This window comes from Lolium rigidum, chromosome 2, assembly GCF_022539505.1.
Source record: "Lolium rigidum isolate FL_2022 chromosome 2, APGP_CSIRO_Lrig_0.1, whole genome shotgun sequence".
NCBI lineage: Eukaryota > Viridiplantae > Streptophyta > Magnoliopsida > Poales > Poaceae > Lolium > Lolium rigidum.
The window spans coordinates 110,757,028-110,827,082 of record NC_061509.1 but is presented as its reverse complement, the minus strand read 5'-3'; the positions used below and the strand labels follow the sequence as shown (position 1 = coordinate 110,827,082).

The window sequence follows — 70,055 nt, the reverse complement described above, 5'->3', positions numbered from 1 at the left end:
GAACCGATGTCTCGTGTCGGCTTGCGGGATTCCGTCAACCCTAAGCCCCTATCGGAGGGCATTGGCGAGGAGTACCCTCGACAATTGGCGCCGTCACGTGGGAAGCCCTGTCGGCACAAGGCAGGTCATCGGCGAGCACCGATTACGTCCGCGGCGTTCTTACTCGAGTCACCGACGCCAGCAAAGTCAAGAGACCCGATCCGCTGCGGATCCTTCGAATTTGTGCCGCACCGCGAAGAGCTTCACCCGAACTTTATGGCAACGTCTCGCAACACGGAAGCTGTTTTCGGTGGCGTCCACTTCGTCGTCGACTCCGGAGGTTTTCTCCGCCTCCCCGGGCCGGCGCGTCCCACTCAAAGGCTGAGCCTCGGGAAGGTGTCCCTTCGGCGGCAACCCTAAAGGCTTCGCCCGGAAGCATACGAGAGAGCAGCCGGGAAAATCTCGACGCCGCGGCTGGACAAAGAAAGAGACGAAGGAGTTCGCACCGTGAAGAGGAAGGCCAAACAGCAGCCCACTCTCGATGCTATGACATGTCATCAATCGAGAGGACGCACCCGTTCTCCACACCTCTCAGCTACGAGAGCAGCTTGAAGCACCGTGTTATCTCCAATCTTATTTCGATCCTAAGGATGGTCGGGAGAAGTCCAGCCATTCGTTAAGGAGCTGCCGACACTTCCTTGAGATTCGGCGGTTACTGCGACGATCTTAGAGCTGAAGCCACATCAAGAGTTCGCATAATGGAAGAGAAGGCGAGGTCCTATGGTCATCGACCGAGCCATATGTACCGAGAACCATACGAGCCAATGGAAAAAAACGAATATGAACCGGTCGAGGCATTCCCGGCCTTGCGTGGACGAGATCAACATGATCCACAAAACCAGCTTTTCGAAAAGAGAAATCAAAAAGTTCTCCCGAGAAGTAAAATACGCGGAAGTTGCCATGGTTGATACGCCGGATTTTATCGATTGGTCAGATCAGAGCATCACCTTCAGCAGGGCGGATCACCCGAAGGCCGTCCCAAGGCCCGGTCACGCGGCCCTCGTTCTGGAAGCACAGATTGGAGGATACAATATGGGCAAAGTATTTATGGACGGTGGAAGCGGCTTGAACCTGTTATTCGCCGGCACAATGAGGGCAATGGGTTTAACAGTCGACATGCTAAAAGAATCCGACACAGGGTTCCACGGCATTATACCGACTCGACCCGCCTACTCGCTGGGTAAAACATCATTGGACGTAGTCTTCGGCACGCCCGATAATTTCGGGAAAGAAAGGATTGAGTTCGAGGTAGTCGGTCGGGAATCTCGGTACCACGCCATCCTCGGCGGACCTGCGTTTGCCAAATTCATGGCCGTGCCTCATTATGCATACCTGAAGCTAAAGATGCCAGGCAACAACGGGACCCCAATAACCGTTCACGGCAGCTTCGCTCGGTCAGACAACTGCGACAGGGAATTTCAGAAGATCGCCTCGAAATTTGGAGCCAAGGAAGAACTCAACGCGATCGACGCCATTACAGATCACACACAGCCACCAGCCGACAATCGAAACGCAAGATCCGATGAGTTCGATACTGCAAAGGAAACCAAGAACTGCAGGTGCACCCTACGATCCGAAGAAAACGGTCAACACCTCGGCTGACCTAGATGTCGCATAGGAAAGCGCGCTCATCGAGTTCCTCCGTGAGCGCCGGGAGATATTTGCATGGGAGCCATCCGACATGCCGGGTATCCCCGGGGAACTCGGCTGAGCACGCCCTAAATGTTGACCCGACAGACCAAGCCGATACAGCGATCGATGCGACGATTCTACGAACCCAAAAGAAGAGCAATCGGTGAAGAAGTTAATCGGCTCCGCAAGGCGGGATTCATCCGAGAGCTTAAGGAATGCGAATGGGTGGCTAATCCGGTCATGGTGCCAAAAAAGGACACAACCGCCCTTCGCATGTGCATCGATTACACTAGCCTTAACAAACACTGCCCGAAAGATCATTTCCCATTGCCTCGAATAGATCAGATAGTCGATTCTACAGCCGGGTGCGATCGTCTCTCTTTCCTCGATGCGTACTCCGGGTACAACCAGATCAAACTGAAGAAGGAGGACCAGGAGCTAACCGCGTTCATCACTCCACACGGCGTTTTCTGCTACAACGTCATGACCTTCGGGTTAAAAAATGCGGGAGCTACTTATCAACGCTGCATGCAAGCACTGCCTCGCGGAGCGAGATTGGAAGAAACATTGAAGTCTACATCGACGATATCGTGGTGAAAACAAAGCACGCAGCCACACTCATCGATGACTTGCGAGAGACCTTTGACAATACGGACGAGATACAAAATTAAGCTAAATCCCAAGAAGTGTTTCTTTGGAGTGCCAGGAGGGCAAGTACTCGGGTACTTCATATCAGCCAGAGGAATCGAGGCCAATCCCTTGAAGATCAAAGCTATTCTCGACATGGAGCCGCCAAAGAACCTGCACCAAGTGCAGCAGCTGGCAGGCCGATTAGCAGCGCTTAGCAGGTTCATCGCGAAGCTAGGAGAGAAAGCTTTGCCCTTCTACAACTTGATGAAAAAGTCAGAAAAGTTCGAGTGGACAAAGGAAGCACAAGACTCCTTTGACAACTTGAAGAAAATCCTATCGACCTCCCGGTGCTCGTGACTCCGCGCGAAAAGGAGACACTGGCTGATGTACATAGCCGCTACAGCTCAAGTCTTCGGTAGCGTTTTGGTTGTCGAGCGAGAAGAAGCGGGGAGAGTTCATGGTGTGCGAGAGGCACTGTTTACTACCTCGGTGAAGTACTTACCCCCGCAAGACAGAGGTATCCTCATCACCGGAAGTTGGCATATGCGGTATGGAGGTCGGCTCGCAAGGCTGAGGCACTACTTCACGGAGCACCCGATCAAAGTTGTGAGCGAAGCACCCACGAAGAGCATAATGACCAATCCGGAAGCCACAGGTCGAGTGTCTCAATGGGCCATCGAGTTAGCGCCACACGACATAACTTACGTCAACCGAACGGCGGTAAAATCCCAAATCCTCCCAGATTTTGTGGCAGATTGGATCCAATCACAGACACCAGCAACACTCGACATGTCGGGGTCATGGGTAATGTACTTTGATGGGTCAAAACGAAGTACAGGAGCGAGGGCAGGAGTGGTGCTGATATCACCACAGGGAGATAAAATGAAGTATATACTACGTATGAATTTCTCCCTACCGACAAACAACAAAGCGGAATACGAAGCGCTGCTGCACGGAATGAAAATGGCGAAGGCGTGTGGCGCTACGCGCCTAGAAATCTACGGAGATTCGAACTTGGTGGTCCAGCGAGTCAATGAACTTGTGCGATGCGGTCGGCGACAACATGGTTGCTTATCGGCAGTCGTATCGAACATGGAGGCTAAATTCGAAGGATGCGAGCTTAAGCACATCGGCAGAGCCAGTAACGAGGAAGCCGACACTTTGGCGAACATCGGGTCCACATGCTCCCCCATTCCAGATGGAGTTTTTTACGAAGTGATCGCTCAAAGATCAATTAAAGAAAAACCGTCTGCAAAACCATCGGGTGAAGAATTGGAAAAAAGCTCATTGCAAAAACCTTCGGTTAAGAATCTCCGGTCCTTTCTTCCGAGCAAGTCCTCCTCCTCGAGCCTCTATGGACCAAACCATTTTTAGCGTACTGTCGAAACAAGAGCTGCCGGAAGACTCTGTGGAAGCTAAGCGAGTCGTTAGACGATCAAAGGCCTTCACGGTGATAAATGGTGAGCTTTACAAGCGCAGCATCTCAGGGATCTTCCAAAGGTGCATCGCCATTGACGATGGAAAAGCATTGTTGCGCGAAATACATGAAGGAACCTGCGGGCATCATGCAGGAAGCAGAGCCCTTGTGGCGAAAGCCTTTAGGGCAGGATTTTACTGGCCAACGGCAGCATCGGATGCCAGGGATCTAGTCATGAAGTGCGATGCGTGCCAACGTTTCTCGTCGAAACCACACGCTCCTGCAACGGATTTAATGACGATACCTTTGGCATGGCCGTTCGCTCAGTGGGGACTCGATCAAGTTGGACCACTGCCAAGATCATCACCCGGAGGACACACGTACTTACTGGTTGCAGTTGACAAATTCACTAAGTGGATCGAGGCAGTACCAGTGCGAAATCAAAAGGCTGAAACGGCGGTTCAATTCTTCAAAGGAATAACATGTCGATTTGGTATGCCCCATAGCATCGTCACAGACAACGGTTCCAATTTTGATTCCGAGGAATTCAGGAAATTTTGTGACGATGGGGGAATCAAATTGAAATTCGCATCAGTCTCTCACCCACGAGACCAATGGCCAGGTGGAAAGGATCAATGGTTTAATAGGGGATGGTTTAAAGAAACGCCTTAAAGGTGCAGCCGGAGCCTGGGTTGAAGAATTACCATCTCGTGCTATGGAGTTTGCGTACCACCCCCAACAGGTCGACTCAATACACTCCGTTCTTCTTGGTGTACGGAGCCGAAGCATTCCTGTCAGCCGACGTCCGATTTGAAGCGCCTCGAGTAACAGCGTACACAGAGTCCTCCTCCAATTTCGTGTTACAAGATGTTGTCGACCTCCTTGACGAAGCACGAGATATCGCCTTGGCAAGAACAACGGTCTACCGGCAAGCACGCGAGAAATTATCACAACCGACGAATACGCGATCGAAGTTTCAGTGTTGGAGATATGGTACTTCGGTTGAAGCAAAAAAGACCCTTGAAGCTAGAGTCCCCATGGGAAGGACCATACATCGTCACCGAAGTGATACCAGGAGGAGCCTATCGGCTCAAGAATCCAGAATCAGGAAAAGACGTCGAGAATCCGTGGAACATCGCGCAATTGCGACGGTTTTATACATAGGATACGATTGTTCTTTTTTTCAACGGCCTACAAGGTTGCTTTGCATTATGAATAAAGATCTAATCAGATTTATGTTACCCTTTTTTCTTGCTTCAGGCTTTGGCACCCGAACGAAACGTTCGGAACCGCTTCCATCGGCTCTAACTCCCATCGGGAGCGTTGGCCTAACTCCCATCGGGAGCGTTGGCCCGTGAAAAAGCGTGTTTACACGATGACATTAATTAAATACTCTCATGCGAGAGCTAAGATTAATGACATACAAAAACAACCAATCCAAGCCTCGAAAAATACGCGAGTGCTTGCGGTCGATGGTTACATTAAAATAAGGCTCAAACAGGTGCACCGTGTGACGAAGCCGAACTTTCGCATAAATTACATATCGACTTCGCAATAACATTGCATAAAATATAACGAAGTCGTCGAGTAAGCAGGTTGAACTGATCACTCGGCCGCACTCGACAATAAAGTATCAATCAAATAAACATAAGCGTGCAGCGTACGCGACAAAAACGATCTTATGCGAAATACAAGGCTATTACGTTCATAATCGGGATCCCCGGTCCCGGTGGGCCTTCGAGTTCCTTTTCGAGACATGACTCCATCCGAGAAACAATGGTGTGAGCAGGACCTCTAGCTGCATCATAGTACTGGCCTAAATCCCTTTCAGTGTTTGCCACGGCTCTTAAATCTAAAGATGGATGGCATGCCAATATTGAAGCAAAAGCAAGCTCAGCACCGGCTAGAAGCTCTTTCCGCACCGGCAGCCGAATCCTTTACGGAGATTTGAATCGGGTGAACAAGCCAGACAAAGTTTCGGGTGCCTGATCCAGAGGAAACAAGGTGTGCCAAACCATCGTAAGAAGGGCATAGTATTTGTCAAAATAATAGTGTGCCTTCATCACCCGGTACTTGAACTTCGCCATGATGACGGCCTTCGGACGATGCAGCCATAAACCATGTGTTGGGTGCGCAACGTCGGTCATCGCCTCAACCTCTTCATGAATCTTTCTGTCCTCTTCAGCTGCATCCGAAGCCACGACTCGGAAAAGGAACGAATGTTAGAACATTCAAGCTATACCTAGAATCGGAAGGCGAGGCTAACACTCACGAGTTCAAACTTTCGGTAGCAACATGAAGACCATCAAGAGCGTATTGTTCAATGGCGGTCGCTATTTCTCCCTTCTTCTTCACCAAGGCAGCCATCGCACGAAGGGAAGTAATGTCTTTATTTAGACTAGACACCTGGTCACGTAACTGACGAACAAGGCCTGATTCATCATTACCCGAAGGATTCGGAAAGAGCTCGGCACGGGAAGAAGATGAGGGAATCTGCAGCACGTCCTCACTTCAGACCAAGCATTAATATAAAAAAGAAACTCCCATCGGGAGCATCGAGTGCACATCATACGAGGCAAAAGGATGTTTGGCAACAGAGCCGAATTTAAAAAGTGTTACGAAAATATTATGTACAACAACGAGTTCAAGGATTAGCCGACGTTGAACCGAGGGCTGACTCGGGAGCGAGGCTCGGCTTGTGCTTCAGCCACCAACTTCGGAAGCCGGTTAGCGCAAGTTATTGCCGATCTCTTGAAAGGCTCAAGGTCGACTAGATGATTTTCATCATCAACGGAGCAGCGCCTTAGAGAACTCTTCCAATTCCGACCCCATCCCGTGGCCCATAAGCAACTGGAAAGTAAGAACCGCACCAATCGAGCGGCTGCGACGTTTCAGTACCTCTACAGGTTCGGAGGGATCGACAAGGAAGGCTTCAGCCATCTCGTCGAGAGTCTTGTCCAGCTTCGCCTTAGGGAAGATCATCGAGTATAACTTCGACAGTGCTCCCTTGGACTTCTGCAGCAATCTGAGGATCCGGACATTTGACTCAGCGGCAAGTGACAAGGCGTCGGCCGTAGAATCCTCCCGAAGCCGATGACGTCGGCCGGCGGTTAAATTGGCGGCCTCCGGAAAAGAGATGTATCAATAATCAATGGAGAAAGCATCAAGAAAGGAGCGGAACACCATAAGGATTTTTACCCAGTAAATCCTTGACGGATTCGCGGAGGACACCTTCCTTCTTATCAATTGCGGCCGCCGCGCACGCCCGGCATCTTGATCATCTTTCATCTGACGCTTCAGCCTCGTTACCTCCTCCTTCAACAAGGCGTTCTCACTCTTGGCATCGGCAGCGATCCTCGCTGGCTTCGATCGCTTGATCAGCCGAAGACTTGACGGCCTTCGAAGTTGGGCATTTTCGGCCTCTAGGCGAGTAAATTGTTCAGCAAAATCCGCCACAGCATCGACTGTAGCGTAAATCGGCTGCAGCCAGGAAAAAACAAGAGGAGTCAGGTGATGGAGATTCAGCAAAGCCAGACAGATTAAGTACTTACGTGATCACGGCCAGCCGGCGGGGTGGGAGCATCATCAGAAGGAATAACTCTTGATATTGGGACCTTCTCTACACCCGTTCGGGATGGAGGTGTCGACTTGGCAGGAGAAGGGTTCGATTCCTTAGCCGATGCTACTCTTTCAGAGGCTAGTTTAGCCCTCTTTGCGAGAGGAACATCGTCATCATCATCGGCAGAGCTGTTCAAGTACGGCGAGCAGTTAGCATACAAGGTGACAAGAAATAAAAGTAACAAAGAGTATAAATGCTCACAGGTCCAGATCATCTTCGTCCACGAAGAAACTTGTTGAACCCTTCTTAGCAGGAGGAGGCGAAGCGGCTTCGTCGGCATCATTATCTCCTCCTGAAGAACTTGATTCAGCCGAAGCGATAAGATCATCATGTACCTGCTTGCGACGTCTGCTCTTGAAGAAGGCGTCATCTTCAGCAGTTTCCTCCTCTTGGACATCGCTGTCCTCAAGGGCATGCTGAGCATCCTCGGTTCCCTCAGAATCGTCATCGTCGTCTTCTAATACCACACCACTCTCGGGTGAGGGAGGATAACATTGGGCGACAGCGGGAACCTGCGGAAGGATAGAAAACATGTAAGGCACAAAACAGAAAAAAAAGGTAATGACAGTAAATGAAGAACGATAAGGTTACCTCGGACGGAAGATGCTTGAAATCATAAGGAGGGCGCGCCGATGTCAAGACAATGGTGTCCTTGGTGCTGAGGCATGTCAGGCGACGAACTTCGTTCTGGAGTTCATTTGCCGACAGGTCGGCAGAGTTGACCCTCGACTTGTCGTTTTTGCCAGTGAAAAGCCACAGTCGGTGAGGGCGAGACATCAGCGGCTGCACTCGACGTTGTAGGAAAACTGAAACTACTTCAGTACCGCACATCGTCATGCCTCCTGAATTCTTCAAAGTGACAATTTGCTTGAAAAGCTCGTCGGCTATCGCCTTTTCTTCGGGAGAAAGGGCGTTGTTCCAAGACTTCTTCTTGTGAGCCACCAAGACATCGTCAAAAGGAGGGAGATTTGAACGCCGCCCAGGAACGATAGGGTCCCGAAGGTATAACCAATTGTTGCGCCAGCCCTGGACGGATTCCTTCATCGGATAGTCGAAGTAGTCGACCTCCTTCCTGACTACGAAGCCAACGCCGCCGACGACAGGGGGGCCGTTGCTATCATTATGACGCTTCACATAGAAGATCTTCCTCCAAAGACCCCAGTGGGGCTCAATGCCGAGGAAGGCTTCACAGACAGTGATAAAAATGGAAAGGTGGAGGATGGAATTTGGGGTCAGCTGCCAGAGCTGAATCCCATAGAAGAAAAGGAGGGAAGGAAGAAACTCATGTGCCGGAAGAGATAGGCCACGAAACAGAAAAGCGACAAACATGACGGTGAAGCCCTTTGGGGGGCTTGGGCGAGAAACCTGACCTGGGAGACGAATGTCATCCTCAGATGCGGAGATGAAGCCGAGGGCGCGGAGTTTGTTGATGTCGCGGTTGGTAATGGCAGAAGCGCTCCAGTTGCGGCTAACTTTGGCCGCCTCCGATGTGCTGCCACTCTTCTTTTTGCCCATGGTGAACGAAGCTTCTGATGAGAAGGCAGAGGAGTAGGAGGCTTGAAGGAGAAGATGAGCAGTGAACGGGGTAAAAGGTAAAAAGAAAGGAGGCTCCTTATTTATCTCGAAAGAATTTGAGCACAGACGTGGCCATAACTCCATAAAGCATCGTGGGGAGAGGAGCAGATCTGACTGTACACGTGGCGCTGGAAGAAGGAGTGGAACCGGCGGCCCATTATTCCCACGTCGCGCGAAAAATGAGGTGACGCCTCGATCGCCGCGCGTGCACTGATCAAGACCTAAAAACTGCTTGCGCGAAGCTAGGGTGGGCCCGTCAGATCAAGTCCTATCAATTGGCCCACAGCAGTTACACGTCAAGTCAAATCCCGTCAATCGGCCCAAAACTATGACGTCATATATAAAAAAAACTAGAGGCACCCGAAGGAAATATAAAATCATCGGATGAAGGACTTGAGTCCACGCACGGATTGCAAGCATCCGAACCTGGACTCGGGGGCTACTCCCATCGGGAGCGCTGACGCACACCGATAAAAGAAGATTCGACAGAATAAGCAGTCGAAGGAATAAAAGTTTGAATGTTTTTTGCACACTTCGTTAATTACTCCCATCGGGAGGACGTGGTGCACACCCGTTGAAAGTTTTTTGTACTCCAGGATCATGCCCGGGGACTTGATTCTGTGTAGAGTAACGTTGTTTTGCCACCGGCAGTTAGCCAACAAAAGTTGGGCACGTTACTCATTATCCTTTGCGAAAAGAAAATGTATCGGATGACCTATGAAGACTTGTGAAAAACTTGGCAGAGGAAAGTATTCGAGTAGTACAACTTGAGTCTACGCACGGACTGCAAGCGTCCATACCTAGACTCGGGGGCTACTCCCATCGGGAGCGCTGACGCGCACCCGATAAAAAGAAGATGAAGCATAATCAAGATAAGCAAGAGCAATGAAGGAGAAGAATGTCAGGAAAAAAAACATGCATTAGTCTCTACCCGAATTATCTTCGGCTAGACACTCGGGGGCTACTGACGTGGGCATTACCCTTCGGGTAACCAGTATTGCCCTATCTGGTATTGACAAATTGGAGGCCCATGAAGATACCTGAAGGCGAGATGGGCCACTAGGTCGGCGCACTAGAAGATTCCTTGACGGGCAAGACAAGTAAGCGAACAAACAAGGAAAGATTGGATCTAAACTACTGTAAACCTAGTCGTACTCGGTTAGGACCCTTGAGACCTGGCCTCCTATATAAAGGCCAGGAGAGGGGCTGCCGAGGAACACGAACAATCTTAGCAATCTCAGCCAGAAAAAGCTTAGAGCTAGGTCATCTTAGCAATAGCCATCTCGACGAGATCTCAGCCGAACTATTCGGCACCCCATTGTAACCCATTATCATCATAATCAAGAACAGACATGCAGGACGTAAGGGTTTTACCTCATCGAGGGCCCCGAACCTGGGTAAATCGCTCTCCCCGCTTGTCTGTGAACCGATGTCTCGTGTCAGCTTGCAGGATTCCGTCAACCCTAAGCCCCTATCGGAGGGCATTGGCGAGGAGTACCCTCGACACTTGGCGCACGAACATATATTGTGGAGATCTAGAGGTAGAATTTTTTGTCAAAATTTTTGAACACTTCAAAATATATCTCTTGGTAGAGGGAGCATACGCACCCGGGAGCCAAATTGAATTTCCGATAGGAATAGTCCTATAGGAATTTTGTAGTGCAAATCCTATAGGAAATAAATATGCGGTCATACCTCATAAAAAATTCCTTTCGCACAATTAAAGAGAGCTCATCTTCCTATAGGATTCAACAAGGCATGACATAGCAATCTTATGTTTTCCCTATCCCTATGATTTTCCTATCCTATGAATCAAAGGAGCCCTAAGATTCTAATATTTGGAGATATCACTCTTATATTCATGTTCTTTCATGTCACTAGTCCAAGTTTGTTGTGGACATAAATGTGTCACCTGTAAAAATGGCTTGTAAAAAGCTTCTTCAGACAGGCCTTCGGCAATGTAGGTACCTCGTAAAAAAGGATTACTTTTACAACATGGATCGTCCCATCCCGGAAAAAAGCCCCGTTGCATCGATGAGTAACGATGAATGGAAAGCGCTTGTGGACCACTGGAATAATCCCAAACGATGGGCAGTTCCTTTTCAACAACCAATTCTTTGCCTTGTACATGATTATGTCTACAGTTACTAGTTCTACCATTCGTGCAGAAGATATGTGCTAAAAACAAACAAAAAACCGTGCAATGGTCCAGTTTCATCAAGCAACTTGGTCTCGCAGCTATGCAGTGCATGTACAAAATTTGGTAAGCCAAAACCTGTCTGTAATTCAACGGAATACTGTGATGGATGTTTCAAATTTGTTGTCTATTTACTTTGATTTTCGTTTAATGCATTGCTGGATAATTCTAGGTTGATGACATTCATTGCGTTACAATGTAATTTACAATTATGTGCTGGCGTATGGTATTAAACTTTTTGTACCATTTCCATTACATGGTATTTTTGCTAGCTTCATGTGATTTCTGTTTAATTATTTCATGGACAGCTGCATGCCGATTGAACTAAAATCATGTATGAGCTTTTGTGCATATTGTACCCTTGTACCGGGTCCACGTAGAACCTACAAGCTTGCTTCATGTATGTCTATTATTTCAGGGAGACCCGTACAATAATAAAGAGCCCACTCCTTTGGAAATATTCAAGGAGTGCCACTTCAGCCGAAAAATGGCTTCTCCACCATAGTACAAGATGCAATTGTAAGTAAGCTTTTGCCTCCAGGTAAGTTGAATGCTACATTGTGCTGCTTCTGATAACCTTTGATTTTCTTAATTGCAAACCAAGGCTGAAATGGAAAAGTGGCTCTCTGAACCTACGGAAGATGGAGGACAAAGGAGTGAGGCCCAGGTTGTATCCGAGGCCCTCTCACAGAATACAGCCAAAACTAGTTTTCTTCGAAATGCAGGGCTCGTGTGTTCCTCTGCATCAAAGATTAGCAACCTGGTTGCAGATCTGGAGATAGAGAAGAGGGGAAGCGCAGAGCTGCTGGATATTGTGAGCAGTCAGCGTGATTAAATGGATGAGCTTAGTAGCAAGGTAGAAGAAGGAGAAAAGAATCATGCTATCATGGAGGCAAGGATTGAGCAGTTAAGCCAGATAATGCTCACGCAAAGTTAGAAATTCTAACCCAGGTAACGTGGTGACCTGGTGGTGCAGTGTTCGACGGTTGAACTGTTCGGTGATGCGGTGGTGCTAACTGAAATGTCGTTCCGATGCTGATCATTGGACAAAGATTGTACTATATTGTAGATACAATATGAATTTACCTGTAATAATATGTAGGCACCTGTATTTTTATCCTGTAGCGCTCTGTTCTACATGTTTGTGCGAGCCACTATTGGGCCCGAATGTTTATCGGCCGATTTGTTCCACGCAGGTGGGACGCTGGAGACACTGTTGATACGTCTCAAATGTATCTATAATTTCTTATGTTCCATGCTACTTTTATGATGATACTCACATGTTTTATACACATTATATGTCATATTTATGCATTTTCCGGCACTAACCTATTGACGAGATGCCGAAGAGCCGATTCTGTTTTCTGCTGTTTTTGGTTTCAGAAATCCTAGTAAGGAAATATTCTCGGAATTGGACGAAATCAACGCCCAGGGTCCTATGTTTGCACGAAGCTTCCGGAAGACCGGAGAGGAAACGAAGTGGGGCCACGAGGAGGCGACACGCCAGGGCGGCGCGGCCTGGACCCTTGCCGCGCAGCCCAGTTGTGTGGGCCCCTCGTGACGCCCCTTGACCCGCCCTTCTGCCTACTTAAAGTCTTCGTCGCGAAACCCCCAGTACCGAGAGCCACGATACGGAAAACCTTCCAGAGACGCCGCCGCCGCCAATCCCATCTCGGGGGATTCAAGAGATCGCCTCCGGCACCCTGCCGGAGAGGGAATCATCTCCCGGAGGTCTCTTCATCGCCATGATCGCCTCCGGATCGATGTGTGAGTAGTCCACCACTCGGACTACGGGTCCATAGCGAGTAGCTAGATGGTTGTCTTCTCCTCATTGTGCTATCATGTTAGATCTTGTGAGCTGCCTATCATGATCAAGATCATCTATTTGTAATGCTACATGTTGTGTTTGTTGGGATCCGATGAATATTGAATACTATGTCAAGTTGATTATCAATCTATCATATATGTTATTTATGTTCTTGCATGCTCTCCGTTGCTAGTAGAGGCTCTGGCCAAGTTGATACTTGTGACTCCAAGAGGGAGTATTTATGCTCGATAGTGGGTTCATGCCTCCATTAAATGCGGGACGAGTGACGAGAAAGTTCTAAGGTTGTGGATGTGCTCGTTGCCACTAGGGATAAAACATCAATGCTTTGTCTAAGGATATTTGTGTTGATTACATTACGCACCATACTTAATGCAATTGTCTCATTGTTTACAACTTAATACCGGAGGGGTTCGGATGATAACTCTGAAAGTGGACTTTTTAGGCATAGATGCATGCTTGGATAGCGGTCTATGTACTTTGTCGTAATGCCCCGATTGAATCTCATAGTACTCATCATGATATATGTATGTGCATTGTTATGCCTTATTTATTTGTCAATTGCCCAACTGTAATTTGTTCACCCAACATCTCGCTTATCTTATGGGAGAGACACCACTAGTGATCCGTGGAACCCGGTCCTATTCTTTACATCCGAAATACAATCTACTGCAATTGTTCTTTACTCGTTCTTCGCAAGCAATCATCATCTTCCACACAATATGTTTAATCCTTTGTTTACGAGCAAGCCGGTGAGATTGACAACCTCACTGTTACGTTGGGGCAAAGTTCTGTGATTGTGTTGTGCAGGTTCCACGTTGGCGCCGGAATCCCTGGTGTTGCGTCGCACTACACTCCGTCACCAACAACCTTCAACGTGCTTCTTGACTCCTACTGGTTCGATAAACCTTGGTTTCTTACTGAGGGAAACTTGCTGCTGTACGCATCACACCTTCCACTTGGGGTTCCCAACGGGCGTGTGCTTTACGTGTCATCAAGCTAAATTTTTGGCGCCGTTGCCGGGGAGATCAAGACACGCTGCAAGGGGAGTCTCCCACTTCCAATCTCTTTACTTTGTTTTTGTCTTGCTTTACTTTATTTTATTTACTACTTTGTTTGCTGCACTTAATCAAAAACACAAAAAAATTAGTTGCTAGCTTTACTTTATTTAGTGTCTTGTTCTCTATATCAATAACACAAAAAAATTAGTTACTTGCATTTACTTTATTTAGTTTGCTTTATTTACTAGGGATTTCTATTTTCGTGCCCTCGGTTCCTTAGTTGTGCTCAGTTTTCCCCAGCTCCTTAGTTTTTCCTCAGTTTTCCCCAAGACCTTGTCTGAAACCATCACAGATGCTATAACGGCCGGTTGCCCGACGGTTGATCGTTATCTTCTGACTAGTGGGGCCACGTAGAGCCCGCAAAGACACGTCAGACCATCCATCTTTGTTTGACCGTAAGCATCGTTGTATCCCTGACCAAAACACGCACGAGTGGGGCTTCGGTATATCGAATGACAAGTGGGCCATGGCGCTGATACAAGGGGCAATACACGGGTAGGAATAGATTTTTAAACGGAGCTCTACAGCGATGGCACGGAGGAGGTGGCCTGCGGGGTGCCGAGATGAGATCGACGTCCACAAAGAACTGCATGAGGCGAGACCGGACGCATTAGATAGATATGAACTAGACGCGTTTAACCATGCAAAGAAGAGAAGAAATGGTCGACGACATCGACGACTACCTCAAAACTTTGACCGACCGTGTCCGACACGAACGCGAGCAATGTAGAGAAAACTAGTGTCTCTCCTTTACGGCGTGTATAAATGGGTGCTAGAAGAGTGTGGTGGCGAAGGGAAAGACCTCGCGGTGGTCTGTGGCGTCCAGCATAGCGGGGCGGCGTCGCCGTGCCCACGTCAGCGTGGATGCATGTTCGGCATTGGCATCAGCATGTACGTTCGACATTGACCTCGGCGGTATCTCCGGTGTGTCGGTGATCGAATGAGGGGACGGGATTGAGGGTGCATCCCGACGGTGACCTAGCGGTGGCGTCGAGCATAGCCGTTCGACCATGCCGATATCGGCATCGGCAAAGTTTGGAGGCTGTGGTGCTCGAATCAAAGAGGGATTTGTTTCTTGTACGCCAAAAGTGATTTGAAACAAGTTTCGTGTTGAAGGTTAGGTAACGAAAGTTTGTAACTAAGCCCAAAATTATACTAGTGGCATGGTGAGGTTCTTTTTGATAGAGCTATACGGTTGGGCAAACTTTTTTGACACTTTTTAGATAGGGTTCCTTGTTGTTACACGTATGGCATCATGTATGGCAAATTTGGGATCATTTGGAGATGTTTGAAAAAATCACTTTGCTTAAACGCATGCCGTTTCGTCTCACTGAAACCAGCTTTTCTAACAAGGGGATTTATTCTACCTCCTCTAAATGACCTCAAATTTAATACAGCTGATCTTCTATACATAGATAGATAGATTGTTTCGTTTTTATATTTTTCGAACTTTTTATTTCCCTTTATAATATCCAATTGATTTTCAGGTCAAAACCTCGAAAAACAGCATCATGTATGGCATCATTTTCGCCATCAATTTCAAATTTTGTGAAACTTTCCCTTTTAGATATTCCTTGTTGTTATAGATATGGCATAATGTATGCCAAATTTGGTTAGGTCTCACTCGAAACCAGCTTTTGTAACAAGTTAGGTTTTTTCGACCTTCTCAAAAGGGATTTTTTTCTACCTTCTCTAAATGACCTCAAAAATCATACAGACGATCTTCTATACAAAGATAGGTAGATTGTTTCGTTTTTACATTTTTTTGAACTTTTATTTCCCTTTATAATACCCATTTGTTTTCAGGTCAAAACCTCAAATATAGAGATAGATAGATTGGTTCGTTTATCATTTTTACCGTGAATAGTAATGGCTACAAGAAATCGGTAATGGTCTATCAATTTTTGCGTGAAAAGTAATGGATACAACAAATCGGTGATGGTTTATCATTTTTTGCGTGAAAATTAATGGCTACAACAAATCGGTGATGGTTTATCATTTGGGATTTTCGTGAAAATTAATGGCTACAACAAATCGGTGACGATTTATCATTTTTTGCGTGAAAATTTATGGCTACAACAAATCGGTGATGGTTTATCATTTTTTGCGTGAAAAGTAATGCCTAAAAGAGTTTATAATTTTTAGCGCGTGAAAATAAATACGAGAAAACCGCCCTTTAGCATACTTAGAGAGTGGAAGGTAACCACCGACGAGAGAGAGAGGGGTTATCCCGCCTGTTAGATCATACGATCAACGGTCGGCGGGCACGATCCGCGTGACATGGGCTAGACCAATCAGGGCAATGTTGCACGTGTGAGAGAATTTATGGAGGGAGAGGGCAAAACTGAGTAGTATCAAGAAACCAAGGGCACCTATGTAAAAAACAGACTAAGGGATTCAAATATGAGATTTAAAAAATGGAAAATGCGTGTTGTGTACAATAAAACCCATCTTGGCCTATCTCAAACTATTTGCAATACAAATATACATGAGTGTGAGAATTGTGGCCTCATTTAGACAAAGTATGTTTTGGGGAAAGCTGTTTTGGGAAGGGCTTATTGTGGAAAACCATGCACCTTCATAGCTACTAGGTGATTTGAGAAGGCCTTTGAGAAGTGGCAATTTGTGGTAAAACTTGATTTATCTATGATTTATCTATGTTTTGAGAACTGGCAATTTGTGGTAAAGACTCCATGAGTATGTGCCACTATTTTTCGGAATTTTTTGCACATTAAATGACTCATTTAACTAGTTAATCCCATTTGTTGACTGTCTGTTGACCAACTACTTGAGGGTAAAACTGAGCATATTGCACTAGCCGGTATTAGCACTCAAGGGGAAAACTGAGCACACAAAAAGTGCTAGTATAATGCTCGAGTTTATACCCGAGTATATCTAAATTTCCGGGGTTAGACTCGAGGACGCGTGTTGCGGTGCGAAATGAAAGACGTGCAATTGTTGACGCGTAGACGCCGGTCGCGGTGCGAAGTCGAAGACGTGCAATCGTGGACGCGTGGCGCATTGCGAAGTCCAAGACGTGCGGACGTGCGGCGGTGGACGCGTAGGACGCGGGTCGCATTAACCACCCCTTGCCTTTATAGACGCCTCCTCCCACTATCTCTCGTCACTCTCACTCGCCTACGCAACGCCGCCTCTCTCACGTCCCATCATCTTCTCCAAAGCAAAAAACCCTCTCCCTCTCCCTCTCCTCTGCCGGCGAGATGGACAAGGAGAATGCCAATCCCATCGTCCACGGCTCCGTCGGCTCCAAGCGCGACGCCTCCCTCTTCGACGCCGTCCCCTCAACGGACGTCGCCGCCGCCTCCGCCGGTGCATCGGAGGCTGCTGCCGCCGGTCGCGGCCGGATCCCGCCGGGATGGGACCCCTACGAGCCGGTGCCGTACGTCCCGCCCCGAACCGCTACGACACCTCCATAGAGGACCCATGGAACGAGGTAACTACGGTTTGCTTACTTTTTTGTTCCCCATTCCTTTTTGAACCCTATTTGTGCTTGGTGTAGATGGATCTGTGGATGGATGAGTATTGGGCTAATATTTGCGCCGATTTTATTCCATTTTGCTTTGATCCCTCCTTGATTTCGTTTAAGATTTGGGGTTCGGCCGTTCGGTTAATTTATGCAAGTAATAATGGGATCTCAATCGGTTAATTTATGCAAGTAATCATAGGATCTCAATCGGTTATTTTATGCACGAATCAAAAGATATCAACCGTTTAATTTGCAAATAATCTGGAATGTGTTCAAGTTCGGATCTGAAATCTGTTTCTTTGCCTATGATGAATCGGTGGGCACGGATTTTTACGGGGAGGGTTCAGCGAACCATTTCGTGTACAAATCTGTTGTGCATGAGCTTTGGTTCGCTTACACCGTCCCCGTAGACATATAATCGTGTCCACTCTAACCGAGGCTGCCTCTGTTTTCCTAACTTTGTTATCATGCACGTTTGCAACTCATTCACTAATAAATTCCCGTTTGATATGGATCAGCTGTCCGGCGGCGACGTCGGCAGCGACGACGAGCACCATGACGTCAAGACTCGCCGAGGTCGCTGCGGAGGCTGCAGGTCGGCCAGTACATCTCCTACCTCGACGTCGCCAAGGGTGTCTACGGGTGCCCCTTCGCACTAGGAGGCTCGGCGGCACCGACTTCAATTGCGTCCTCACGCATGCCGAGAACATCGGCCACACCAACCCCAAGGTCGGCGCGTCGGTGAACCCCAACTCCTTCCGCGCCAAGCACTTGGCGCTCGGCATGCACCTCCGCAGACATCCGGCGGGTGGAGATCTCCGGCGGGCGCATGCCTCCGCTCAAGCCCAAGGTTCCCAAGGGGAGCAACAAGTGGAGGCAGAGGCGGATGGGGTAGGCGGAGTCCTGGACGTGTGCTGCCGCTGCCTCCTCCATTTTGTTGTTGGGATCCCTTTGTTGTTAGCTAGGGATCCCTCGTTGTTATGTTGTTAGTATGATGGTACTGCATCGCTGTGAAGAACCTCGAACCCTACTATGTTTGGTCTGCTGAATGCAGCTTATTATCTATATTATCTATCCCTATTCTACTATATGACCTTGTGAATTTATCGTACATTCCCTGTAGATTTGCTTCTAGATTTAACTACATACATATGGACTAGATGGAGTACTAGATTGGGCTCCCTACTAGATTTGCTGCCATATTGGGCAAACAACGAGGGCCAAAAGGCACAAATAATAATTGAAGAAAGACAGAAATGCAAGCTTCTCTAGATTTGATACTAATTAGGTGAAAAAAGGCGAGAGAAGGAGGCGGAAAAGGTACTGTTAAAAGGGAAATGCCAATGGCCGAGAGAGACAAAACCCAGCTCCTGCTCACGTGCAACCAAACGCTATCTCGTCCCGTCCCACGCGGTCCCTTTCTACCAGCCCCACGCGACGCGGGCCCACACGACACGGCCCCACACGTCGGCACGGAGCGGTCAACTTAACGGGAATCCTGCCGTCTGAGCTGCCTTCTGCGGGTTTCAAACAAGCACTTGGGGAAAACTGAGGAAAAACTAAGGAGCTGAGGAAAACTGAGCACAACTAAGGAACTGAGGGCACGAAAATAGAAATCCCTATTTACTACTGCTAAAATGGGTACTCCTGAAAATACTAAGTTGTGTGACTTCACTAGCACAAATAATAATGATTTCCTATGCACACCTATTGCTCCACCTGCTACTACAGCAGAATTCTTTGAAATTAAACCTGCTTTACTGAATCTTGTTATGAGAGAGCAATTTTCTCGGTGTTAGTTCTGATGATGATGCTGCCCATCTTAATAATTTTGTTGAACTATGTGAAATGCAAAAGTATAAGGATGTAGATGGTGACATTATAAAATTAAAATTGTTTCCTTGCTCCTTAAGAGGAAGAGCTAAAGATTGGTTGCTATCTTTGCCTAGAAATAGTATTGATTCATGGACTAAATGTAAGGATGCTTTTATTGGTAGATATTGTCCTCCCGCTAAAATTATATCTTTGAGAAGTAGCATAATGAATTTCAAGCAATTAGATAATGAACATGTTGCTCAAGCATGGGAGAGAATGAAATCTTTGGTAAAGAATTGCCCAACCCATGGATCGACTACTTGGATGATCATCCAAACCTTTTATGCGGGATTGAATTTTTCTTCGCGGAACCTATTGGATTCAGCTGCTGGAGGTACCTTTATGTCCATCACTTTGGGGCGGCAACAAAGCTTCTTGATGATATGATGATAAATTACTCTGAATGGCACACGGAAAGAGCTCCACAAGGTAAGAAGGTAAATTCTGTTGAAGAAACATCTTCCTTGAGTGGTAAGATTGATGCTATTATGTCTATGCTTGTGAATGGTAGATCTAATCTTGATCCTAATAATATTCCTTTAGCTTCATTGGTTGCCCAAGAAGAACATGTTGATGTGAATTTCATTAAAAATAATAATTTCAACAACAATGCTTATAGGAATAATTCTGGTAACAACTATAGGCCATATCCTTCTGCTAATGGTAATAGTTATGGTAATTCTTATGGGAATTCTTACAACAATAATAGGAGTGTACCCCCTGGTCTTAAATCCATGCTTAAATAATTTATTAGTACACAAACTGCTTTTAACAAATCTGTTGAGGAAAAGCTTGATGAAATTGATATTCTTGCTTCTAAGGTTGATAGACTTGCCTCTGATGTTGATCTTTTAAAATTGAAAGTTATGCCTAATAAGGATATTGATAATAAGATTGTTACTACAGCAAATGCCATCCAAGTTCGAATTAATGAAAATATTAGATTGATGGCTGAATTGCATGCTAGGTGGGAAAGAGAAGAAAATGAAAAACTAGCTAAAGAGAATAATGTAGCTAAAGTTTGGACTATTATCAGTACTAGTAATGATAATGCTTCACATGTTGCTACACCTCCTACTATCAATGGTAAAATAATTGGTGTTGGCAATGTTCCTACTCCTAGTGCAAAGCGTGCAAAATTGCCTGGAACTGCTGAAACTGATAAAACTGCTGGAATTGTTCAAAATGTTGGGGACAATGATTCCATTGCTGTAGGTCATAATGATTTAGATTTTGATGATTGTCATATCTCTGAAGTTATAAAGTTCTTACAAAAGCTTGCTAAAAGTCCCAATGCTAGTGCTATAAATTTGGCCTTTACAAAACATATTACAAATGCTCTCATAAAAGTTAGAGAAGAGAAACTAAAACTTGAGACCTCTATTCCTAGGAAGTTGGAAGATGGTTGGGAGCCTATCATTAAGATGAGGGTCAATGATTTTGATTATAATGCTTTATGTGATCTTGGTGCAAGTATTTCTGTTATGCCTAAGAAAATTTATGATATGCTTGACTTGCCACCATTGAAAAAGTGCTATTTGGATGTTAATCTTGCTGATAATGCTATGAAGAAACCTTTGGGGAGGATTGATAATGTTTGTATTATGGTTAATAATAACCTTGTCCCCGTTGATTTTGTTGTCTTGGATATTGAATGCAATGCATCTTGCCCCATTATATTGGGAAGACCTTTTCTTCGAACTGTTGGTGCTACCATTGATATGAAGGAAGGTAATATTAAATATCAATTTCCTCCCAAGAATGGTATGGAACACTTCCCTAGAAATAGAATGAAGTTACCTTATGATTCTATTATTAGAACAAATTATAATGTTGATGCTTCATCTTTTGACAATACTTGATTCACACTTTCTGTGCCTAGCTGAAAGGCGTTAAAGAAAAGCGCTTATGGGAGACAACCCATTATTTTACTTCTGCACTTTTGTTTTATATTTGAGTCTTGGAAGTTGTTACTACTGTAGCAACCTCTCCTTATCTTTATTTTATTGCATTCTTGTGCCAAGTAAAGTCTTTGATAGTAAAGCCAATACTAGATTTGGATTGCTGCGCATGAACAGATTTCTTGCTGTCACTAATTTGAGCAGTAGTCTCTGTAGAAAAATTAAAAAAATCTGCCAATTTACGTGTGTGATCCTCAGATATGTACGCAACTTTCATTAGATTTGGGCATTTTCATCTGAGCAAGTCTGGTGCCACTTTAAAATTCGTCTTTACGAACTGTTCTGTTTTGACAGATTCTGCCTTTTATTTCGCATTGCCTGTTTTGCTATGTTTGATGGATTTCTTTGTTCCATTAACTTTCAGTAGCTTTATGCAATGTCCAGAAGTGTTAAGAATGATTATGTCACCTCTGAATATATGAATTATGCACTGACCCTCTAATGAGTTTGTTTCGAGTTTGGTGAGGAGGAAGTTTTCAAGGGTCAAGAGAGGAGGATGATACAATATGATCAAGAAGAGTGAAAAGTCAAAGCTTGGGGATGCCCCCGCGGTTCATCCCTCCATATTTTAAGAAGACTCAAGCGTCTAAGCTTGGGGATGCCCAAGGCATCCCTTCTTCATCGACAACTTATCAGGTTCCTCTAGTGAAACTATATTTTTATTCCGTCACATCTTATGTGCTTTACTTGGAGCGTCTGTTTGTTTTTGTTTTTGTTTGAATAAATCGGATCCTAGCATTCTTTGTTTGGGAGATAGACACGCTCCGCTATTTCGTATGAACACATGTGTTCTTAGCTTTATCTTAATGTTCATTGCGAAAGTTGGACTATTTCATTCATTGTTATATGGTTGGAAACGGAAAATACCGCATGTGGTAAATGGTTTAATGTCTTGAATAATGTGATACTTAGCAATTGTTGTGCTCATATAGATCATGTTTAAGCTCTTGCATCATGTACCTTGTACTCATTAATGAATAACTACATAGAGCTTGTTAAAATTTGGTTTGCATGATTGATCTCTAGAGTCTAGATATTTTCTGGTTGAGGTGTTTGAACAACAAGGAGACAATGTAAAGTCTTATAATAGTTACAATATGTTCATATGTGAGCTTTGCTGCACCTTTTATACTTGAGTTTGCTTCAAACAACCTTGCTAGCCTAGCCTTGTATTGAGAGGAATTCTTCTCGTGCATCCAAATCCTTGAGCCAATAACCATGCCATTTGTGTCCACCATACCTACCTACTACATGGTATTTCTCCGCCATTCCAAAGTAAATTACTTGAGTGATACCTTTAAAATTTCTATTCTTTGTCTTTGCAATATATAGCTCATGGGACAAATAGCCTTAAAAACTATCGTGGTGAAGAATATGTACTTATGTGTCTTATTTCTTAATAAGTTGCTTGTTGAGCGGTAACCATGTTTCTGGGGATGCCATCAACTTTCACCTTTGTTGATTATCATGTGAGTTGCTATGCATGTTCGTCTTGTCTGAAGTAAGGGCGATTTTCATGATCATATGGTTTGAGTATGCATACTGTTAGAGAAGAACATTGGGCCGCTAACTAAAGCCATGATCCATGGTGGAAGTTTCAGTTTGGACAACTAATCCTCAATCTCTTATGAGAATATTAACTCGTTGTTGAATGCTTATGCATTAAAGAGGAGTCCATTATCTGTTGTCTATGTTGTCCCGGTATGGATGTCTAAGTTGAGAATAATCAAAAGCGAGAAATCCAATGCGAGCTTTCTCCTTAGACCTTTGTACATGCAGCATAGAGGTACCCCTTTGTGACACTTGGTTGAAACATATGCTATGCAATGATAATCCGTGTTAATCCAAGCTAATTAGGACAAGGTGCGAGCACTATTGGTATACTATGCATGAGGCTTGCAACTTATAGGATATCTTATACATAACACATATGCTTTATTACTACCGTTGACAAAATTGTTTCTTGTTTTCAAAATGAAAAGCTCTAGCACAAATATAGTAATCAATGCTTCCCTCTGCGAAGGGCCTTTCTTCTACTTTATTGTTGAGTCAGTTTGCCTATTCTTTCTATCCCAGAAGCAAACACTTGTACCAACTGTGTGCATTGATTCTTACATGTTTACCTATTGCACTTGTTATATTGCTTTATGTTGACAATTATCCATGAGATATATGTGTTGAAGTTGAAAGCAACCGCTGAAACTTATATCTTCCTTTGTGTTGCTTCAATGCCTTTACTTTGAATTTATTGCTTTATGAGTAACTCTTATGCAAGTCTTATTGATGCTTGTCTTAGTATTATTCATGAAAAGTCTTTGCTATATGATTCATTTGTTTACTTATTATCTTCATCATTGCTTCGAATCGCTGCATTCATCACATATGCTTTACAATAGTATGATCAAGATTATGATAGCATGTCACTTCAGAAATTATCTTTGTTATCGTTTACCTACTCGAGGGCGAGTAGGAACTAAGCTTGGGGATGCTTGATACGTCTCAAACGTATCTATAATTTCTTATGTTCCATGCTACTTTTATGATGATACTCACATGTTTTATACACATTATATGTCATATTTATGCATTTTCCGGCACTAACCTATTGACGAGATGCCGAAGAGCCGCATTCTTGTTTTCTGCTGTTTTTTGTTTCAGAAATCCTAGTAAGGAAATATTCTCGGAATTGGACGAAATCAACGCCCAGGGTCCTATTTTTGCACGAAGCTTCCGGAAGACCGGAGAGGAAACGAAGTGGGGCCACGAGGAGGCGACACGCAAGGGCGGCGCGGCCTGGACCCTGGCCGCGCGGCCCTGTTGTGTGGGCCCCTCGTGATGCCCCTTGACCTGCCCTTCCGCCTACTTAAAGTCTTCGTCGCGAAACCCCCAGTACCGAGAGCCACGATACGGAAAACCTTCCAGAGACGCCGCCGCCGCCAATCCCATCTCGGGGGGATTCGAGAGATCGCCTCCGGCACCTCGCCGGAGAGGGGAATCATCTCCCGGAGGTCTCTTCATCGCCATGATTGCCTCCGGATCGATCCGTGAGTAGTCCACCCCTGGACTATGGGTCCATAGCGAGTAGCTAGATGGTTGTCTTCTCCTCATTGTGCTATCATGTTAGATCTTGTGAGCTGCCTATCATGATCAAGATCATCTATTTGTAATGCTACATGTTGTGTTTGTTGGGATCCGATGAATATTGAATACTATGTCAAGTTGATTATCAATCTATCATATATGTTATTTATGTTCTTGCATGCTCTCCGTTGCTAGTAGAGGCTCGGCCAAGTTGATACTTGTGACTCCAAGAGGGAGTATTTATGCTCGATAGTGGGTTCATGCCTCCATTAAATGCGGGACGGTGACGGAAAGTTCTAAGGTTGTGGATGTGCTTGTTGCCACTAGGGATAAAACATCAATGCTTTGTCTAAGGATATTTGTGTTGATTACATTACGCACCATACTTAATGCAATTGTCTCGTTGTTTACAACTTAATACTTGGAGGGTTCGGATGATAACCTCGAAAGTGGACTTTTTAGGCATAGATGCATGCTGGATAGCGGTCTATGTACTTTGTCGTAATACCCTGATTGAATCTCATAGTACTCATCATGATATATGTATGTGCATTGTTATGCCTTCTTTATTTGTCAATTGCCCAACCGTAATTTGTTCACCCAACATCTGCTTATCTTATGGGAGAGACACCACTAGTGATCCGTGGACCCCGGTCCTATTCTTTACATCTGAAATACAATCTACGCAATTGTTCTTTACTTGTTCTTCGCAAACAATCATCATCTTCCACACAATACGTTTAATCCTTTGTTTACGAGCAAGCCGGTGAGATTGACAACCTCACTATTACGTTGGGGCAAAGTTCACGTGATTGTGTTGTGCGGGTTCCACGTTGGCGCCGGAATCCACGGTGTTGCGCCGCACTACACTCCGTCACCAACAACCTTCAACGTGCTTCTTGACTCCTACTGGTTCGATAAACCTTGGTTTCTTACTGAGGGAAACTTGCTGCTGTACGCATCACACCTTCCACTTGGGGTTCCCAACGGGCATGTGCTTTACGCGTCATCAACTGTTAACATGCTGTAATAACTAGTTGGGCCGAAATTTGTAAAGTGGCCTTCTTTGGCTAGGTTTTTTTGTATATCCTAAATGGGCCGCCATAACCCATAAGAGTGTAAACGAATTGGCCTGCCATTGTCCTGTGGGCAATAATCAATTTTTATTGACGCCGGATGACTGGGCCTACTATATGGGCCTTACTTTCTGTACGATTGGGCTACTATTCATGGGATGCACTAAGTCATAATGGGTCGTACGTGATCACTGAGCAAAGGCCCAACGCAAGGGAAGTACAACATGGGTTGTAATTTCTGCATAATGGGCCAAACTAGATAGTGCAAACAGCCCAAACCCACTACCACGTGTCTGTTTTAGATTGGCCAACGTGTCTACATCAAATCAAAACGTGGCATGAGTGGTGATTCGACACATGTCGCGCTAAAACATGGCATACATAGGCAGTACGTCTCTTTGCCTAATTGGATACGTGTCGGTTGCTTATTGGTCGGCATGGAAAGTACAAAGTTGCCACGTGTCCTTCTGTAATTGGCAAACTGCTGCCGAAAAATTTGTCCCATATGGCAAATAGAAATTGTCCACGTGTTTGATGACATCACGCGACAAGACTGACACCTTAATCATTGGCCCGAAAACATAATCATTGGTCTGACACAACCGACATCATGGTCTCCGCCAGGGGGTACCACCCCCATGACGGATATCCACTGTCACGACTATGCGGGTTGGCTGGGTTTTGGGCTTTGGTAGGTCGTCATGAATACATGACGGGATTTTATAATCGTCCGCCTGGTCATCTGTGACGCGAGATCAGCCACGGTCTGCGAAACCGTCAGAAAGACGTGTCCATGATGGATTTTGGCCATTCGTTGATAAACTAAAATCGTTATAGACTAGCGAATTGTTACTAGTGTGAATGTCATAGTAATCATCTTGTCATGTATGGTCTCTATTCTGTCAATTGCCTAGCTGTAACTTGTTTACCCTGCATGTTATTTATCTTTATGGAGAGACACCTCTAATGAACTGTGGACCCCGGTCCTTTCTTTTACATTGATATATCCATCTACTGCAAGCACTGTTCTCTTTATTTCAATGCAAACAAACATTTTTTCCACACTATACGTTTAATCCTTTGTTTTCAGCAAAACCTATGAGATAGACAATATCACTATAAGTTGGGGCAAAATATTTTGGTTGTGTTGTGTGCAGGTTCCACGTTGTTGCTGACACCGGTAGTGCGTCCTGCCATAGTCAGCTAGCAACACCTTCAAAAGTGATTTCTCGCTTCTACTGGTCGATTAAACCTTGGTTTCTTACTGAGGGAAAAATTGCTACTATGCTCATCATACCTTCCTCTTGGAGTTTCCCAACTGTGTGCTCTGCACAACATCGGTCGATAAGGATGAGCCACCTTTCTCCTGGATGCGACCGAAGGAGGGTTTGGGTGGAGCCATCGGAGCAGCAGGAGTTGTGGGGACGGTGAGATATGTGGGGAGTTGATGCATATCTGACCAGTGGAAGAAGATTGTATCCGTATTCAATGGAGGGAACAACCGACCCTCTAGAGAAGGCGGTTCTTGTAGGTGAGGCATGCTAGAGCGCAGGACGGTTCCCCTCCTCCCGTACCAGTGGCGGGCGCGGAATTCAATGGGGGCATGGAAGGCATGCGAGTTAGGCCCCTTCATCGCCGACCCTTTGGATATCGTGCCCACTACATGTGCTTGATGTGTGTCATCACATGCTCTCATGGAATAACTCTTGAAGCAGGAAGGCAAGTCGCCTGCCCCCCACCCCCAACACTAGAATATGCGCATAGCTCGGCAACCCGTGCGAATGGAGGAATGAGTCTACCTGGAGGCGTATTCTATGCCAAAGGGAAAAGGAAAATCTGCCAAGTATCTGAAGGGTGCCGGGCCACGCCCAGGGGCTACTGTTGACGTTATGGAAACCGGGGTCCCCCTAGCGTTGGTAGCTGGGGTGGAGGCCGGACCTATCGAGAAAAGGTCCAAGAAGAAGCCGGCGATGAAGAATCTCAAGAGCACCTTCCTGTCCCAAACTCCCCCGCACGCCGCGCCCTAGATGGGTGCACCAGGGAAGATGAGGCACCGGGGACAAACTCTCCACTGGAGGCGCAAGCTTGACACTTGGTTCCGTCTTCCTGGGGACCTGTCGCTGACTAGGGAGGACAGTGCGGTCCACCAGTCAGAGCCCAGTGGCCAGGCGACAGGACGGATTGATGGCGTCTTGTCGCAAGCTGCTGTGCGCTATACCCGCTACGACATCTCTTGATCGTGCGCGCCAAAATTTAACCGTTCACCATGTTTTCACCATTCTTACCTCACGTGTGGAGTCCCCCTTGAGATATAAAAGGAGGATCCGTGTGAGTTAGAGAGTTAGGCTTGTGGGAAGGATGAGAAAAAATCTGTAACGGAGGCGAAGGAAGGGGAGTCTCAGCTCCTCGTGTACATTGATCAAGCTTAAGGAGACCAGACATGCATGATGTAGGGGTTTCGCATCTTGCACCCTAAACCTAGGTAAAAAGCTTGTGTTTGTGTGTTGTGCTTGATCAACGTTATTGAGCCTAGTGCCCATCTACCGAACAAAAAAAGGGGTGCAATCCCTTGGTCTCCTCCGTCTTGTGGGCGCGACACGCTCCTGCCAAAGAAGACCACGTCCTAACGACTCGGCTTGAGAACCTCTCACATGGTGCCTAAGCCCTCCCCAAATGATTTAGCCATGACATCCTCCTCTCACAAGATATGAGAGATGCCTAGGGGCTGATACGTCTCAAACGTATCTATAATTTCTTATGTTCCATGCTAGTTTCATGACAATACTCACATATTTTATATACACTTTATATCATTTTGATGCATTTTCCGGTACTAACCTATTAACAAGATGCCGAAGCGCCAGTTCCTGTTTTCTGCTGTTTTTGGTTTTAGAAATCCTACACAGGAAATATTCTCGGAATTGGACGAAACAAAAGCCCACGGTCTTATTTTCCACGGAGCCTTCCAGAACACCGAAGAGGAGACGGAGAGGGGCTACGAGGCGGCCACACCATAGGGGGGGCGCGGCCCCACCCCTGGCCGTGCCGCCTTATGGGGTGGGCCCCTCGAGCGTCCCCCGACTCTGCCCTTCGCCTATAAAATCCTTCCGTCGCGAAAACCCTAGTACCGAGAGCCATGATACGAGAAAAGTTACTGAGACGCCGCCGCCGTCAACCCCATATCGGGGGGTTCTGAAGATCGCCTCCGGCACCCTACCGGAGAGGGGAATCATCACCGGAGGGCTCTACATCACCATGCCCGCCTCCGGACTGATGCGTGAGTAGTTCATCCTTGTACTATGGGTCCATAGCAGTAGCTAGATGGTTGTCTTCTCCTCTTGTGCTATCATGTTTAGATCTTGTGAGCTGCCTATCATGATCAAGATCATCTAGTTGTAATGCTACATGTTGTGTTTGTTGGGATCCGATGAATATGGAATACTATGTCAAGTTGATTATCGATCTATCATATATGTGTTGTTTATGATCTTGCATGCTCTCCGTTGCTAGTAGATGCTCTGGCCAAGTTGATACTTGTAACTCCAAGAGGGAGTATTTATGCTAGATAGTGGGTTCATGCCTCCATTGAATCTGGGACAGTGACAGAAAGTTCTAAGGTTGTGGATGTGTTGTTGCCACTAGGGAGAAAACATCAATGCTTTTGACATAGGCATCCCAAATGGGCTTGCCAAAGATAGTACCCGGGGTTTAACGAAGGCCCACTACCCGAAGAATAAGAAGGTTCGAGAGCCCAAGATATATTAAGGAAAGTAGAATTGTAATAGGAAGTGTTGTTTGTAAATACGGCGGGATGAGTTAGAAACCGTCCCGGACTCCGTAACTTGTACAAAACGAAACCCTCGGCTCCACCTCTTATATAAAGGGGAGTCGAGGGACGAGGAGATCATCGAATCATTGTCTGCAAACCCTAGTTTCCATAATCGTCGAGCACTTTTCGGCTGAAACCTTCGAGATCTACTTGCCCTCTACTTCTAACTAAACCCTAGCCTACAATCCATAGGCATTGACAAGTTAATACCTTGTCAATTGGCGCCGTCTGTGGGAATTAGAGGCGTAAGGATCTGATCTCGATGGCACGTTCAAGATCTTCGACATCGTCAATCGGAAGCAACACTATGGATTGAGGTAAACAGATCGCTCGCTGGTCTTGTTGATTTTGTTCCTCACCCACCCTCCCGTTTGGATGCATATGCGTATCTGGCGGAGCCCTTGGAGATGACGTTCGGAAGGTTTCACTTTCGCGTCGAGAAGGAAGGATCGTATCGTGTCGAAATTCCGATTTCGTCGGGATCGTCGGCGGTCGATTCTGATTTTTCAAGCTATGCATCGTCAACCGAGTCGAAGAAGAAACTTCGGCAACACGTTACGTCGGCATCGAGCAAGAGAGAAACTCGCCAAGATCTTCAGCAACACATCGTTTGAGTCATCTGCGGACTCATATATAAGCGATGGCTCAAGCGATGTCGACAGTTACGACTTCATCGACAAATCTATTGTGACGCCCCAAAACCGGTACCATGCGGATCCCAGCGTTCTCGCCAAAATCCGCACGATATCGATTTTAGGAGACGCACCACCAAGCGCCTCGTACACGCCGAAGCATGCACGCGATGCGGGTGGAATCAATCACGAGCGGTAACATTACAACGGGATTACAATAGAGCCCACAAGAACATAGATATATTACAACAACGACTCCAACGAGTCAAGATACAAATATACAATACAAAGATCCAAATCATACGAGAAGATCAAATACATCCGAGTACGGACAAGATACAAATTTGGACTAAGAGTCTCGAAGATAACCAGATGGCGTCCATAACCCCGCCCGAGCCAAGCCGAAAGGGTAACCTTGCTAACGTCGTCTTCATCGTACCGATCTTCATACCTGCCCGGTTATGTCCCGTAGAAGCGACAATAAGTACGGGTTCGTACTTAACAAGACTTCAAGACGTATAAGCATTCGTCAACCGGTCGTCCTTTGTACTTGAGGCACGCAGGGGACTTAGAGGACGCAAGAGGAACGTCATAGGCAATATGGTGGGGTTAAGCGGCGGCGCGCATGCACTAAAAACCTATAGAGACACTCTACAACGGTCGTCTATCGAGAGAAGGTGAGAGAGCGCATAAACTAACGAGTTCTATACTCGCAAACATAACACGGCCGACGCGTTCCCCTCGCAAGGAGGTACTTACAAGGGCACTCACACGGTTGACAAGTTTTAACCATTTATTATTAAATTTGTGCTAACTTACTACACAAGTTATTATGATTGAAACAACAGGTGTAAGTTGTCTATGGTCGAGTCATACGAGCTCCAAGTCGTCCATAACCGCGGACACGGCTTATCGATAAGATGTACACCCTGCGGGGGTTGCCCAAATGTACCCACACGCACCGCTCGATCCACTTACGACAGGTGAATATCACGGCTCGCACTCTCCTTCACGACAACAATGTCCAGGAAGCCACCTAACCAAGTTGAACCCGTATCGAAGTCCGCCGTATCTCCGAAGCGGACTTAGCTATGTGCGCCGGCGTACTAGGTGGTTTAAACACACATCGGGGCGATAAACCACTTCGCAGCGGCTCCGCGACCTATACGTGCATACCGGAAACAAGGGATACAAGGCACCCGAGGGCTTCCCAAAGTAAATAAGTAACGAGTGGCATGCACGCAAACAACAAATGGTAAAACATTACGAAACTAGTTGTGGCCACTGGACAAAGCTCGTAGATTCCGGCGGTGGTCAGGGGAGACCCATAAGCATACCCACGTGTGGTTAGAGCGCTCGGTCTCGTAACGGATAACAAGAACTCGGGGTCCTAAGATATTAAGGAAACACAAGTGAGCCGCCATAAAACGAGCAATCGACCCACCGATGTCTCCGCTAACAATTATTAATAAGTAACCATGATTCCCTCAACGAGATATAACCATGTAGCATGTGTCATGATTCCCAACATATAACCGATAAGATAGCGGTAACGGTAACGAGATATAATAGTACTAGCATGCACTACGACTCGCAAGGCGGACCCGAAACCAAACAATAGTCGTAGGTGGTTGGTGGAGGCATATAGGTCGCTTGAGGTAACAAGTGGAAGGGACACGTGACAAGAACGCAACTCAAGGATAGCATGAGGGAGAAGGCAAAATAAAATAGGTGAGCGACTTCTGCAGGGGCAGGAGTATAGGGGAAATGCTTGCCTGTTAAAGCTTGCCGAGGGACATCCGGAGAACTTGGCGTATCTCACCACACCACTTCGTGATCCTATCCGGGAAGAAGCAAATGCTGGAACACACAACATATGCAATCTTACCACTACGGATAAAGAACCAGCATGCTCAAGATGATATGCATGACATGGCAAGGATGATGCGGTGCAACTTATCCATATTAATCGGAGTCGGAACCCCGGACAAACAAATTAGGTTAGAGTTGCATATCTACCGTCAAAATTAAGGGTTGATTAGCATAGCAACATGACAGGGGTGAGCTACATCAAAGTTAAATGGAACCGGGACAACATTTATATAATATCCCACATATTCCATATGTTACATATTAGGTGATAATGCAAACTACCACGAAATTTTATGATGCATGGTGCAACAGCAAGCATGGATGGCATATTCATGTTCCTCATATTTTTCTGATCAAAATTCATATATAAAATATTTTATTTCGAGTTACGGTTTGAAAGATATGAATTTTGCAAGATTTGTATTTTTTTGCAAAAACAAAACGGAAGGGACGAGCCAAGCTGGACCTGCATTGTCCTGGGCCTGATATGGCCTGCTGTAGCGTCGGGGCATGAACCAGTGCCAAGGCCCGTTCAAGGATCTGGAGAGAAAAACAGCAAAAAGGTGTGGATTTAATTGGCCAGATGGGAATTCGAACTCAGGCCACAAGGTTCAAGGATCAAGGCTGTTACCACTGGGCTGGTGATGCAGATCTTGTCAAAACTGTGGCACGGGACATCTAGAACCAAGCGGTGCCAGGGACGAGCTTGAACAAAATAGCCATGGCGGGGAGATCCAGTAGCCAAGCAATCCGGCGATTCAAGGCGATTCGGGACGGGGAACTTGGCGTCGGGGATGCGCCAGAACACAAGGAACCTGATGGCGGTGGTGTGGAGTCCAGGGGGTCACCGGAGCATCACCGGCGGTGAGGTTCCTGCGGAGAAGGAGGCCGGCACATGGTGAAGAAGGGGAAACCGGAAGCAAAGGGGGAGGGAAGGAGGTGCAGGGGATGCGCCGCAACGCGCTGAGGCTCAACCTGGGCTCAGGTCGGGCAGACGACGACGATGGCTGCCGGAATTCGGAGAATTGGCCGCCGGAGTTGAAGAAGAAACGGCGAAATCGACAGCGATTGGGGGCGTCCGAGCTCAATTCCTTGCACGGGGATGAAGAGGACGACGAGGCGGATCTTCTGGTGCCCTCGGTACGGCGGGGGGTGGTCTGCAGCGGCGGCGCCATGGTGGGTGGAGGAGGTACTGTGGGGTTTCTCCCTCTCGTTTGCTTGCAGAGAAAGAAGAGAAAGGTGAGTTGGAGAAGACTTGGGCGAGGAGGAACCAGAGATGCGGTCCAGAGAGGATAAGGAGAGGGGAGGGTCAGGATGTAAATGGCTCATCCGCTGGAAAAAACGGAGACGCCGCTTCGGCCGTATACGCGATTAGCTGGTTTGGTGGCAGCCGCTAATTATTTCTAGCGGTTTCTGCGGCTTTGTGGCGCCGCTCCGGCCGCACATGTCTGTCGCCTGTGGCTTGATGCCTTATTCTCTGATGTGATGCCACATGGGACCGAGCAATCTGTCCAGTTCCACTGCAGGGAATTAAGCAGCACTGTCAACGTTAGTTGTTTCCAACGATTCGATCATTTTGGGTTGATTGCACATCGTCTAGTGCTTTTGGACTGCGTTAATCTTCTTTAGCTTTAGCTGGAGTAAGGTATGTGCCAACCTGTTGTTAAAATAGCTACATAATAATACTAATAAGTTAAGAGGATTTCCTTTACAAAAAAAAAGCTAAAAGGATTCACCGAATCACTCCAACGTCTGTACTAATAGGAACAAGAGTACCACTTCACTGTCTAGATGAACTGTAAAGAGGCCAGATTAATAGGAACAAGAGTAACTCATCGAAGACTGCAGCAGATTAATAGGAACAAGAGCAAACTGTATATCTGCAGTGACATGTACCCTGCAGCAATAATCAAGAAACCTGAATATAGATAAATAGTAGCATTCTGAATCTCGTTAACGGCACACCAACATACAGGTTTCAGTAAAACACAACATGCAAGGCACACCAACATACAGGTTTCAGTAAAACACAACATGCAATCCACCAAAAGATACATATCAAAAGAGAAAAGAGGCAGGCATATCGATACATGGCATTGCTGCAGCCAAAATAAAAGAGAGCATCCAGTAGAGAAAACCTCTAGAAACAACACAAACTATGAGCATTTCAAGTGTGAAGTAACAGCAACAGAAAATTAGGATGTGCCATAATTCCCAAAAGATGCATCAATCTGGCATGAAGACACTGGGTCGAGCTGGCACAACGAAGTAGACAAGTAGATGCATGCTCACCCACATCTGCAAGGAATCACCGACATTTGCTGAAAAAGGGAACACTGAGGTCACCATGGTTTAACATCAGGATGTAAAATTAATTTGGATATTACACACCAGTACACCACAATAAGAAAATGATATACTTGAAGCATCACAAATAACCAGTGTTCCGAACCAAAAGTAAGTTTTTGCAGAACCTACTTTACTTCAGCTACAAAGCTCTACAAGGCCTGACCATAAGTAAAAATGACACACATTTGCCTGACCAAAAGAAACATGACATGTTTGATAACTTAGATCAAATAAAGATAAACTGAGCAGCAGAGAACATATCAAGTACACCTTCTATCTCTGAATGAAAACATGGCAAAAACAACTGCATACAAAGTAAGAATACAGTATGCAAACAGAGAGTGTGAAAGACATTACAGTACAGAGCTTTTATAAATAAAATCCAGTGTCGTACCTCCTCTTGTCTCTGCTTCCTCTCCTCTTTCTTTCTCAATCTGCACTCAAATAAGTGCAATCAAAATTTATGGGAATAGAACATAAACAACGAAACGAGAAGATAGAGATGAGAGGCTCACTTTCGCTGCTCATCAAGGGCATCCCAAACCTGCTGGTCCTCATTGATGGTTTCCCACTTTAGCCTCTGCTTGTAAACATCATCCATGGGATCCAATTCTTCGAGCTCAACCGGCTTCATGGATGGGCCAGCCATTTCTTCGAGGTGAACCGGCTTCATGGATGAGCCAGCCAATTCTTCAAGCTGAATCGGCTTCATGGATGGGCCAGCCATCCCTACGTAGTCAAGAACACATATAATTAGAAACATAGCCAGCATTTCTATTTCACTCAATTAGAGAACATATTTACTTTATTGGCCATTTGTTGCACTTTCAATAAACTAAATTGAGCTAGACTAAAACTGCAAAAAGAGCCCCGCTAAATCTTACTTTTCATGGTAAGATAGTTGCATGATGTTGTGAAATTAAGTAGTGAAATAACTTTCTGAATGTAGTGAATGCATCTTATCCAGTGTCCCCCTCCCCTGTGGGTGAACTAGGAGTAAAGTAACAATTATGCAAAGCAAATAAATATACCTGACTAAATGGAGGCCCTGTGCAATGTGTAATATGAGGCCCTAGTCATACCCATTTTTAATGAACCAGAGAGTTTTATGTAGAAAAGTGGGTACAGTATTTTTTACCAATGAACTCATCTTTCTAAATGTACATGTTAGAGCTTGTAATCAACGAGTATCTCCTAGTTGAGATGTCACATCCTTTTGGTATTGTACATTCAAATAGAAAACATTGTAGAAAAGCATAACACCACTTTCTTTAAAAATAACAGCACCCGGAGGCCTAAATCTGACTGAACACACACGGAGATTAAAAGAGATGGGACGAGCTGGGTACTGAGCTAGTACTTTGCCAACAATCAGTGACCAATTATAGAGAAAATCTATCAATATCTACAGCACTGAATCGGGTTCGTTAGATGCATCATAGAATATATTTGGTCAGTCTAGAATCGTTGTATACGCATACACTGACTACTGCAACGTAGAAATTCGAGCAGCTCGTGAATCTGCATCCAATCAACGAGATGGAACGTGGAAAAAACGCAATTCGCAATCAAACCTCGAAAATCCTTCCACTAGGCTAGAGCTTTCCAAGAGGAGGGGAGGGGAACCAGAGAGTCAAGAGGAGAGGTTCCTCACCGTCAACCACGGATTCGCTCCCGCCGCTGTGCGGCCCTGCTAATGCCGGAGCGGCCACGGTCGCAGTGGAGGGCACGGGGAAGGTAGGCTCCGCCAGATCCATCTGCTGCGGAGGAGGAGGACCTAGGACATGTCGACGCGGAGGAGGTGGTCGGGGGCGGCGCGGAGGAGATGCGGGGGAGGTGGTCGGGGGCGGCGCGGAGGATACGCGGAGGAGGCGGCGGCGAGTGGCGGCGAGGAGGACGAGCCCCTCAGGCCTCAGTCTGCGGCTCCGCGTGTGACTGCGCGAGGATGAAAGTTAACACAGCCGCTGGGAATCGTGGGCTTTGTGGTTTTGTCCACCAACGCCATATAAATTTCGTGGTGGGCCGCTTGCGCCATTTGGGCTAAATTTCGCGGGCGGCGTATGTGGGATCGCGAAACGCCGCTGCCACTTACATCCTGAGGGGAGGGGCAGGTGGAGGCCAGGCTGGTGGAGGGTGACGTCGAGCAGGGGGGCTCACGAGCTCGGCATGGAGGAAGGATAGCGACAGATGGGGGAGAAGATCTTTTCTCCTCACCGAAGGGGTACGGGCTGCAAAAGAGATGGGCCGAGAGAGAGGAAGAAGAGGAGATGGGCCGCCGGTGGAGAGGGAAGGGAGAGATGAAAAATGGGCCAAGGAAGAGAGGAAAAAGAAAGGATGGGCCGGGGAAAGAAGGTGGCCTGGATTAGAGGGTTAGGGTTTTTAAAACTTTCCTTTTCTCTCTTATTTTCAAACTGTTTTACAAATTGATTTGAAAACAAACCCAACAAGGGTTTGAATTTGAAAACAAAGATGGAGAGAGAGAAAGGTTTTATTATATCACCCATATGAGAAAGAAATAAAATAATTTAGAGTTTATAAAATAATTTTATTTAGTTAAAACATGGATGATATGATGCATGATGCATGATGATGCATAAAATAAAAAGAACAAGCAATTCTAATATGGGTTCTACCCCGGGTCGTTACAATCGACACCACTAACAAGGAACCTCGCCCCGAGGTTCCACGTCAACCTAAGGGGGAGTTGGTTAAACTATCGGATCTTTTTGTACCATGTTGACAAACACCCGACCACGGCGTGGAACCTTCTTCTGGCGAAGTGTTGATCTTCTCGACACCACTAACAAGGATTGTTGCTCCATGTTGTTCGGCGACACCACTAACAAGATGTTGTTGTCCCGTCGGTGATGATGCACTTCCGTCGAGATCCTCCAAAGATCGGACCTATGAGGTGAGGGGCAAAGATCGTCCAACCCGCGTAGAGACCTAAGACTCAGAAACACAGATAAGAGATAAGACTCAAAACTCGCAAAGATAAGAGGAGAAAGAATAGGGGTAAGGAGAAAAATCGAGCTAATCAGATCTATCCAACGAATTTTAGAAAATAGTTTGGACTCTCTAAACTCAACGACCGTTGGCAAGGTTATCCTAAAGGCTGGACTAGTGGGGTACCGTCAACCTGATGCTCTGATACCAACTTGTGACGCCCCAAAACCGGTACCATGCGGATCCCAGCGTTCTCGCCAAAATCCGCACGATATCGATTTTAGGAGACGCACCACCAAGCGCCTCGTACACGCCGAAGCATGCACGCGATGCGGGTGGAATCAATCACGAGCGGTAACATTACAACAGGATTACAATAGAGCCCACAAGAACATAGATATATTACAACAACGACTCCAACGAGTCAAGATACAAATATACAATACAAAGATCCAAATCATACGGAAGATCAAATACATCCGAGTACGGACAAGATACAAATTTGGACTAAGAGTCCTCGAAGATAACCAATGGCGTCCATAACCCCGCCAGTGCCAAGCCGAAAGGGTAACCTTGCTAACGTCGTCTTCATCGTACCGATCTTCATACCTGCCCGGCTATGTCCCGTAGAAGCAAGCAATAAGTACGGGTTCGTACTTAACAAGACTTCAAGACGTATAAGCATTCGTCAACCGCCGTCCTTTGTACTTGAGGCACGCAGGGACTTAGAGGACGCAAGAGGAACGTCATAGGCAATATGGTGGGGTTAAGCGGCAGCGCGCATGCACTAAAAACCTATAGAGACACTCTACAACGATCGTCTATCGTAGAAGGTGAGAGAGCGCATAAACTAACGAGCTCTATACTCCGCAAACATAACACAGCTCGACGCGTTCCCCTCGCAAGGAGGTACTTACAAGGGCACTCACACGGTTGACAAGTTTTAACCATTTATTATTAAATTTGTGCTAACTTACTACACAAGTTATTATGATTGAAACAACAGGTGTAAGTTGTCTATGGTCGAGTCATACAGCTCCAAGTCGTCCATAACCGCGGACACGGCTTATCGATAAGATGTACACCCTGCAGGGTTGCCCAAATGTACCCACACGCACCGCTCGATCCACTTACGACAGGTGAATATCACGGCTCGCACTCTCCTTCACGACAACAATGTCCGGAAGCCACCTAACCAAGTTGAACCCGTATCGAAGTCCGGCCGTATCTCCGAAGCGGACTTAGCTATGTGCGCCAGCGTACTAGGTGGTTTAAACACACATCGGGGCGATAAACCACTTCGCAGCGGCTCCGCGACCTATACGTGCATACCGTAAACAAGGGATACAAGGCACCCGAGGGCTTCCCAAAGTAAATAAGTAACAGGTCGGCATGCACGCAAACAACAAATGGTAAAACATTACGAAACTAGTTGTGGCCACTGGACAAAGCTGTAGATTCCGGCAGTGGTCAAGGGGAGACCCATAAGCATACCCACGTGTGGTTAGAGCGCTCAGTCTCAGAACAGATAACAAGAACTCGGGGTCCTAAGATATTAAGGAAACACAAGTGAGCCGCCATAAAACGAGCAACTGACCCACCGATGTCTCCGCTAACAATTATTAATAAGTAACCATGATTCCCTCAACAGATATAACCATGTAGCATGTGTCATGATTCCCAACATATAACCGATAAGATAGCGGTAACGGTAACGAGATATAATAGCACTAGCATGCACTACGACTCGCAAGGCAGACCCGAAACCAAACAATAGCCGTAGGTGGTTGGTGGAGGCATATAGGCTGCTTGAGGTAACAAGTGGAAGGGACACGTGACAAGAACGCAACTCAAGGATAGCATGAGGGAGAAGGCAAAATAAAATAGGTGAGCGACTTCGCAGGGGCAGGAGTATAGGGGAAATGCTTGCTCGTTAAAGCTTGCCGAGGGACATCCGGAGAACTTGGCGTATCTCACCACACCACTTCGTGATCCTATCCAGGAAGAAGCAAATGCTGGAACACACAACATATGCAATCTTACCACTACGGATAAAGAACCAGCATGCTCAAGATGATATGCATGACATGGCAGATATGGTGCAATGCAACTTATCCATATTAATCGGAGTTGGAACCTCGGACAAGCAAATTAGGTTAGAGTTGCATATCTACCGTCAAAATTAAGGGTTGATTAGCATAGCAACATGACAGGGGTGAGCTACATCAAAGTTAAATGGAACCGGGACAACATTTATATAATATCCCACATATTCCATATGTTACATATTAGGTGATAATGCAAACTACCACGAAATTTTATGATGCATGGTGCAACAGCAAGCATGGATGGCATATTCATGTTCCTCATATTTTTCTGATCAAAATTCATATATAAAATATTTTATTTCGAGTTACGGTTTGAAAGATATGAATTTTGCAAGATTTGTATTTTTTTGCAAAAACAAAACGGAAGGGACGAGCCAAGCTGGACCTGCATTGTCCTGGGCCTGATATGGCCTGCTGTAGCGTCGGGGCATGAACCAGTGCCAAGGCCCGTTCAAGGATCTGGAGAGAAAAACAGCAAAAAGGTGTGGATTTAATTGGCCAGATGGGAATTCGAACTCAGGCCACAAGGTTCAAGGATCAAGGCTGTTACCACTGGGCTGGTGATGCAGATCTTGTCAAAACTGTGGCACGGGACATCTAGAACCAAGCGGTGCCAGGGACGAGCTTGAACAAAATAGCCATGGCGGGGAGATCCAGTAGCCAAACAATCCGGGGATTCAAGGCGAATCGGGACGTGAAACTTGGCGCCGGGGATGCGCCAGAACACAAGGAACCTGATGGTGGTGGTGTGGAGTCCAGGGGTCACCGGAGCATCACCGGCGGTGAGGTTCCTGCGGAGAAGGAGGCCGGCACATGGTGAAGAAGGGGAAACCGGAAGCAAAGGGGGAGGGAAGGAGGTGCAGGGGATGCGCCGCAACGCGCTGAGGCTCAACCTGGGCTCAGGTCGGGCAGACGACGACGATGGCTGCCGGAATTCGGAGAATTGGCCGCCGGAGTTGAAGAAGAAACGGCGAAATCGACAGCGATTGGGGGCGTCCGAGCTCAATTCCTTGCACGGGGATGAAGAGGACGACGAGGCGGATCTTCTGGTGCCCTCGGTACGGCGGGGGGTGGTCTGCAGCGGCGGCGCCATGGTGGGTGGAGGAGGTACTGTGGGGTTTCTCCCTCTCGTTTGCTTGCAGAGAAAGAAGAGAAAGGTGAGTTGGAGAAGACTTGGGCGAGGAGGAACGAGAGATGCGGTCCAGAGAGGATAAGGAGAGGGGAGGGGCAGGTGGAGGCCAGGCTGGTGGAGGGTGACGTCGAGCAGGGGGGCTCACGAGCTCGGCATGGAGGAAGGATAGCGACAGATGGGGGAGAAGATCTTTTCTCCTCACCGAAGGGGTACGGGCTGCAAAAGAGATGGGCCAGAGAGAGGAAGAAGAGGAGATGGGCCGCCGGTGGAGAGGGAAGGGAGAGATGAAAAATGGGCCAAGGAAGAGAGAGGAAAAAGAAAGGATGGGCCAGGGAAAGAAGGTGGCCTGGATTAGAGGGTTAGGGTTTTTAAAACTTTCCTTTTCTCTCTTATTTTCAAACTGTTTTACAAATTGATTTGAAAACAAACCCAACAAGGGTTTGAATTTGAAAACAAAGATGGAGAGAGAGAAAGGTTTTATTATATCACCCATATGAGAAAGAAATAAAATAATTTAGAGTTTATAAAATAATTTTATTTAGTTAAAACATGGATGATATGATGCATGATGCATGATGATGCATAAAATAAAAAGAACAAGCAATTCTAATATGGGTGCTACCCTGGGTCGTTACAATCGACACCACTAACAAGGAACCTCGCCCCGAGGTTCCACGTCAACCTAAGGGGGAGTTGGTTAAACTATCGGATCTTTTTGTACCATGTTGACAAACACCCGACCACGGCGTGGAACCTTCTTCTGGCGAAGTGTTGATCTTCTCGACACCACTAACAAGGATTGTTGCTCCATGTTGTTCGGCGACACCACTAACAAGATGTTGTTGTCCCGTCGGTGATGATGCACTTCCGTCGAGATCCTCCAAAGATCGGACCTATGAGGTGAGGGGCAAAGATCGTCCAACCCGCGTAGAGACCTAAGACTCAGAAACACAGATAAGAGATAAGACTCAAAACTCGCAAAGATAAGAGGAGAAAGAATAGGGGTAAGGAGAAAAATCAGAGCTAATCAGATCTATCCAACGAATTTTAGAAAATAGTTTGGACTCTCTAAACTCAACGACCGTTGGCAAGGTTATCCTAAAGGCTGGACTAGTGGGGTACCGTCAACCTGATGCTCGATACCAACTTGTGACGCCCCAAAACCGGTACCATGCGGATCCCAGCCGTTCTCGCCAAAATCCGCACGATATCGATTTTAGGAGACGCACCACCAAGCGCCTCGTACACGCCGAAGCATGCACGCGATGCGGGTGGAATCAATCACGAGCGGTAACATTACAACAGGATTACAATAGAGCCCACAAGAACATAGATATATTACAACAACGACTCCAACGAGTCAAGATACAAATATACAATACAAAGATCCAAATCATACAGAAGATCAAATACATCCGAGTACGGACAAGATACAAATTTGGACTAAGAGTCCTGAAGATAACCAGTGGCGTCCATAACCCTGCCCAGGCCAAGCCGAAAGGGTAACCTTGCTAACGTCGTCTTCATCGTACCGATCTTCATACCTGCCCGGTTATGTCCCGTAGAAGCAGCAATAAGTACGGGTTCGTACTTAACAAGACTTCAAGACGTATAAGCATTCGTCAACCAGTCGTCCTTTGTACTTGAGGCACGCAGGGGACTTAGAGGACGCAAGAGGAACGTCATAGGCAATATGGTGGGGTTAAGCGGCAGCGCGCATGCACTAAAAACCTATAGAGACACTCTACAACAGTCGTCTATCAGAGAAGGTGAGAGAGCGCATAAACTAACAGTTCTATACTCTGCAAACATAACACAGCCGACGCGTTCCCCCCTCGCAAGGAGGTACTTACAAGGGCACTCACACGGTTGACAAGTTTTAACCATTTATTATTAAATTTGTGCTAACTTACTACACAAGTTATTATGATTGAAACAACAGGTGTAAGTTGTCTATGGTCGAGTCATACAGCTCCAAGTCGTCCATAACCGCGGACACGGCTTATCGATAAGATGTACACCCTGCAGGGGTTGCCCAAATGTACCCACACGCACCGCTCGATCCACTTACGACAGGTGAATATCACGGCTCGCACTCTCCTTCACGACAACAATGTCCAGGAAGCCACCTAACCAAGTTGAACCCGTATCGAAGTCCGGCCGTATCTCCGAAGCGGACTTAGCTATGTGCGCCAGCGTACTAGGTGGTTTAAACACACATCGGGGCGATAAACCACTTCGCAGCGGCTCCGCGACCTATACGTGCATACCAGAAACAAGGGATACAAGGCACCCAGGGGCTTCCCAAAGTAAATAAGTAACAGGCTGGCATGCACGCAAACAACAAATGGTAAAACATTACGAAACTAGTTGTGGCCACTGGACAAAGCTGTAGATTCCGGCAGTGGTCAAGGGGAGACCCATAAGCATACCCACGTGTGGTTAGAGCGCTCAGTCTCGGAACGAGATAACAAGAACTCGGGTCCTAAGATATTAAGGAAACACAAGTGAGCCGCCATAAAACGAGCAACCGACCCACCGATGTCTCCGCTAACAATTATTAATAAGTAACCATGATTCCCTCAACAGATATAACCATGTAGCATGTGTCATGATTCCCAACATATAACCGATAAGATAGCGGTAACGGTAACGAGATATAATAGCACTAGCATGCACTACGACTCGCAAGGCAGACCCGAAACCAAACAATAGCTGTAGGTGGTTGGTGGAGGCATATAGGCTGCTTGAGGTAACAAGTGGAAGGGACACGTGACAAGAACGCAACTCAAGGATAGCATGAGGGAGAAGGCAAAATAAAATAGGTGAGCGACTTCTGCAGGGGCAGGAGTATAGGGGAAATGCTTGCCTGTTAAAGCTTGCCGAGGGACATCCGGAGAACTTGGCGTATCTCACCACACCACTTCGTGATCCTATCCGGGAAGAAGCAAATGCTGGAACACACAACATATGCAATCTTACCACTACGGATAAAGAACCAGCATGCTCAAGATGATATGCATGACATGGCAAGGATGATGCGGTGCAACTTATCCATATTAATCGGATTCGGAACCCCGGACAAACAAATTAGGTTAGAGTTGCATATCTACCGTCAAAATTAAGGGTTGATTAGCATAGCAACATGACAGGGGTGAGCTACATCAAAGTTAAATGGAACCGGGACAACATTTATATAATATCCCACATATTCCATATGTTACATATTAGGTGATAATGCAAACTACCACGAAATTTTATGATGCATGGTGCAACAGCAAGCATGGATGGCATATTCATGTTCCTCATATTTTTCTGATCAAAATTCATATATAAAATATTTTATTTCGAGTTACGGTTTGAAAGATATGAATTTTGCAAGATTTGTATTTTTTTGCAAAAACAAAACGGAAGGGACGAGCCAAGCTGGACCTGCATTGTCCTGGGCCTGATATGGCCTGCTGTAGCGTCGGGGCATGAACCAGTGCCAAGGCCCGTTCAAGGATCTGGAGAGAAAAACAGCAAAAAGGTGTGGATTTAATTGGCCAGATGGGAATTCGAACTCAGGCCACAAGGTTCAAGGATCAAGGCTGTTACCACTGGGCTGGTGATGCAGATCTTGTCAAAACTGTGGCACGGGACATCTAGAACCAAGCGGTGCCAGGGACGAGCTTGAACAAAATAGCCATGGCGGGGAGATCCAGTAGGCCAAGCAATCCGGCGATTCAAGGCGATTCGGGACGGGGAACTTGGCGTCGGGGATGCGCCAGAACACAAGGAACCCGATGGCGGTGGTGTGGAGTCCAGGGGGTCACCGGAGCATCACCGGCGGTGAGGTTCCTGCGGAGAAGGAGGCCGGCACATGGTGAAGAAGGGGAAACCGGAAGCAAAGGGGGAGGGAAGGAGGTGCAGGGGATGCGCCGCAACGCGCTGAGGCTCAACCTGGGCTCAGGTCGGGCGAGACGACGACGATGGCTGCCGGAATTCGGAGAATTGGCCGCCGGAGTTGAAGAAGAAACGGCGAAATCGACAGCGATTGGGGGCGTCCGAGCTCAATTCCTTGCACGGGGATGAAGAGGACGACGAGGCGGATCTTCTGGTGCCCTCGGTACGGCGGGGGGTGGTCTGCAGCCGGCGGCGCCATGGTGGGTGGAGGAGGTACCGTGGGGTTTCTCCCTCTCTCGTTTGCTTGCAGAGAAAGAAGAAAAAGGGGAGTTGGAGAAGACTTGGGCGAGGAGGAAAAAGAGGTGCGGTCCAGAGAGGATAAGGAGAGGGGAGGGCAGGTGGAGGCCGAGGCTGGTGGAGGGTGACGTCGAGCGGTGGGGCTCACGAGCTCGGCATGGAGGAAGGATAGCGACGGATGGGGAGAAGATCTTTTCTCCTCACCGAAGGGGTACGGGCCGCAAAAGAGATGGGCCGGAGAGAGGAAGAAGAGGAGATGGGCCGCCGGTGGAGAGGGAAGGGAGAGATGAAAAATGGGCCAAGGAAGAGAGAGGAAAAAGAAAGGATGGGCCAGGGAAAGAAGGTGGCCTGGATTAGAGGGTTAGGGTTTTTAAAACTTTCCTTTTCTCTCTTATTTTCAAACTGTTTTACAAATTGATTTGAAAACAAACCCAACAAGGGTTTGAATTTGAAAACAAAGATGGAGAGAGAGAAAGGTTTTATTATATCACCCATATGAGAAAGAAATAAAATAATTTAGAGTTTATAAAATAATTTTATTTAGTTAAAACATGGATGATATGATGCATGATGCATGATGATGCATAAAATAAAAAGAACAAGCAATTCTAATATGGGTGCTACCCTGGGTCGTTACATCTATCACAGTGGGCAAGGTCTTCATCAATCTCAACAATGATGTCACCAAACCCAACATAGATCGGAGTACAAAATATCATCAGATTTATGCTATCGACAATCAAGAGGAAGCATCAGAGGCTTTCGACGATTTGGGTAATCCTTTTGTCGATCCCTTTGATCTAAGGAGAGGTATGGGCACTAAATATGTCGGGCCCACACCACGTGTCAGAGTTCAACTTCCACAGGCAGCCTGGGATAGAGCTGCAAAAGCCCTAGATGGTTCGGAGCCAATGACGACAACAGCTACAGCTCAAGAACTGCAAGCTTATCAATATAGGCTCGCACGAACTGCTCGAGAAATAGAAAAACAGACAGCTGAGTTGAACAGGAGAAAGGAGGCAGCCTCTGCATCCAGCAGGAGAAGGGCAGATCTAAGTGGACAATCTAGAGTTTCGGGTGATAGCCACAGGGAGGCTCGGAACAGAGGAAGATCAAGGTTACAACACATACCCGAAGCATAAAGAGAGCACTTGGTTCAAAACCTCGACATGTCCTTTATGTCGATAGATACAAGAGGAAATATTATCCCTAAGACACCGTAAGCTGGGTATATGGCGACACAAGCTTACATCCTCGCATCCGAGGCCACCCTCAGGAGATCCAAGGGAAACATTATACAATATGGCGTTAGCAGTGGGTTGGAGCTATGGGGACAGCGTTCGTAGCAACGCCTCCCGAAGGAGCGGCAAGGCAAAATAGTCCATGACCTGCAGCGGCAACAGCGGCGGTTCCTCGAAGGACCAAGCGGAGCAAGAGACACAGGAGCACAAGCAAGGGTCGAAAGAGCGAGACAAAGCAGAAGGGATCATCGGCAATCCCCGGAGCTTAACGACGAGGATATGTGCGGCCTGCCGTGCTTCACAAGGAGAGTACGAAAAACTCGAGTCCCGTCGGGATTTAAGTTACCCGATCACTTCAAAAAGTTCGACGGCCTGCAAGATCCAGAGGACCGGTTAATTGATTACCTCGAGACGGTAAAGTTAACTGGAGGAACTAGAGCAACAGCCATGCAAAGTATTCAGGTGCACTTAAGTGGAGCCGCGAGATCTTGGATCAAAAAACTTCCGCCAGGGTCTATCGACATCTGGGAAAATTTCGAGGACGTATTCGTCAAAAATTTCAGGTCCACGTGCAAAAAACCTGCGTCGTTAGAAGAGCTGAGAGCGTGTCGACAAAAGCCAGATGAGTCAATGAGAAAATACATCCAAAGGTGGAACATCATAAAAAACTCGGCAGAAAATATATCTGACGAGAGAGCAATAGATGCGTTTGTCGCAGGAATTAGGCGTGGAGATTTTGTCGAGGACTTGGGAAGGACCAATCCAAAAACAGTATCTGCGTTGATGGAGATAGCAAATAGATGGGCAGACGGAGAAGACGCTGTCCACAATAAACGACATAGGTCGCCAGAGGAGGACCGTGGTCGAAATTATCAATCGAGGCGACGATTTCCTCGACAGTATCCAAACTATGACGCCCCAGGGCAAATTTCGGCAGGATTTCGGGCAAACACAGGAGGAAACAACAGAGATGATTATCAGAGAAGCAATGAGCAGCGAAGCGATAATAGGGACGACTCCCGCAACGCACAAAATAGTGGGCCGAGGTTTCCAAGACCTTTCGTGTCCCCCAAAGAAATGCTGAACGGACCGTGCCGGATGCACTTCTTCCTCGACAAGAACGGGAAAAGACGAGTCGGGGCACTCTGCAGAAAGACCGTCAAAATTTCCAGGCAATGTTCGGATACGCGTAAAACGCTCACGCTCGAGCAGCACGAGAGAAACCCTCGGGAGCCCAGGAGCGAAGTTCATCTACCGCCACCTCCCGCGATTACAGTACGACAATCGGCATCAGCTCGGAATAGCGGCAGCACCTCCACCACCACCTTATGTTGATCCTAACTCAAACGGAGCGGTGTCGATGATTCGAAGGGAAGGCCGTCCAACGTAACTCAAAAAGTAATCTCGAGACAGTGTTCATGGCGGAGAAAATGCCTCCACCAACAGCTGAGTACCTCAATTGGTCGGGGCAAGACATCGGCTTCACCATAGCGGATCACCCGCAGCAAGTTCCTCGACCGTAGGCGGTCAGCACTTATTCTCGCCAGCAGTTATTGCGAGGCTTTGATGTTTCTCGAGTATTCATAGATGGTGGCAGCGAGCTTAAACCTTATGTATGCGGATACATTGAGGAAGATGAACATATCCCTAGCAAACTTGAAGCCAACGGACACAAGGTTCCACGGCATCACACCGGAGAAACCAAGTTACCCATTGGGAAAGATCAACCTCGACGTTCGGCTTGGAACCCGAGAAAATTATAGAATCGAGAAACCGGAGTTTGAAGTCGTGGATTTTCCATCGCAAGTACCACGCTTTGTTGGGACGACCAAGCATATGCTAGATTTATGGCAGTACCACACTATACATACTCGTTGTGGAGATTGCCCTGGACCCAAGGGGCCAATCACGAGTCAAAGGGAGCTTCGCCTTAGCGGATAAGTGCGACAAGGATTTCCATCGGTTATCGAAACTTTCGGGATGCAAGCTGAGTATTTGGCGTCGAAAAGTATGACCGATTACGACGTATCGCCGTACGTTGGAAGACCAAATAAAGAACCAACTTTCAATACAGAGAAAAATTCTAAGGAGGTGCGGATTCACCCGACGGACTCGAAAAGACGACATCCATTGCAAACAACATGGATATCGCATAGGAAAGCGCGCTCGTCGAGTTCCTCCGTGAGAACTGGAAAATCTTCGCATGGTGTCCAGCTGACATGCCGGGAGTACCTGGGGAACTTGCCGAGCACCACCTAAATTTGGATCCATCAGCGAGACCAATCAAACAACCTTTGCGGCGTTTTCGGAACCAAACCGCAAAGCTATGCTATCGAAATCAATCGACTACAAGAAGCTGGTTTTATCAAAGAGATATTCACGAAGCCACATGGGTAGCAAATCCCGTGATGGTGCCAAAGAAAAACACTAAGGTCCTTCGCATGTGCGTCGACTTTACGTGTCTCAACAAACATTGTCCAAAGGATCACTTTCCCCTCCCGAGGATCGATCAAATTATCGACTCCACGGCTGGATGCGAACGTCTTTCCTTCCTGGACGCGTATTCTGGTTACAACCAGATCAGGTTAAAAGAAGAAGATGACGTAAAGACTGCATTCATTACACCTTATGGCGTGTTTTGTTACAGAACAATGCCCTTTGGTCTAAAAACGCGGGAGCAACATATCGAAGGATGATGCAGAAGTGCTTGGCGACACAGATTGGGAAAAACGTGCAAGTATACATCGACGACGTCGTCATAACATCAAAAGAAGGATCAACACTGATAGAGGACCTCAAGGAAACGTTCGATAACCTCAACAAGTTCTGCCTGAAGTTGAACCCGACGAAGTGTTCCTTTGGTGTCCCAGCAGGAGAACTCTTGGGGTTTCTAGTCTCAGCAAGAGGGATTGAAGCAAATCCCGATAAAATAAAGCTATTGTAACAATGAGAAAACCAACAAAGTTGAAAGAGATACAACAGCTTAATCGGGCGAGTCGCAGCTTTGAGCAGATTCGTCGCCAGGCTAGGAGAAAAAGCGTTACCATTTTACGCTTTGATAAAACAAGGAGACAAATTCCAGTGGAACGAAGAAGCCGGCAGAGCTTTCGAAGATCTGAAGCGCAAAATCTCGACACCACCAATCTTGGTAGCACCGAAGGAAAAGGAACCTCTCCTGTTATATATCGCAGCCACGCCCCAAGTGGTGAGCACGGCGCTGGTTGTCGAAAGAGAAGAAGAAGGAAAACTCCACGGAGTACAGAGGCCAGTTTACTTCGTCAGCGAAGTTTTGTCGCCGTCAAAACAAAGGTATCCTCAGTACCAGAAGCTAGCATACGGAGTGTTCACAACAGCACGAAAATTCCGCCACTATTTTTCGGCACACCCAATCATAGTGGTCAATGAGGCTCCTTTGTCAAATATACTGAACAATCCAGAAGCTACGGGTCGTGTCTCCCTTTGGGGAATAGAACTTTCCCCTCGGGACATCACGTATGAAAAAAGAAAAGCAATCAAGTCGCAAGTTCTGCCGGACTTCATCGCGAGTGGATGGAGCCGCAAAACACAGGACCCCCGCATCTGTCGAGAACCTTGACCATGAATTTTGACGGGTCCAAAAGAGTAGAAGGAGCTGGAGCAGGAGTCATACTTATATCACCTGAAGGCGACAAATTGAAGTATATCCTTCGGATGACGTTCCCTAACGCATCTAACAATGAAGCAGAATATGAAGCCCTCATACACGGGATGAGGATGGCGAAAGCATGCGGTGCAACTCGACTAAAAATCTTTGGCGACTCACAATTGGTGGCCCAACAAGTTATGAACCAATGTGATGCGATCAATGATAGCATGATAGCATACAAGGAGGTGTACAATGAACTCGAGAAGTTATTCGATGGATGCGAAGTAAATCACATCGATAGGTTGAGCAACGATGAAGCCGACGTCCTCGCAAACATCGGGTCGCAAGTGCCTCCCAGTCCCGCCGAGAGTGTTTTGGGAAGAAATATCGGAGAGATCTACAAAGCCAAAAAAGGTGCAGAAAAAATAAAAAACTTCGACACCCCTCGCAGAAACCACGGAGGATAAAGATGAACAAGAGCTTGTGATGATGGTACAGGTTCCTTGGATGCAAGCATACGTATCATACATCCTCAGGAAAGAAATACCCGACGATCCAGTTGAAGCAAGGCGAGTAATTCGACGGTCTAAAGCTTTCACGGTGATCAAAGGAGAACTATACAAGCGAAGTATTTCAGGTGTTCTGCAAAGGTGTGTAACACCCGAAGAAGGAAGAGTAATTCTGAAGGATGTGCACGAAGGAATATGCGGCCACCACGCGAGTAGTCGAGCCATCGCAGCCAAGGTTTTTCGAGCAGGATTCTACTGGTTGACAGCAATCGAGGACGCCAAAGAAATAGTAAGGACTTGCGATGCGTGTCAAAGGTTCGCCGCAAAACCTCACTCTCCAGCAGCAGAACTAGCACCAATACCTTTGTCGTGGCCCTTCGCACAATGGGGACTCGATATGGTGGGCAAGTTACACAAATCATGGCCCGGAGGAAAGGAATACATGCTAGTAGCTGTCGACAAATTTACAAAGTGGATAGAAGCAAAGCCGATAAATTCGCCAGATGGAGCGTCCGCAGTAAAATTCATAAAAGGCCTCGTCTTCAGATTTGGAGTGCCTCATAGCATCGTAACGGACAATGGCAGTAACTTTACATCCAACGAATTCAAAGATTACTGCAAAGAAGTGGGTATCAAGCTGCACTTTGCGTCAGTTGCACATCCTCAAACCAACGGGCAGGTCGAGAAAGCCAATGGCATTATCTACAATGGCATCAAGAAACGCCTGGTAGGACCATTAGAAAAAGCTCGACATACCTGGCCTGAAGAACTACCAAGTGTGATGTGGAGCATCCGAACAACACCAAATACGGCGACACAAGAAACCCCGTTTTTTCTGGTCCATGGCGCGGAGGCAGTACTTCCAATAGAAATAGAGCACGACTCCCCTAGAGTCACGAAGCATATGATGAAGAAGCTTCAAGGACAACATTGGAAGACGATGTAGACGCACTCGACGAAGCTCGAGACGAAGTATTATCAAGGGTCACCAAATATCAACAGGACTTGAAGAATTACCACAATCGACGTTTGCGGCCAAGATCTTTTCAAGTGGGGGACTTAGTTCTTCGGCTCACGCAAAAAAGTCATGAAAAACTCGAGTCACCATGGCTTGGTCCCTATATCGTCACGGAAGTAATTGGAGGAGGAGCATACGGGATAAAGGACAAGAAGACAGGGGTGGAGGAGCAAAACCCCTGGAACGTGGCGCAACTCGAGCGGTTCTACGCCTAGAGCTAAAATATAGTCCTTGTAAAACTTCAATGTACTGAAACGCCCACGAGTTTTCAGACGCACTCTTTTCCTTTTTCGGGGCACCGAGTGGGGCCGGAAAAGGTTTTTAATGAGGCGGGCTCGTGGTGCTGCAATATAATAAAGATAGTGGAGATATACTTCTCATTTTTCGACACGCTCGGGGGCTCAACGCCCAAGTCTTAAAATACATACAATATAGATTCACTGAAATATTTCGCCTTGGTACATTAATACCTCGCCAAATATAAAAAACGGAAGACAGTAATCATAAATATAGTGTACACATAAAAAATCTTAAGTGCTTTGGTCTAAGAACCTCGCAATACAAATATAGAATTTCGACATCAAAGGTACTCGAAGATTGGCAATCCATCCAAGGAACAAACAAGGATGTCTTATTACAACAGAAAAGATAGATTTCAAGGAGGAAAAAATAAGTGCAACCTTCGCCCAGTTAGGCTCGGGGGCTTCAACAACATAGAGGACCTCAGCAATATACAATAAATTCCTTCGGAAATATAAGAAAAAAGAGGAGGGAAAACAAAAAAAGAGTGAGATACAAGGTTTCCAATATAATACAAGTCAGTTAAATCCCAAGATAGTATCTACGGACAAGCCCCTGGTTGTTTTATGCTCAGCATAAGAACCCTTGGTAAAAAACTCCGAGTCCATCCGAAGAAGTTCATCTATCATCGATTCGGCCACAGGAGCTACCATCGCATCGATTGAGTCAATATCATTTTTCCGACGCGTTTTCTTGGCCAGGCAACCAGCAACAATCTTCGTCGAGTCCAACTTTGGATAACAGATGTTTATCATAATCATGGCAAATCTCGCTCCAGCGAGTGAGTTGAGCCCGCACAAAGTTATGGATGCGGGGAGCATCTCTCGAATACCTCCAATAATTCGGGAAGAGTTTTTGGAACCTCGTTTCGCGGAAATAGATTCCTATAGACAAGGGTTAATGTCGCCGTGCAAAAACCGAGAAAATCGCGCACTTGGCAAGCATGATCTTGGAACCTAACAATTTGTTGGGTTCGTTCGGAGTGGCCCGTAACAAACACCCATGATTAAGGGAAAGATTGACAAGAAGATTTGTCCTCTCATTCACTCTCTGATCTTCGGCAGCAGAATCAAGAACTGAGCCTGTTAAAGCAACAGGGCAAGAAATTGGAAGAAAGGCAAAGCAAAATAAAGAGAAGGCGCCTTGAGGTTGCAAAAACGTACCTAACATATCCGTGCTAGCTTCCAGCATTAGCTCAAGCATACTATTTTCTCGGGTTGTGGCTCCTTTCGCTTCTAAGACAAGCAGCATCCTTAGCAGCCATAGCTTCTTGGGCTTGTTGAAAAGCAAGTTGTTCTCGTTCAGATGCTTTCCGAGATTGTTCCATCATGGCCAAAGTTTGTTTCTTCATAGATTGAAGTTGTTGTCGAAGTTCTTGCAAATCTTCCGACAAATGTCCGCTTGATGAACTCTCGAGGAGATTATGGTTGACTAGTACTTTCTTCGAGAAGGAAGATGCAGGTGAAGCAGCGGCAGAACAAGGAGGGGTCGAGTAATTATCAAATATTAACTGGAAAAGAAAGGCCCAGGATCAATGAAAAGCACGAAGGGAAATTTCATTACTTGCTAGAAAATTTACACAGACATTACAAAAGAAAGTTTTCCAGGGGGACTAAGAGGGTAATTGTCGCCAAGGCTAAAATGGCGACAAGAGCAAAAGAAACAGAAAGAAACAAGGAGGCATGCAACTAGACCTCCGGCCTCGACGAGCTAGGAGTCGAAGATGGCTTGATCCCGAGATATGCCAGGATCTTCTTCGTGTTGGGCTTGGCCGCTTTAATCGCTGACTTCCATCTCGACCGTTCTATTTGATCGGTGTCGCCAACCTTCATCCAAGTCAAGAGTCCGTTGGCCGTCGCAACCGTAGCAACAGTATTTTCGATGCACCACCTTCATATTTTCATGACGCATCTTCAGTCCAAGGTCTTCCGATGAATTGAAAAGCTTGGCAAGGGCAAGGAAAGTCGAAGGTTCCTCTTTCTTCGGGAAGAAGTAGGGAACAACGCCGACAAACCCGCACTGGCATTGGCCACGCCTTCACGAATTTCGCGCCCATGAAACTCCAGAAGAGAAAGTGCGTCAAGGAGAGGGTCATTGACGGGATTCTCCAGATCAAAATCTTGGTTTGTTTGGGCTGCCACACGAGACAAAACATTAGTCGAAAACCAAGAAACAGGAAGTACAATAAAATAGAAGGGATTGATGATATTACTCAGCGTACGTCGACTTTGCGACTTCAAACGCTTGATGATCCCTTGCCCACGTGCAGCTTGTGCAGCTTTCTGCTCGTCTAAGGCAGATTCAGCATCTTTGAGCCTTTTCTGCAGTTCCTCGACACTAGCAGCCTTTGCTTTGGCATCATCAGCCTCAGCTTTAGCTTCGCTAGCGGCAAGTTCGGCTTTCTCGCGAGCCGCCTCACTGTGCTCTAGTTTGTGAGCAAGTGCGTCGGCACACTTGTTGGCCTCTGCAAGTTTCTCTATCAAGATAAAAAAGGGAAAGAAAGATCAAAAAATTGCGACAAACAAAAAGGAGCAAAATTCAGGAAGAACAAGAAATATGAAAGTTATTACCTTCGGCTCGTCTGGCATACTCGCGGTACCCAATAAATTGGGACCCGATGCGGATAAGATCCTTGATCATAGGCTGTCAAAGAAGAAGAACGAAGGGGAAAACATCGGCATTAAAAAAAGTAAGGGTCTACAAAAGCAAAATAGAAGAAATATAGACATCGACAGACTTACATCATCCAAGAGCTGCGACGAAGAGCTGCTCAATTGAGGAGGAGGCTCAACGATCATTTCAACCCTTGCCCTTTTTGGCGAAGGGACAAGGGGGCTCGAAGGAGGAGTAGATGTATCAACATTTTGTTGAGGAGGCGACGATTCTTCTCCTTCAACGGGCTTCTCCGAAATAACTGAAGTGTGTGACGTGCTCGTCCGAGGAGCTACGTCACGAGTTGGTACTTCTTCCTCGTCATCACTGCGAGTAAGGATCAATAGCATAAAAAGCAAGACAAGAAAAAACTTCGACTACAGAAATAAGAGAAAATTAAGGTAACTTACGAGCTGACGAGGGATGCAACATAAGGATCATAAGTCGCCTTCGGATGAGAAGGAACAACTTCCTCGGCTTTGGATGTGCCGGAATCTTCGACATCGTTCCTCTTCCTTTTCCTTTGTGGGGAAACAGCGGGAGGAGGAGATTGGACCGACGTAGTGTCCTCGGAAGATCCCGCAGATTTTCGAGAATCCACGGGATCATTCACAAAGGATGGAGCTTCTTGATTGTCATCAGTGACAATGCCCATTTCTTCGACTTCTCCATCCTCAGGAAGAGGAGGAAGGGAAGCCATAGTAGGATGATTCTGCAGGAAAATAGCGGCAAAAGGAAAAATAGAGGAATATCAATACAATGAGATGCAGAGAAAATTCAGAGCAAAATAAAAATTCGAGAAGACAAAATACCTCGGGGAGTGGATTGGTGGAGCTGTATGGCTCCACGCGACAAGAGGAAGGAATAGGACCCCTCTTGCTCAGCGAGGTGATTCTTCGAATAAGCTTCTCCAAGTCCTTCACAGAAAGATCACTGGAGAGCCTATTGGCGTCATTGGCACCAGAATACGTCCAAAGGGGATTTTTGCGAGCCTGAAGAGGCTGCACTCTAATCCTAAGAAAATAGGCAGTGATTTGGACACCAGATAACTCTTTGCCTCGAGTATTTTGGAGCTGATGAATACGAGACATAAGAGCTTCTGTCGCCTTCTTCTCTTCTTCGGAAGCTTCAGCGTCCCAGGAGTAGCGGCGTTGGATTTTTGCGTTTCCGTCGAAAGGAACTATGTTATGTTCCACGGAATTGGCACTTTCTTCGTGTATATAGAGCCACCTTTTGCGCCATCCTTGGACAGAGTCGTGAAATTTGACGTCGAAATAATCGACATCGGTTCGGACACGGATAACTACACCACCTATGTTGTAGGTGGCGTTGTGAGCGCCATTGCGGCGAAGGCGTAAAATGCGCTTCCAAAGAGCCCAATTAGGAGCGACTCCAAGAAAGCATTCGCAAAGCGTGATAAAAATAGAAATGTGAAGGATGGAATTGGGGGTCAGCTGGTGCAGCTGAATCCCATAGACAAAGAGAAGACCGCGGAGGAAATCGTGGATTGGGGTAGAAAGGCCGCGGATGAGATGATCAACGAAACTAACCCGGTACTCCATTGGAGGCTTGGGGTAGCTTTCTTCGCTGGGAAAGCGGATGGCGTCTTCCTTCTTCATCGGGCCGAGCCTCTTCAAGCACATTGACATCTTGGTTGGAGATTTTGGATCTCTCCCACTCAAGATCCTCGCCGGCCATCTTGGATTCCGGAGTGCTCGTGGCGGGTGAGTCGCGTACGCGGTGGCATCAACAAGACCTGGAAAAGTAGTGTTCGTGCGTGCGGAAGATCGAAAGAGTTGGGCGCAGAGGAGTTTTTGCAGAGGGGAGCAGATGTGCGGCGCAAGCGAAGGAGTGGACGGAGGTTGAAGAAAGGTTTATATAGGCTTCGGGAGAAGTAATGAACCGTCGGATGAAGAAATCGTGTGGTGAAAAGAGATCCAGTAGATATGAGGGTAAAAAGGTATTTTTACGGAGATGGAATGGAACAGGCGTTACCGAACGTGCGCCAGGAAAAGCGAAGGACGTGTGTCCCCCACTTGCACGACGTGTCAACGTGGTGGGAACAATGGACCCACAAGGCAGAAAATTCTCGACCATTAATAGAGCTGAAGAGAATTTGACAAAGGAAAATATGTCGACAAGAAAAATAAAAGGAGAATGGCGACAGGATAAGTTATTTGCATACTTCGGGAGCCTTTGGTCAGAAACAAGTTTTTGCCCAAATGCTCGGGGGCTACTTCGATAAAAGTAAAGTTTCGACTATGGTAAATATAGAAATTGTGAGAGCCTACAACCAAGCACAAGTTCTTGGTTGTAGCCTCGGGGGCTACTCCCATCGGGAGCGCTGTTCGCGCACCCGATAGATAAAAAAAGAAGAGAAAGAATATCGGGAGATAATGGCAATATAGTGACAAGGTGGACTAAAATGTTGAGCCTACAACCAAGCACAAGTTCTTGGCTGTAGCCTCGGAGCTACTCCCATCGGGAACGCTGTTCGCGTGCCCGATGAAATATAAAAAGAAAAAGAAAGAAAGATAGAAAAGCAAGAGAGTATATTTCGAGTTATAATTAACTCTACATATACTCCCATCGGGAGATTAATATAAGTCATATTTGACTCGATAAAATGTGCCATTCCAACAGCCGTAAAAGCACTCGACAATATATTCTCAGAACGCCAAAGTTGCGATCAATTTCTGAATGCCGCAAATTTGCGAAGGTAAGACCCCAGATCCATTCTCGCCGGGCGTGGCATCGCCGAAGACTGCGCTCTGCTACTTTTATCCGTATCAACAGATACGAAGAAAAATCCTAATGGACGCGTTAGGTACTCGATAAATTTGACTGGGACTCGACAGAATGGTAAGACCTTAAGCGGCACCTGTCGAAGTTTGCACCAGTATCCCGAGATCATGTCCAGGGACGTGATCTTGAAGTAGGTTTTTGCGGATTGCCACTAGAGCAGTTAACTAGTACCTGATCCGTCAGATGAACTAGCCCCAACTACCAATATCCCTGTACAATATAGAAATTTATATAAATAAATATAGAAAAGTTTAAATTGTTGAATAAGAATAAGCAGTGGAGATTTTCCCTGATTCTACGATTCAAGCAAAATCTCGGGGGCTACTGACATAGGCATCCCAAATGGGCTTGCCAAAGATAGTACCCGGGGTTTAACGAAGGCCCACTACCCGAAGAATAAGAAGGTTCGAGAGCCCAAGATATATTAAGGAAAGTAGAATTGTAATAGGAAGTGTTGTTTGTAAATTGGCGGGATGAGTTAGAAACCGTCCCGGACTCTGTAACTTGTACAAAACGAAACCCTCGGCTCCACCTCTTATATAAAGGGGGAGTCGAGGGACGAGGAGATCATCGAATCATTGTCTGCAAACCCTAGTTTCCATAATCGTCGAGCACTTTTCGGCTGAAACCTTCGAGATCTACTTGCCCTCTACTTCTAACTAAACCCTAGCCTACAATCCATAGGCATTGACAAGTTAATACCTTGTCAGCTTTGTCTAAGGATATTTGTATTGTTTACATTACGCACAATACTTAATGCAATTATCTGTTGTTGCAACTTAATACTGGAAGGGGTGCGGATGCTAACCCGAAGGTGGACTTTTTAGGCATAGATGCATGCTGGATAGCGGTCTATGTTCTTTGTCGTAATGCCCTAAGTAAATCTCATAGTAGTCATCATGATATGTATGTGCATTGTTATGCCCTCTCTATTTGTCAATTGCACAACTGTAATTTGTTCACCCAACATGAAGGGATTCGTAGCATAGAAAACAAAAAATTTCCTACCGCGAGAACGCAATCCAAGCCAAGATGCAATCTGGAAGATGGGAGCAACGAGGGGATGAACGAGACTAACCCTTGAAGATTTCCAAAGCCTACAAGAGGAGGCTCTCGTTGCTGCGGTAAACGATCACTTGCCGCTTTCAAAAGCGCGTAGAAGATCTTGACGGTGCCACAATCGGGCAGCACCTCCGTACTCGGTCACACGTTCGGTGTTGATGACGACATCCTTCTCCCCGTTCCAGCGGGCAGCGGAAGTAGTAGATCCTCCTTGGAATCCCGATAGCACGACGGCGTGTGATACGTCTCCAACGTATCGATAATTTCTTATGTTCCATGCCACATTATTGATGATACCTACATGTTTTATGCACACTTTATGTCATATTCGTGCATTTTCTGGAACTAACCTATTAACAAGATGCCGAAGAGCCACTGTCGTTTTTTCGCTGTTTTTGGTTTCAGAAATCCTAGTAACAAAATATTCTCGGAATTGGACGAAATCAAGACCCAGGGTCCTATTTTGCCACGAAGCTTCCAGAAGACCGAAGAGGAGTCGAAGTGGGGCCACGAGGGGCCGACACTATTGTAATATCCCAGGTAATGGGGTTACAAAAATAGAGGAAACAGATGTGTGCATTGCATTCATGCATAGAAAATCTGGGGAATTTTCGCGCTTTAAAGTAAAACAGTCACAAGAATCGAAGTTTCACTTGACCTTGGTGGAATTGAAGTAGCTCATCAAGTCAAGCGTTATAAGCCTCAATGTGACTTTGCTAAAACCTTGTTTTGGTAGAGATAATTTGATCTAAGGGATTAGATCAAATGGAATTAAAACCAACACAAGAACATATGAAACAAGGATCAACTACTTGATCTTATTAAAGATCATAATATGGTATTCCTTGCCATAACATATGAACATCTATTCAATTGGAAATCAAGTAACAATAAAATGGAGAAACTATTCTTAACTTATCTTTTCCATGTATTAAACAAATAAATAGTCCTACCATGAACCTCATGGTATATCTTGAACTGAACTCTTGAACTTAACACTAACAAAAGCTTATCATTAAACCCTAGAGATGGGAGAGGTATATAACCATTAAAGAGATAAGAAGCACACTCTAAATTGTTAACACTTAAAAGTTAAGCAACTACCTTGAGGTACAATTGAATTCACTATAAAACTAAATACCAAATATAGCAAAACACAAGGACCTAAGTGCATAAAAGCCACACCTTCTGATTTCAATCATAACTTATTAAATATGTGGAATATCACAAAACTAAATTCGTTTACATTACGAATTATAGTTCAAACTATTTGAATAAAATAAACTATGAGTATTTAGAAACTCATATGATCATGCCTTGGTGAAATCAAACATCACCATCCAAAATTGGGGTATAACCCTTATCTTTGACATTTTGATCCCAATAATAATATAAATATAATCACATATGATATAGTGACTCAATCACAAGCATAAAATCATTCACAAGATATTTAGTAACAAAACCCACTTGGCTATCCAAAAATAAATTACATGAGAGGATAATCTCAATGCCACATAGGATGAAAATATCTACATAGCTTGAATCCTAAGCTATGCCACCTCATGCTTAAGGGATTGCTATGGATAAGAGCATGACAACCAAGCACCTTACTCAACAAATTAAAGCAAGAGTCATCCACCCATGTGTCATGTTACTAGAGCATGCCCAAGCCTATAAAAGGAGCCTCACACTTCATCCATTTCATCATCTTGCACCTTGATGCAAGAAGACCAAAACATTGAGCCACTCCATAAAATAGTTAGGATCAAGATGAAGCAGCTAGGAGGTGGAGGCATGCCACAAGATGCAGGTTTATCGGATTTCTCGAAGAACAAGCTACGGAAGATAGCAAGGTAGAATTCTTAGGCAAACCACATGCTTAGATAATCATATCATCATTCCTTGAGCAGAAACCTAGACTATAGTCCAAGTCCTGGTAGAGTGAGAGGGGTAATTGGTATAACCATATCCAAATAAATTTAGTGCTACTTTAGGAAGTCCATACCATGCATGATCATCACCATAGGGTAATGATCATAAACCTTAAGAACTTGAAGTAGAAGCCATTAGGAATCAGTTAATCATGTCTAATCATGACTATGCTTTGGAATTATATAATTACCAATTGAACCTTAATTGGTTAAGAAGATATAAACCAGCACATAAAATCATAGGGGAACTATTAGTAAACCTAAACCCATTTCTAATATATTATTTGGAGAAACAAATGACTAATAACAAACCTTTGTATAGTTCAAACTTTATATCAATCTCAATGATATTGATTGAACCATCCTATGAGTGGTGAGGAAGAGCAACCCTAGCTAAACTAATGTGGTGATAAATAACATATAGAACCTTTGCCATATCTCAAACTAACTTGTGAATTATTTGATGATCCCAAGTAAAACCCTAAAACCATATCTCAATTATTGGTGTGTATCACTTAGGTGATCACAATTAAAACCTAGGCCATAATTGAGAGTTAAACCATTTGCTAGTAGGTGAATACAATTAGAACCTTAGAATTTCTCACTAGATAAATCCTATAATTAAAACCATGTGAGGTGATCAACCAATTATCCTTTTTACTAAACCAAACCATGGGGAGAGTAGAATCTATATTTCAAGGTACTATTAAAATATGATAATATTGCTAACCTTGAAATAGGATTTTAATAAACCATAAAAGACCTTAATAAAGGAGTGTTCACATAAAATAATATGCAAATGAATTAAAATCTCAAAAGAGATCAAGTCCTAATAAAATCTTCTAAAACACTTGGAGTATAATTCTTAACTCCAATCATTCAAAAGGGAGTTGTGTTCCAAATATAGAAGAAATGGGAAATTAAAATAAATACCTAAAATATTACCTAATTTAAACATTGTCATAAGGCTCACATATTGAATGTAATTAATAAAATAATGCAGTAATGCATGTATCCTTTTCTTAATCCTAAAGAACTTCAAATTATAAACTACTTGCCTGGTATAAATTAATTAAGTTTAAATTAAAAACAGAATGTAAAATAGAAAAGGAAAACAGAAAATAAAACAGAAAAGAAATAAGAGAAGAAAGAAAAACTTACCTGGACTCACCTGGCCGCAGAAGCCCAGCAAGGCAGCCCAGCAGCAGCCCGAACCGACCCACCTAGCAGCCCACGTACCTCTTCGTGAAATATCAGCGAGGGAGGCGTCGTCCTCATCCTCTCCCTGCGCCTGGACGACAGCACGACGACGTGCTCGTCCTTCCCTCGCGCTGTCGCCCTCTCCTTCCCCGACGTCGTGACGAGGCTCATCCTCGAGCAGTATAAAAGCCCAGCGAAGCACAGCAGCTCGGGATTTCTTCCTCCTCTCCAATTTTCTCCAATGGCCGAAACCCTAGCCGCAGCCCTCCGCTCGCCGCCGGCGATAGAGGTATCCCCATACCTCGCCATGACCACCGTTGGAATCGCCATCCTCGACTTGCTCTGTATGCAAGAGGAATCGACCCCAAGCATCCTGTAGCGCCGCCGTCAACCTTGTCTTCCCCGACACCAGCGCCATGAATTCCGGCTACCTAGACCACCAGAGACTTCGCCGCCAAGCTCGTCGTGCTCCTGGTGAGCCTCTCTACCGCACAGCATGCCTAACTTGCTCGATTGCACGCCGTAGCTCCGCCGTATCGAGTACCCCGTGTGTACTACCGCCGTTCCTCGCCGCCGGGCATGCTCCGGTGACCATACCGGAGCGGCGCCGCCATCATCAGGTTCGCCTCGGCGTTCTCTTTCCAACCAGCACACGCACGCCCTCGCGGGAGGCCAGAATCGCCGGCGACGTCCACCTCTGGTCGCCGGTGAGGCACTTGGTTGCCACGTCGGCACCACGTGGCCGCCAACGTGGACACGGCCCACCAGTCATGGACTGTGTGGGTGTCCTGTCCGTGTAGCTTTAGTCATTTCCTGTTTAGATTTAAATCCAGAAAAATTGCTGCAACTTCAAACAAATTTTTAAAATTCAATTTAAGTCAGAAAAATAAAAATAAGACATCAAAATTCTTATAAAAGTAAATTCTATTTAATAAAAATATAATATGAAATTTTTATTTTTAATAAAAATTTAATTGTTTAATACCTGTTATTTAAAGCCTTTAATTTTAGTTCTAAATTCAGTTAAAATTCAATAATTAGGAAAAAGGTTTAAAATAAATAAAAACCAGAAAGTAAATAAGGAAAACATTAAAATTAATTTTCCTTTTCTATTAACTTATTAAATCCTTATTAGGAGGATTTAAAACCCTAATTAATAAATGCTTTATTTATTAATTTTTTAAAATAATAAAATATCAAATCTAATATTATTTTTATTTCAAAATTATTAATAACTTCAAATTTATTAATGAAGTTATTAATCCAATAATTATAGGGTAATTAGGAAACCCTAGTTTCATTATAAACCAAGTGATAACCTCATAATTTTATGTGGAACCCTAAAACCCTAATTCAACTATGCACCAAACCCTAGCTCCATTAATTCATATGAATCCTAGTTTGCTTCTAACCTAAACCCTAGGTTAGAACATGTGATCATGTTACTTCATTTGTAATCATAGATTCATATCTAGCAACTAAATACTAGTTCAAATCCACATAAGATATGGGAACCCTATCACTACTAATTAGCATCCCATGTGTTCATCTTCAACAGACCTAGATAATTAAGTAGGGATAACCAAGTGTAAACCCTAGATCCTTTTACCAAAGCCATCAGCCTTATTCATTCCTATTTAGCATCACACCAATGTGATGAACCCTAACAACAACCATACCTACTATTTTGTATTACATTCCCTACTCCACTAAACCCTACTAGTGTTGGATACCAATTATCAACCATCCTATTTAAAAGCCAATTATTCCTTACTTAACAGAACCAACAGTAAATCCTAGACAACCTCAACCCTAATTGATATACTTCTCATTATTTAAGAAGTATGTTCTTCAAAAGTTATTCTTTTGAAGAAAATAAGGAATCATCACCAACCCTGCTTACAAGGACCTATAAACCCTAGCCAGCTATCATTAGCAAGATAAACCAACCTTGACAACCACCATGTATAATGAATTGCTTAGGATGCCTAGGCTTAACTTAACCTTACAAGCCCTAGGTGTTGATGAATCCAACTTTGTTGGGATCCATCTAATACTTACTCCAGAAACTAAATGAAACCATAGTCAACCATAGAAACCCCTCAACCTAATTATCATACTTGTTCTTTATTAAAGAACATGTTCTTCAAAAGTTATTCTTTTAAAGTATATGATAATTAATCATTAACCATGTCATATAGTACTAAAACTTACCACTGTTCTTCACTTATTAACATTATGCCAATTATCATTCTTTGTGTGCTCAATTGATTACTATGTTTTATCATATAACTTGTACATTATACCAAGTAATCAAACCTTAATAAGAACCTTGTTTGTGAATCACTCTAAAAGTGCAACACACCCTGAATTAATTATCACAACTCACTAATCCTAAATCATCGGGGTTAGGTCACGCTTAGAGCGATTGCATCTCATTCTTATGCATTATTGCATCCTTGCCAATCTTTTAAACATCGTCCTTACCGGACGATGATGCTATTTCAGATTTTGGAGTTATTACGCACCGAAGACCTTGTCTGCATAATCTTGCAGCCAAGAAAGGCAAGTTCATCACTTGCTCATGCCATTTGAGTATTTCTATCAAATTACTTGCAAAGTATTATGGTTATCACTATTGCATAAAAATTAAAACCACTATTTTCATAACTATGAATATGACTATGTGGTGGGCAATGGAACCATGGATTGTGTTGATATGGTGGAGGTTCCATTGCACGGGTTTATATCCATCTAGGATTAAACAACAAATGTCGCCGATGATTCTTGTGCCGTAATACCCGTGTTAACCATAAGATCCGGAGTGGGACGGAGTAGTCAAAAGTGTTTCCACCTCTCGTTCATCAACGGATGCGCTTTACCGTAGTACACTTGTAATCCAAGGGGGCAAGCTGGTGAGGCTGGGGAGTCCTAAGTCCCCACGGCATAGTCCGTAGTACACTTGTCGCCCGAAGGAGCAAGCGGTGAGGCTGGGGAGTCCTAAGTCCCCACGGTATTGCGGTCTATGATGGGTTGCAGCCACCGGCGTAGGAGTGTATGGTAGAGCCCAGCACTGTTGTCGTGGTCGGGGTCCACCTTGAAATCTACAGGAATAATGGGACCGACGTGGACCCAGGGTCGGCGCATGCAACAAAGGGTGGGTGTTCGAGGTAGCGGAGGAACATGATTGGCTAGACCTTATACCGGGCCTCACACCATAGGAAGTGTGGACGGGAAGATCACTCGGTTGGCACCAAGGTTAAGATCTCTTATGGGTAAAGCAACACACCTCTGCGAGTGTAAAGAACCGTGACCTGTCACTCCCTGTTCGGGATATGGAGCTGCGAACGCGGCCGGAAAGGAGCTCCATGAAGTTCTAGTAAACCGGTGAAGGTGACGGACATAGTTCTTCGAATAAAAGCAACCTCTTGAAGAAATGATTATGAAAACTTGCATTGGTATTAGACTTTCCGGTCTAATGCTGTAGCTAGTGCATTAAACACCTCTTTCCTATAATGAACTTGTTGAGTACGCTCGTACTCATCCCACTCTTAAATCCCCTGCTTAGATATGGAGGCATCGAAGGAGGATCTACGAGTGAAACTCGAAGACCGAGGAGTCTACAAATACTTCAAGGGAACGAGGAACCTGCCGAAAGAGTCAAACACCACAACTACCATGGAGAAAACCTAGATTAAGTAGTAGAAGGGAACTAGCTTCCTAAACCTAGCTCCTATTTAGCTAGAAATCTATTCATAACCTCTGTAGCTAGTTAAATACTCTTCAAACAGAGTTCGTGTTAGGATTAGACTACGAGTCGATCTTCTGGAGTTTATTTGCAGTTTTACCTCATTGTAAAGTAGGAGGCTATGATGATCTTATGTAACGAGTCGGTGTTGTAATTCTATAGACATGCCTTGGACCCGCATATGTTTACGTTGTACCACTCCGAGCGATATAATACTAGTGGAACTTGTGTTTCATTGGTGTTATATCGGACTTGCATACTACACCATGCGGTGGTATGCCGGGTGACCACGAGTTGGTATCAGAGCAAATGCTTTGACCTTAGGATTAAAACCCTTCAAAGGAGACCTATAGGATTGGTAGTGTCTATAGGAAGTCGTCTTAGTTAAACCAAATCTTCTTATGACTTGAGATGGATATTCACTTGAGAATAATCCTGACACACTTGAGTCAATATTTGTTACCTAACTTACCAATATAAAGTAAAGTTAGTCAGCTAATCCCAAACATGTAGTACACAATTAAGTCCTTAAAACAATAGATGAGTAGATCACATTTGGTATACAATACATGGTAGTCCAAAGAGAGGATACAACCATAAGGAAGATATCCTATTGGAAGATGTGTACCAACACATGTTATGATTAATAAAGAGTTATCCAGATTGGTAATATGAGTATATCAATTGATGAAGATAATTAAGATATCATAATAGTAAATGTAGACCAAGTTAAGTAATGAGTAAGTAAATTATTCCAACTGGTAAAACAATTGATAGTAAGTGATAAATATAAGTTAGATGCAGCAATATAGACCATGATGAGTTAATCATGGGAGGTAGGGAATAGTGATTGGAATAAAATATGTCTACATATATGGTAGGGATAGTAATCATATAAGATTCACCTGAGAATCATTATGTGATGGAATAGAACATCATAAACCTTTAGGAGGAGAACAATAAGAAGCCAGACAATAGTGCAAGAACTGTGTTCCAAAAATATGGGAAGTGTGCCAAGCACATCATGACCATAGTCTTATGATAGTATAAACACTTAGAAGTATAGGAACTATATCCTAATAAATATGTATTCAGAGTAACCATATTAGAACTAGTGGTATCATACAAAATAGTCCTCAATAGCACTTATATATGGTATAATACTAAGTTAGTGCTTCCAAAGAAAATTAGGTTAACCTTAACTATCCTAGACCACTTTGTTTCAAGTTTATCTCATTGCAAATGTGCAATTAAGGTAAAAGTTGAGACAAATAGTAGAATTCCCTATATTCGTGCTAAGTATCACGATACAAACTTATATTATGTGGTGTTATATACTACACATCTCAGCCTGATGTTTAGAGATGTCTTACTCAACTATTATATTCAGGCTTATGATGGTGTGTATTATATGCACAAAGCTGAATCTTCTTGGATTTTATTGGATTTTCATTGTTTGACTAGATCCATACATGAAGTTTGACTTTGGTATGCAAATGCATGTTGCTATATCAAGTCCTTACTTAATGCTATAGATCTAGAGGGTAATAGTATTCGTGTGAGGAAGTGACGAATTCTGAAGATTCTGAAGACAAGATGAAGGTTCATCAGAAGAAATGAGTAAAGTTGTGGGAAGCAACCACAATATTCAGAAGGAAGTACCAATCAAAACTCATGCTTAACCTCAATAGAGGAGTACTTTAGTACATAAGAAGTATGAAGGTGAGAAATATGGTGATTATGGAGAAGTAGAAGTAGAACCATAGTCATTATGGAAGAGGGAATGCATGGGAAATCACTCAAGATACTATATTCATAGTGTCGGCTAGTGGTTTTTCTTGCAACATAAACCACTGAATGAAGGAAGATGATATATGAAACCATAGCATATATCAGAAGACCATAGTTGATATCAGAAGACCACAATTGGTATAAGATCAATACTGCGAGATGGAGTAGAAGATGTCTCGTCCAGTTGATCAGAACCTATAATAGAATCCATTTTTAGATATCAAATAGCCACAATTGGTATAATAACCACAGCTGGTATCAGTTAGTATTACAAATAGTCCACGATTTAACTAATTGTAACAAAAGTTTGTGAACAAATAAAAATCCTGTCAGCCAAATAGCTAGATCTATAAACATTTAGTCAAAGGATTCACATTGGATGTCCACAATTGAGTGGATACACCACAAACATTCTTCGCGAGACCTTAGAATAAGTATAAACCATAAGCTAGACCTATACCAATATTCTAATCATAAGCTCAATAGTTGGAAGAAATGGAGTTGAAGACCATAAGAAAACTCTAAGGGGTAGAGTAAAGATTGAGTTGGATTTACAAAGACTCAATACTTTAAGCAAGATAAAAGAAGAAGGTCTGAACTGAGAGGAAGTTCGATCTTATTTTCATAAGATTGTTGAACATTACTTTCAGAAGGATGTCAGACCAGAAGCCGAGATTTATATCTCGAGGAAGTAAGAAGTGGACTATAACTTGAGAAAGTGAGTAGTATTTACTCAGAAGTACGAAAGCTCAAGTAAGTCAAGCATAAAGAAGTTGGATGAAGAAAATACCGTAGACCAAATACAGCTCGAGAAGGTCAAAGACCGAAGGAGATGGACCATACCAAAACTAAAGTCTATTTGAAAGATTCCTTTCATGGAACCTAAAGAAACCAAAAGAGTTATAGGTATCAACTATAAACCATGATTGGATGGATTAAATGAGTCTAATCCATTCTTAGGAAAATAAACCATCACGACCATTCCCATGTTAAGTACCTTACTTAGTACCATTACTGCAAGTTTTGGTAGTAAGGGAAAACAAAGACCTATTTTATCAAATAGGAGAATGTTATCCAATTAGTCCTCAATAAAGACTAGTCAAGACAAGAAGAAGTCTCAATCATTGAATATTCAATGAGAAAGGAAACAAGCTTATAATATTGGAGGAAATCATGGAAGTAGAAGGAAGTAATAGTTGTTTGATGTCAAACAATAATGGATTCCGGGAAGAATCTGGACAAGGGATATATTCAATTATATCCAGTGAGATCACCACGGAGTTCGAGAAAAGTCGTAGTCCGCACAAGTCAGATCCACACTTCGGAAACGTGAGAGAGATCAAACTTCGAGGACGAAGTTTAGTTTAAGGGGTAGAGGCTGTAATATCCCAGGTATTGGGGTTACAAAAAATAGAGGAAACAGATGTGTGCATTGCATTCATGCATAGAAAATGCTGGGAATTTTCGCGCTTTAAAGTAAAACAGTCACAGTAACTGAAGTTTCACTTGACCTTGGTGGAATGGAAGTAGCTCATCAAGTCAAGCGCTATAAACCTCGATGTGACTTTGTTAAAACCTTGTTTTGGGTAGAGATAATTTGATCTAAGGGATTAGATCAAATGGAATTAAAATCAACACAAAAACATATTAAACAAGGATCAACTACTTGATCTTATTAAAGATCATAATATGGTATTCCTTGCCATAACATATGAACATCTATTCAATTGGAAATCAAGTATCAATAAGATGGAGAAACTATTCTTAACTTATCTTTTCCATGTCTTAAACAAACAAATAGTCCTACCATGAACCTCATGGTATTTTCTTGAACTAAACTCTTGAACTTAACACCAACAAAAGCTTATCATTAAACCCTAGAGATGGGAGAAGCCTATATCCATCAAATAGATAATAATCAAACTCTAAGTTATTAACACTCAAAATTTAAGAAACTACACTTGGGGTATAATTGAATTCACTTTAAAACTAATTACCAAATATGGTAAAACACAAGGACCTAAGTGCATAAAAGCCACACATTCTGATTTCAATCATAACTTATTAAATATGTGGAATATCACAAAACTAAAGTCGTTTACATTACGAATTATAGTTCAAACTATTTGAATAAAATAAACTATGAGTATTTTGAAACTCTTATGATCATGCCTTGGTGAAATCAAACATTACCATTCAAAATTGGGGTATAATCCTTATCCTTGACATTTTGATCCCAATAATAATGAAAATACAATCACATATGATATAGTGACTCAATCACAAGCATAAAATCATTCACAAGATATTTAGTAACAAAAGCCACTTGGCTATCCAAAAATAAATCACATGAGAAGATAATCTCAATCCCACATAGGATGAAAATATCTACATAGCTTGAATCCTAAGCTATGTCACCTCATGCTTAAAGGATTGCTATGGATGAGAGCATGACAACCAAGCACCTTACGCATCAAATTAAAGAAAGAGTCATCCACCCATGTGTCATGATATTAGAGCATGCCCAAGCCTATAAAAGGAACCCTCTACCTCATTCATCTCATCATCTTGCACCATGATGCAAGAAGACCAACACATTGAGCCACTCCATAAAATAGTTAGGATCAAGATGAAGCGGCTAGGTGGTGGAGGCATGCCACAAGATGCGGGTTTATCAGAATTCTGAAGAACAAGCTACAAAAGATAGCAAGGTAGAAATTCTAAGGAAGACCACATATATAGATAATCACATCATCATTCCTAGAGTAGAACCTTAGATTATAATCCAAGTCCTTGTGGAGTGAGAGGGGTAATTGGTAAAACCATATCTAAATATTTCTAGTAATAACTTAGGAAGCCAAACCTTGATCATTATAAATTGTGTAGTGATCATAAACCCTAAGAACTTGAAGTAGAGGATATAAGCTCATAAGTAAAGCTTAGAGTTAAAGCCTATAATATTATGGTGAGAAACCATCCATCCATATGACCAAAGTTAACTATAAAAAGAACTATAACAACTTTAGTTACTTTAGTGATAAAATGAGGATAGTAATAGAAGTTAATTGGTAGAATATAAAACCAATTCTCAATATCTTAGTAACTAAAGGAGAACATAAAATGTTAATTAATCCACCATCTCATCCTGGTTAGGGAGATTAACCCTAGCACATGCAATATGGTGTCATCTCATCTCACAACCTAGAATTAAATCTCAACCCTAGTTCATGCATCACTATAGTGATCATCATATAAACCTAGGCCATAATTGAAATTCAAACCAATTGCCATTAGGTAAATATAATTAGAACCTTAGAATTGCACTTTAGTTAAATCATATGCTTAATTATGGAGCATAAGATGAACCTAGTTTAAAACCTTTATTTAAAACCATGTATGGTGATCAACCACTTACCTATGTAACCAAGACCAAGCCATTATGGGTACAATAATTACTCTAGATATTTTCAAAGATAATAATAGTGTTCACCTTAAAAGGGGGTTATAAGAGAATTTACAAAACATACTCAATAGGTGATCACATAAAATCATATGCAAGTGACAAAATCCTCAAATAGAAACCAAGTCCTAATAACTAACTGCGAAATACTTTGAGTTGAGATTATCAACTCTATTAATTCCAAA

General features: G+C 44.8%; 1 protein-coding gene and 2 long non-coding RNA genes across 5 annotated transcripts; all 3 read right to left on the bottom strand.

Annotated features, from left to right (window-relative positions):
- Window positions 1-31,746: 31,746 nt before the first annotated feature.
- LOC124687094 lies at window positions 31,747-33,065 on the bottom strand. The gene is made up of 4 exons (XR_006998087.1): window positions 32,784-33,065; window positions 32,440-32,681; window positions 32,275-32,348; window positions 31,747-31,796 (listed from the first exon to the last, which is right to left on the bottom strand). It is a non-coding gene; the product is annotated as an uncharacterized LOC124687094 (long non-coding RNA).
- Window positions 33,066-33,784: 719 nt separating this feature from the next.
- On the bottom strand, window positions 33,785-36,115 carry LOC124692227. Of its 3 annotated transcripts, XM_047225545.1 has the most exons (5): window positions 36,029-36,115; window positions 35,812-35,982; window positions 34,673-34,886; window positions 34,515-34,591; window positions 33,785-34,129 (listed from the first exon to the last, which is right to left on the bottom strand). In XM_047225545.1, the coding sequence occupies exons 2-5, from the start codon at window positions 35,912-35,914 to the stop codon at window positions 34,035-34,037; spliced, it is 489 nt and encodes a 162-aa protein (XP_047081501.1). In that variant the 5' UTR covers window positions 35,915-35,982; window positions 36,029-36,115; the 3' UTR covers window positions 33,785-34,034. The 3 variants fall into 3 exon arrangements, with proteins under 3 accessions (XP_047081501.1, XP_047081502.1, XP_047081503.1); XM_047225546.1 differs by lacking the exon at window positions 36,029-36,115 and having other exon boundaries at window positions 33,785-34,106; window positions 34,552-34,591; window positions 35,812-36,015; XM_047225547.1 differs by lacking the exon at window positions 36,029-36,115 and having other exon boundaries at window positions 34,552-34,591; window positions 35,812-36,011.
- Window positions 36,116-43,247: 7,132 nt separating this feature from the next.
- LOC124687093 lies at window positions 43,248-44,050 on the bottom strand. The gene is made up of 3 exons (XR_006998086.1): window positions 43,941-44,050; window positions 43,776-43,849; window positions 43,248-43,297 (listed from the first exon to the last, which is right to left on the bottom strand). It is a non-coding gene; the product is annotated as an uncharacterized LOC124687093 (long non-coding RNA).
- Window positions 44,051-70,055: the final 26,005 nt, after the last annotated feature.

Excerpts from the sequence above, each read along its gene's own strand:
- LOC124692227 (XM_047225545.1), bottom strand. The coding sequence starts at position 35,914 with ATGGATCTGGCGGAGCCTACCTTCCCCGTGCCCTCCACTGCGACCGTG. Across the intron at positions 34,592-34,672 it reads GCCCTTGATGAGCAGCGAAA|ATTGAGAAAGAAAGAGGAGA; the intron begins GTGAGCCTCTCA and ends ATTTGAGTGCAG. Across the intron at positions 34,130-34,514 it reads ATTTATAAAAGCTCTGTACT|CAAATGTCGGTGATTCCTTG; the intron begins GTAATGTCTTTC and ends TCCCTTTTTCAG.